This window comes from Lepus europaeus, chromosome 20, assembly GCF_033115175.1.
Source record: "Lepus europaeus isolate LE1 chromosome 20, mLepTim1.pri, whole genome shotgun sequence".
Classification (NCBI taxonomy): domain Eukaryota; kingdom Metazoa; phylum Chordata; class Mammalia; order Lagomorpha; family Leporidae; genus Lepus; species Lepus europaeus.
Window position 1 is genome coordinate 164,008 of NC_084846.1, and position 52,830 is coordinate 216,837.

Sequence of the window (52,830 nt, forward strand, 5' to 3'; positions counted from 1 at the left end):
CTAGTGGAATCAAAGGAAAATCATTTTTTATATCCTAAATTTATTTCAAAGTTATGGGGGTCTCAGAAATAGTTTGGAGAGTTCTCTACTTTATTACCTGATCACAGTTTATTGTAGATGCTTGAAAGATCAGTTAAGACCATTGGTAAAGATTTGGGTTTGGAGTGGCATGTGGTTCATAAGTTTATCTATACATCTACATTTGATACTTAAGATCTCTGCATATTTTCTACGAACTTTGTGCAGGGTCTGAAGGAAACACTGGCCAGGCTTGCATTTTGAAAAAGAAGAATTAAATTCATCAGTATGCAGCTGACAGCAAGTGCTGTAAGTAACCCAGCAGTGAATAAAAATGACCTTTTCATGGAAATTAACTGCAATTAGGCAAAATGATTAAAAGCAAGAAACATTTCAATTTAATGCCCTTAACTTATCATTACAACAAGTAAGATGAAGTACTGAACAGATTTCAGCAGCACATTTTTTGATAGATCTACTTAGTAAATAAAAAGTAAATGCTACTTCTGAAGTAAAAAGATTTTTTTCCTCAACTGTTCAAGGAAAAGAAACAAAATTTGACTATTTTTAGGCAAAATCTCAGAATTTCAAATCCTGCATGTAAGACTAATAGAAAACTGTGAAACTTGAGAAAAATGCACTTAACATATAATCAATACTGACTTTTAGAAATGGTAGAAAAATATTTCCTGAATTTAACACACATTAAAATGACACTCTCTCAACCCCAACATTTAAACACATGAATCAATGCACCCAAACAACAGATGATTGCATTGACTTACTATATCCCATGTAATCTATTGATAAGTATGAATTTCCTTAACTCTCAAATTATGGATGAAATATAGAAATAAGAAAAACTTCCTAGGAAGAGGAGCAAAAGTATCCATTGTGAGAAAACAAAACATCTACTCTCTTGGACATGTAACATTTGAGAGCTATTATTAAATACCAAGACACACACTTTTGCTTAAGATAGGTAGAAAAATGAGAATGTTCAAGACTAAAATGTGATATGATAAAATAGAATTCAGTGCATGAAGAAAACAGTGAATGAAAATTAAGTGAATGTTGTGAATATTCTGACATTTTGATTTTCTGAATTAAAAAGCAAACATAATTGAATGAAATTGCCTCTGTGAGTGTTGGTATATTTTATGGGAAAATTGCAGAAAGGGCTCATGAAAATCCTTTTGGTGAATAGATTAGAGATGCTCCCAAACACTTGGATAACTAACAGGTCAGATGGATTCAACTATTTCAGAAAGTACTGAAAAATTGCTTGCCATTGGGTTCCATCCCTTAGTAGTAGTGAAATCCCATGTTGGGACACATCAAGGCTTTCCTGAAGGGCTTGGGAAGGTGAGTGTGATCATGGACACAGTTTGCTTCAGAGGAGTCCAAGGGTCATTCCATGATCTTCTTGAGCTGTTGGAACCTCACTCAAGCCTCCTTCATGTGCCAGAGCTGAGGCACCACTGAATGGAAGTCTGAAAAACATAGCTGTGTTGTTGCTCTGAAATCCTTGTTCTCACACTTCTCTCTGCTGTTGCTGCTCTCTTTAGGTGGCTATGGAAGAACTACCAATATATGCTGGCCTTCCATTTTGCCATCCAGGAGAACAATAAGGATGCCCAGCTACTCCCCAACCTGACCTTCAGTTTCCTACAGTTCTGTTACCAGTGGCCAGTTCACCCTGAGGAGCACTCTGCACTGGTTGACTGGAAAGCATCATCTCATCCCTAACTACACCTGTCAGACACAAGGGAGACATGTTGCCATCACTGCTGGAACTACATAAGCATTTTTGGCTGAAATTGGAACAATGCTGGAGCTGTACAAAACGCCACAGGTAAATGGGATGTGATTTCTGGTGAGAAATGTTTCATTTCCCACCAGATCTGTCACATCTGATGCAAGGGTCATGTGGAAGCCAATTGCACATATACTACTATTAGTTGAAACAGATTCCGGAGAATTCCTTGGGCTGTGAGAAAGAGAAGGAGCAGTGGATGCTGAGAGTCTCATCTGAGATCCCTGTCTATGGCCAATGTATCCATCCCATTCTGTTTGGAATGTTGATTGCTGACTATTGACAGGAAATACCCACAGCACAGAGATGTCCCGGGGTGATTCCATGTTAGATGTGGGGATATAAAGATCTTGTCCTGTATTTTCCATTTGGAAACCCACTGAAATGATGACAGTCCCAAAGATCATCAAGGAGTATTTGGGCCTCAGTTACAGTTAGATGAGATTTCATCCTCTTCCTATGCCCAATCCTGACTTCCTCACATTCAGCAGATTCCTTCACAGGGTTCCCAGTTCACTTTGACTTTGAAACTCAGAGATTTAAATCTTAGCATGAGCTTGATGGCCTGAGAAACAAAGAGAGGCAGAGAGTGTGCACACATTCACTGGTTTAGTCACTAAATACATACTATGGTGCTGGTGCTGAGTAGCCATGGTGAAGCCTAGGAGTCTAGCACTCAATTAAATCTCCCAAGTAAGTGTCAGGAACCCAATCACATGATGCAATCAAACTGACTACCAGGGGCTGCATTCGCAATTCCAGGATTCTTAAAGGAGACCCACTTGAAACAGGTAGCATTCTGCACACATTACCAACAAACATAGAGTGCAACAGCATAGGAGAATTCTGGTTTCAAAAGCAATTTTCAAAACTCAGAGATGGTAGGTGATTGTATTCTTCCAAACAATTTAGGTTATGCTCTGAAAACAAATGAAATTCAAAGTATTAAGTGATCAACACATGAAACAGTTGTTTGTCCCTGAGGTAATATCTAATGCCAGTTGCAGTGGGAGCTGTTCTCCACAGGTGATATGGGGTGAGAGGTGGGAAGACCAATGTCCTGGTGATGCTGCATCCAAAACCCATGCTGCCTTCTCCCCACAACTGGAAATGAAGATACTTGGATATCTTATATACTTTCATTCTATGAATAAAGATTTACATTTCTTCTCCTAAATCAATAGGCATTGAAGCTTGGTATTCTCTGAACCTAGATGATAGAACTTGGTCATGTCTACTCTGGAAATCACTTTTTATTCTCACTTGCCAAAACAGAAAACTCATATTCCACAAAAGTCAGATCATGATGGTTTTCTTTCCATTCAGATCACATATGGCCCTTTTGATCCCATACTAAGTGAGAGAGGCAAGTTTCCATCACTCTATCAGATGGCCAACAGTGACAGCTCTCTGGCCAGTGGAATGCTCTCCTTGCTGCTACATTTTGGCTGGATTTGGGTGGTGATCTTTGTATCTAATGATATGAAAGGAGAGCAGTTCCTTCGGGAAATTCAAGCTGAGATGGTAAAGAAAGGTGTCTGCTTGGCCAATATAATAAAACTCCCAGACACTGAGTCAAAGTAATAAGAAACTGAAATATCCTTCCCAGCAGGGCTTTGAATTTCATCTACAAATATGCATATTCTGGTATGGTGATGTAAGGAGCCTCCACATCATGGAATTTCTAAGCGAACTCTATTTAATCCTGGGGAAGGTGTGGATCATGGCTGAAAAGTGGGAGATTGTTGTGAAGGAGACAGACCACATGCTGTACTTTTCATGGAGGCTTCTCATTTTCACACCACAAGGAAGAAATCCCTGGCCTCAACCACGTTGTCAAGACAGTGGACCCTTCCCACTTCCCAGGAGATTTCTTCCTCAGTCAACTATGGCTTCATGCTTTTCACTTTTACCTCCTGGGTCATTTTGTGGAACAATTGGAGTCTGCACACCAAATGCTTCCTTTGAGTTTTTCCCAGGACACATTGACATGCTGACCATATCTGACTCCAGCTATTTCATCTACAATGCTGTGTATGCAGTGGCCCATGCCCTCCATAAGATGCTTTCAGAGCAAATAGAAAAGGGATCTCCAGGAGATGAATCTCAACCTAGGATTCTTCCATGGCAGGTAACATCTCCCAGAACAGGACATGCATTGAATACTTGTTCGCATCCTCAGATATTTTTATGGCAGTACCACATGACCATGTTTTCATGTTGAAATTAGCATGATCAGGTACAATGGAAAGTGTGTTCTTTCACAACACACTGAGCATAGATACATCTGTAGTTGTTATCTGTGTGAGGAGGATTTGATATGGAACATTTTAAAATACACTTCTTGCTATGGGACATGATAAATCATTTTAAAATGGTATATATGCTAAGAATTGCACATAAATCTATGGATAAATGAGTTCTGTTCATCTGAACACACTCATAACCAACACCCAAATTAAGAAAATAGCATTATGAAAAAATATTTCTTGGAAGTGCTCCAAGATGGTGGAATAGGGAGGGAGCTCATTGATAGTCTGGGAAAAGATAGTTTAATAAAAATGGAGATACTGTAGTTTCATGGAAGAGTTAGGGAAAAAATCTGCAAAGCAAATACTTCTGGAACTAGGTGGACACAGTGAACCTATGTGGATGGCATAGGCACCCACTGCTTGGGTACCCAGCCACCAAGTCTATGTACCAGCACTGGAAAGGAAGGTGACGCAAAACCTCAGTAGCCCGAGAAACTGGTAGGAAAGTGTCAGGAAGAGCCTAGAGGGTATGAGTCTTGAAGCCCCATGGGGGAAAGTTCACCAGGCTAACTAGAGAGAAAAAAAAGGGGGGGGGGAACCAGTATGGACACGATTCTCTCTCTCCAATCACCTTACAAAGGTGAGCAAAACAAACAGCAGGTGCCATTTTGGATATATGTAACAGCTGCCCTACTTCAGAGCTGTGCCCACCCTCAGCCAAAAATAACCCTGACTCTGGTGGGGAGAAATAACAGGAGGTTACAATCTAGTGAATGTATGGAGCTTATGAACTGAGACTGTGAAAAAAAAAAACTGAGGGTGTGTAAGAGAACTCACGGAGTGCCTGAGATGTGAGTACTCATTGGGAGACACACAAACTCGGTATCCTTGGCAACCTGGTGGGAGATTGCAGGGGAATCTGAGCTTAAACTGAGGACTGCACAGATCCTTTGTGTGGTCCTTGGGACAGAGCAGACGAATATTATATCAACTGGGGCAAGTTCTCAGACACTGACTGTATTCAAGGAAACTAGATCAGTTGTGTGGAATTACTTCACTTCTGGAGAGAGAGAGAGAGAGAGAGAGAGAGAGAGAGAGAGAGAGAGAATTTACCACACCAAACCTGGGTGTGTCACTTTTGACACACCTTTAACCCTGAAGCACTGAACAGAGCTCTTTGGCCACACCCATCACAGGTCTCCAAAGATCCACCAAAAGCAGACAGTCCAGTTAATCTAGAGTCAAAGTATAATGAGAAAAGCCACCACAGCAAGGAAAAAAAGAAGAAGAAACCAAAGAATATCTCCACAATGCCAAGCAACAAACACAGAAACTGAGGAAACAAGAAGAAGGAAGACATTATGATGCCCTCAAATGAACATGACACTCCAATTCAATAATATGAAGATGATGAGATAGAAGAAATGCAAGATATGGATTTCAAAAAAATTATGATAAGAACATTAAGAAGTTTTCAAAAGCAAATTCTTGAACTACAGAAATCCTTACTGGACAGGATAGAAAATCTCTCTCATGAAAATGAAATATTAAGGAGGAATAAAAATGAAAGGAATAATGTAGTAGAACATGAAATTGTGATATTGAAGAGAAAGCAAAATGAAATGAGCAATACAATAGGTAAAATGACAAACACATTTGAAAGCCTTAAAAACAGAGTCAGTGAAGTAGAAGAGAGAATATCGGACTTAGAAGACAGAAAACAGGAAAGTATACAATAAAACCAAAGAAAAGAAGAGGAAATTAGAAATCTAAAAAATATTCTTGGGAATCTACAGATTAGAATTTAAAAAACCAACATTCTGTTCTAGGAGTTGCTGAAGGCATGGAGAGAGAGAAAGAATTAGAAGGCCTTTTTAGTGAGATACTAGCAGAAAACTTCCCTGGTTTGGAAAAGGACAGAGACATCCAAATTCAGGAGGCTCATAGAAACCCCAATAAACTGACCAAAAGAGATCCTCACCATGACACATTGTCATCCAACCAACCACAGTGAAACATAAATAAAAATTTCTAAAATGTGCAAGAGATAAATGTCAGATTACTCTCAGAAGATCTCCAATTTGACTAACAGCAGATGTCTCATAAGAAACCCTGCAGGTTAGGAGGGAATGACCAGATACAGCCCAGGTATTAGGAGAAAAAAAAACTGCCAGTCCAGAATATTATATCCTGCAAAGCTCACATTTGTGAATGAAGGTGAAATAAAGACCTTTCAAAGCAAACAGAAATGGAAAGAATATGTCCCCACTCATCCAGCTCTGCAAAAGATGCTTAAAGATGTATTACACACAGAAACATGGCCATCAATATGAAAGAAGGTAAAGGAAGAACACATCCAAGGAAAAGATCATAGGATTGGCCGGCGCCGTGGCTTAACAGGCTAATCCTCCACCTTGCGGCACCGGCACACTGGGTTCTAGTCCAGGTTGGGGCGCCGGATTCTATCCTGGTTGCCCCTCTTCCAGGTTGGTTCTCTGCTATGGCCCAGGAAGGCAGTGGAGGATGGCCCAAGTCCTTGGGCCCTGCACCCGCATGAGAGACCAGGAGAAGTGCCTGGCTCCTGGCTTCGGATCAGCACAATGCACCAGCCACAGAGGCCATTGGAGGGTGAACCAATGGCAAAAAGGAAGACCTTTCTCTCTGTCTCTCTCTCTCACTATCCACTCTGCCTGTGGGGAAAAAAAATTACAGGAAGCTAAAAGCACATATTAGAACTATCTTTGGGAATATGGAAGGGCAAAGTTACTACTTTTCAATAGTCAAATTTAATGTTAAAAGCCTCAACTCTCCAGTTAAAAGAGACAGAATGGATTAAAAAACAAAATGCATTAATTAAGGAACAAAACACATCTATTTGCTGTTTATAAGAAACACACCTTGGCCGGCGCCGCAGCTCAATAGGCTAATACTCCGTCTGCAGCGCCGGCACACCAGGTTCTAGTCCCGGTCAGGGCACCAGATTCTGTCCCAGTTGCTCCTCTTCCAGTCCAGCTCTCTGCCATGGCCTGGGAAGGCAGTGGAGGATGGCCCAAGTGCTTGGGCCCTGCACCCACTTGGGAGACCAGGAAGAAGCACCTGGTTCCTGGCTTAGGATCAGCATGGTGTGCCAGCCGTAGCAGCCATTTGGGAAGTGAACCAACAAAAGGAAGACCTTTCTCTCTGTCTCTCTCTCACACTGTCTAATTCTGCCTGTCTAATAAAAAAAGAATGGTGAAAATCAGTAAAATGGAAAATTACACTTTAGAAAAAGGAATGAAAGATGCATGCTGCAATGTGGGTGGGTTTGGAATCTGGATCCAATTGAATGAAGCCAGACTCCTATGCCACATAATGACTAGAAAGCTTTTTATTTAATAAATATAAATTTCCAAAGTAAAATTTTGGATTATAGTGGTTATTGCACCCATACCCGACCTCCCATCCCCAAACCATCACCTCTCCTACTCCCTCTACCACCCCATTCTTCAAGATTCATTTTCAATTATCTTTATATACAGAAGATGAACTCTGTACTAAGTAAAAAGTTCAGCATTTTGCACCCACTCACACACGCACGCACACAAAGTATAAAGTACTCTTTAAAGACTAGTTTTACCATTAATTCCCATAGTACAATACATTAAGGATGGAGGTCCTACTTGGAGAGCAAGTGCACAGTGACTCCTATTGTTGATTTAATAATTGATACTCTTATTTATGACATCGGTGATCACTCAAGGCATTGCCATGAGCTGCCAAGGCTATGGAAGTCTCTAGAGTTCACAAACTCTGACCTTATTTAGACAAGGCCATAAAATTGAAGTGCACTTCTCCCTTGAGAGAAAGGTACCTCTTTCTTTGATGGCCCGTTCTTTCTGCTGGGATCTCACTCACAGAGACCTCAAGAGGCTTCCATAGCCTTGGCAACTCGTGACTAGAGCCTAGGGATATTACTGACACCATAAATAAGAGTGTCAAATTGTTAAGTCAACAACAGGAGTCACTGGGTACTTACTTCTCATGTAAGATCTCTGTCCTTAATGTGTTGTCCAATGTGAATTAATGCTATAACTAATACTCAAACAGTATTTTGCACTTTATGTTCTGTGTGGGTACACACTGTTGAAATCTCTACTTCATATATACTAAAATGATCTTCTGTGTATAAAGACAATTGAAAATGAATATTGATGTGAATGGAAGGGGAGAGGGAGCAGCAGATGGGAGAAGTGTGGGTGGGAGGTAAGTTATGGGGGGGAAAGCCATTGTAATCCATAAACTGTATTTTGGAAAATTATATTTACTAAATAAAAGTTTAGGCCGGCGCCAAGGCTTAACAGGCTAATCCTCTGCCTTGCGGCGCCGGCACACCGGGTTCTAGTCCCAGTTGGGGCGCCGGATTCTATCCTGGTTGCCCTTCTTCCAGGCCAGCTCTCTGCTATGGCGCAGGAAGGCAGTGGAGGATGGCCCAAGTCCTTGGGCCCTGCACTCGCATGGGAGACCAGGAGAAGCACCTGGCTCCTGGCTTTGGATCAGCGCGATGAGCTGGCTACAGTGGCCATTGGAGTGTGAACCAATGGCAAAAAGGAAGACTTTTCTCTCTGGCTCTCTCTCTCACTATCCACTCTGCCTGTCAAAAAATAAAAATTAAAAAAAAAAAGTTTAAAAAAATGTTTCAATTTGACTAAGAATTTCACATCAGTCACACAGCATCTGCCCCCATATTATTGGAAAAAGAAAAATTAAAACAAGGAAAATAACAAACCAGTATTTTGACCAAAGAACATATAGTTACTGAGTCATTCACATGTGCAAATGAATATTCCATATATGTGAGATTACTGACGCCATAAACAAGAGTGTCAAATTGTTAAATCAACAACAGAAGTCACTGTGTAATTTATGTCTCATGTGGGATCTGTCCTTAATGTGTTGTCCAATGTGAATTAATGCTATAACTAGTACTATAAACAGTATTTTTACACTTTGTGTTTCTGTGTGGGTGCAAACTGATGAAATCTTTACTTAGTATATACTGAATGGATCTTCTGTATATAAAGATAATTGAAAATGAAAAAAAAAACCTTGGTGTTAAATTGGAAATTGCATAGAAAATTAATCAATTCTTTTTTTTTTTTGACAGGCAGAATGGATAGTGAGAGAGAGAGAGAAAGGTCTTCCTTTTTGCCGTTGGTTCACCCTCCAATGGCCGCTGCGGCTGGTGCACTGCGCTGATCCGAAGGCAGAAGCGAGGTGCTTCTCCTGGTCTCCCATGGGGTGCAGGGCCCAAGCACTTGGGCCATACTCCACTGCACTTCCTGGCCACAGGCAGAGAGCTGGCCTGGAAGAGGGGCAACCGGGACAGAATCTGGCGCCCCGACCAGGACTAGAACCTGGTGTGCCGGCGCCGCAAGGCGGAGGATTAGCCTGTTGAGCCAGGGTGCTGGCCAATTAATCAATTCTTAAAAAAATATCATGTAGGATCTCTGTCCTTAATGTGCTGTACATTGTGATTTAATGCTATAACTAGTACTCCAACAGTATTTTTCACTTAGTGTTGCTATGTGAGGGCAAACTGTTGATATCTTTACTTAATATATACTAAACTGATCTTCTGTATATAAAGAGAATTGAAAATGAATCTTGATGTGAATAGAAGGGAAGAGGGAGTGGGAGAGGGGAGGGTTGCAGGTGGGAGGGAAGTTATGGGGGGGAAGCCATTGTAATCCATAAGCTGTACTTTGGAAATTTATATTCATTAAATAAAAGTTTTAAAAAAGATACCATTTCAAAATAGCTCAACAATGAGTATTTATTAAGATTTTTTTGGAAAACACAGTATACCCACAGTGGAATACTGCATGACCTAGCAGCTCCTTTACCTAGGAAAGAAATCTCACTTAAATCACAATGCCAAGAAATAAATGACAAACACTCAACAGCCAGGGAAAATAGAATGTGAAGCATGTTAATTAGATGTCTTAGCAAATAAGAACACTTACATTGTCTGCACATTGATGAATAAATAGAAATTAATTCAGTCTCCACCATTTCAGGGATAGCTATTTAATATAAAATAACATTGCTGGGGACCAGTGCCATGGCTCACTTGGTTAATCCTCCACCTGCAGCATCAGAATCCCATATGGGCACTGGGTTCTAGTCCCGGTTGCTCCTCTTCCAGTCCAGCTTTCTGCTGTAGCCCAGGAGGGCAGTGGAGGATAGCCCAAGTGCTTCAGACCTGCATCTGATGGGAGACCAGAAAGAAGCACCTGAATCCTGGCTTTGGATTGGGCTAGCTCCGCCGGTAGCGGCCAGTTGGGGGGTGAACCAATGGAGGGATGACCTTTCTTTCTGTCTCTCCCTCTCACTGTCTGTAATTCTACATGTCAAATAAATAAATAAATAAATAATCTTTTTAAAAAATAACATTGCTGCTGTAGCCTAGATGGGCATCAGAGGCTTGATTTAAAGCATGATTCATTTTTACTCAATTTAAATTTTTCCCTAAACTCTAGTACTAACTCTGAGATAGAGAGAAATGTGGGGAACTGCAGGCTGGCCACCTGTGGGAACCTCCTCTAAATAGTTTGCAGCAATCGGTCGACCACAAGGCCTACGAAAACAGCCAGGTGAAACAGATGAAACAGAATGGACTCTGCATAAACTAGGAAGAACCAGGTGAAACAGATGAACTTTCGACCTGAGGCTATACGCGCCTTTCATCTGATTGGGCGATATCAGCATAAAGGGACATGGGGATCTGGGCAGGCCGGCGTGGCCACCGCTGCTGGCAGCTGCCACCGTGGCCCCTCCTCTTCTTTTCTCCTCTCCCCGCTTTCCTTCTCTCCCCACAAATATAAAGTTCCTTGAGAACTGATGAACAGTGACCGTGTCATTACTGCGTTGGACCCTTGCTGGCGAGGGTCCGAAAGAGAAACATATGGTTAGTGATAGAGACAAAGAGACCTCCTATTCGATGCTTCACACATCTACACTCCCAATGCTTGTATCTGGGCTGAGGTTACAACCAACAACAGGGAGTCAAACCCTAGATTTTCACATGGGTTCCAGGATCAAGTTACATGAAGATTCACCACTTCCTTCAGAGGGCCCCCAGGACTTAAAAGTCCAGGTCAGAGGCCAAAACCAGAGCCAGAAATTGATGCCATGAACTCAGATTGCTAGGCTAAACATCCAACTAACCAGTTATTTATAAAGGAAAAATTCATTTTAGCTCCTTCATATATCTGGAATGCTACTCAGCCTGGATTCTTGATCCTAAACTCTGAAAATGTGACAGGAAAACAAGTGGAAATTTTTAAAATCCCTTAGAACTTGCTCTTTTCTTTAAGCCTTTCAAAGAATTTCTCTCTGGCCTTAAGAGAATAATGTAGCACTTGGGGAGGAAGATGCATCCCAGGAGCCCTGCACTTGAGGCCAAGATGGAGAAAACCTCCACGGCCACCATGACCTTCCCCTTGGTGCTGTGGTAGACAGGCAGGAATGTCACCCAGACACAGCAGAACACCAGCATGCTGAACGTCAGGAACTTGGCTTCATTGAATGTGTCAGGCAGATTCCTGGCTAGGAAAGCCACAGTGAAGCTGGCCAGGGCCAAGGAGCCCAGGTAGCCCAAGACACAGTAGAAGGCAGTGGCTGAGCCCTTGTTGCATACCAGGATGATGTGGCCATGCTCAGAGTGCGCATCTGTGTCAATAAAGGCAGGAGAAGTCCCAAGCCAGATGCCACAGAGAGCCAGTTGGATCAGGAAACAGATAGGAATGACAGAGTTAGAAGTTCCTGATACCAGCAATCGCCTGGTAGTTCTTCCAGGTTTTGTAACCTTGAAGGCCAGAATCACAGTGATGGTCTTGGCCAGCACGGTGGAAACAGCCACTGTGAACACAAGGCCAAATGTTATTTGCCGGAGAATGCAGGTGGCTGTGTTGGGACGGCCAAGGAAGAGTAAGGAGCAGAGGAAGCACAGGAGGAGGGTGATGAGCAGGATGTAGCTGAGGGTCCGGTTATTGGCCTTGACGATGGGAGTGTCTCGGTGCTTCACAAAGACCCAGAGGACCGCAGCTGTGAGGACAGAGAAGCACAGAGCTGTGCAGGTCAGAGCCATCCCCAGGGCATCCTCAAAGGCTAAGAAGGTCACCAGCTTGGGGAGGCAGCGGTTTCTCTCCATGTTTGGGTACTCGTGATCTGCACACAGGATGCACTGCTCTGCATCTGAGGAAAAAGAGAGACTCAGCACTGACACTGAATTGCTGACTTGTTCTGTTTAGGAAATTAGTCACCTTTGCACTGCCACTTTGAGAACAGACTGCCTTTATCAAATAACAAGAGGCACTAGAGCAAGTCTGCATTCCCAATCCAGGCAGAACGCTCTTTTCCTAGAATATGCAGGTGCTCCGGGCTTTTGTCTCAGACATTATGGACACAAACAAGCACCCATGTGATGTACTATGAATTCGTATATGATGGTAACTTATTTTTCTTTCTTTTTTCATATGCATAATGGGTGTTGCACATTACTCTAAATTGTTTTGTTATAATCTTTACACCTGAAAAATTCCCTCTCTAAAGTGTTCCCTCTCTAAAGTGTGAAAAATTAAGTGATTTCTACTGCTGCGTTGATGATCATTGAAGGATTATTTTTGGAGTAATAGAAACTATTGTCTACTTTGTGTTTTGAATAATGGAAGCATTTTTTATGTAGAATTTATCCAGTTCACATAATTTGATATATTTGTCTTTGATAGATAATTCCTTAAATGTTAATTGTTTAATGATGACAAACTGCATCCTGTATTATGATATTGTGTCTTCATATTTCACACTGCACAATATTAAAGATATGACACAAAAATAATAAAATACTTCTGTATCAACTTGCATGAACCTTGTACATTGTATTTGTGCATGAAAATGCATGGAATTGCTCATCTAAGCAAGCATAACAAAAATTGGTGGTGATGCTTTGTACATGTCTTGCTTGGATTTAAGCATGGTCCACTACAAGAGCTCAGATTAGGACTGCCTCTCCCAGAACTGGAGGGTAAAACAAGATGTCTTGTCAAATCAATAGCACAGTTGAGCCCAATAAGATGAATGTCACCAGACATCAGTCTACACATAATGTGGTAGACATAGCGATCATAAAATAGATGTATGGAGATAGCAAGTGATTATGTGTATTCATAGCAATGGTTCACTGCACTCTCATTACAAATATTCTTGGGTTACTTTTCCTTTTTTTAATTTTTTATCAATGTAAAGAGAACAGATTTCATATATTTCATAGAAACAACTCTAAGATGGTAACCATACTTCCCTCCTCCCTTCCCTCCCAGAATACTCCTCCTTCCTACTTTTCATTTAACTTTTACAATAATATAAATTCAATTGCTTTACATCTACAGGCTTAATTCACCATTAGCTATAATATTCCAGAAGTAAAATGTAGAAACGGCACACTGTTCCACAGGAGTATAGAAAAGATCTAAACACATAATGAAATCTTAAGAAGTCAGTTTCATTCTTATACAATGCTTTTTTGTATTCTATATTAACTACTATATATAAGAGAAAACATATGATAAGATTTGTCATTTCGGGACTGAATTATTTCACTAAGCATAATGTCTTCCATTGGCATCAATGTTGTTACAAAAGACTGGATTTCATTCCTTCTTTTGGCTGAGTAGTATAATTATGACAGTGGAGTTATCAGTAGGAATGGATACGGTTTCTACCTGTCTGATTGGAAATGTCTCTGTCTGTGCAAAAAGTGCAAGTATAGCAGCAGACAGGTCTTCCTTCCTGTGGCACTTTCCTGAATCCTGGGCCACAGCTCTGGCTACACACAGATTGAGGAGTCTAAAAGGAAAAGAGAAACATTCATCTTGATTTTGCATGTTATCACTTTAATGGAATTTCAATACTTCCCCCACACACACAACAGAAAATATGACCTGGCCAGCGCCATGGCTCACTAGGCTAATCCCCTGCCTGTGGCGCCAGTACTCTGGGTTCTAATCCCGATTGGGGTGCCAGTTCTGTCCCGGTTGCTCCTCTTCCAGTCCAGCTCTATGCTGTGGCCCCGGAAGGCAGTGGAGGATGGCCCGAGTGCTTGGGCCCTGCACCCGCATGGGAGACCAGGAAGAAGCACCTGTCTCCTGACTTTGGACTGGGTACAGCATGGTGCACCAGCTGTAGCAGCCATTTGGGGGGTGAACCAACAGAAGTAAGACCTTTCTCTCTGTCTCTCTCTCTAACTAACTCTGCCTGTAAAAAAAAGAAAAGAAAAGAAAAGAAAAAGAAAATGTGACCTTCAGTTGAAGGTCATCACTGTGTCTCTTCCATGGCTGCCACGTCATCATTACCTAGGCAGCTGATTTGGAGCTTCCGTGGTCATTGTACTTTATCAACATGTAGCAAATATCACAAATGCAGTTAATCACTGTTATTTCACACATCACCAGCTAACATCCCCTGCCATTTATCTCTTCTTATTGAACCACTATATCCAAAATATGTTTAATGTGGGTTTCTATATGGCAATGGTTCTGAAAACAGAAAGTCTGAGAACTCTTTGACCATGAACTCATACTGAGTTGATTAGAATATTTTACATCACAGATAAAAGAAACAAAAGACATGATACGGAGGCACACTACTGAGAGTAACTGAAAAAATCAGGTCAATGTAAAAATGGTTAGAATGTGTTATGAAATAATAATTGTGTTTAGTACATTTTTTATATTCTCCATTCAGGCAGGCTATAAATTTCAGAGATAAACTCATCACTTGGGCACAATGTATTGTTGTTATGTACAGCTCATGCAAAAAATATCATATTTTGGAAACAACACAAATTAATGTCAATATCTCAAGATGTTATGAAGAATAAAATGTGGATGATTGAGTAGCATGCAAAATGCAAAAAAAAAGAAATGTCATCTACAAACAGGTGAATGATAAGTCAACCCATAATCCACTGTGTTAATCATGCATCAAAACATAAAGGCCCCCACCAAATGTGATTAAGGCCTTCAGAATACATGGAGATATACATAGAATTTATGTGTCTATACACTGATCTCCTTATTTCTTTCATTAATTACCCTTTATTCTATTCACTCAATATCTGCATAAATATATATGCTCAAATTAAAAAATAAATCAGTAGATTATTCCAAGTTGCACTTTCAACATGCATTACCTAGAAAAAAAATATATATGTATATATACATTTACTATATATTTGGAAGCCATGATATGAAGTGAGACTCTGATGCTTACGTAAAGGCTTCATACTTAATCTACTCCATGTAGGTCTGTGAAATTGGAAGGGATCCATACCTCTTTGAATGCAATAGGCCATTCTATCATCTCTTCATTGATGACCAAAGCTTCATCATGTGAACTCTTAGAGAAAAACTTTCCAATGTTGACCATCAACCCAAGGCCCACAGGAAAATTCACAATATTCTGGATATCATATTGTACCACATCGTGCCTTGTTTCATGGAAGGATATGTCATTTCCAGCACTGTTCCTAAACTGGATTTTCTTCAGAAGTGGGTGAAGCTAGAGGACAAACACAATTGTAAGAAGGACAGCATTCAAGTTACAGGTGCTAGAGATGGGATTAAGATGGTGGAGAAGAGAGGGTGATTGCTGCTCTAGTCTAGGAGAACATAGTTTAAGAAAAAGTGGAAAGACTGCAGGCTCAGGGAAGAGTTAGGGAGAAAACAGCAGAAGAAACTCTACACAAATTGGAGGGATATGATTGACCTATATGGAGGGCAAGGACATGCACAGCTCAGGACCCCAGTAGCTGAGAGCCTCAGCACCAGCACTGGAGAGTGAGGTGAGACCAAAACACAGCAGCCCAAGCCAGTGGTGAGAAGCTACAGGAAGAGCTTAGAGGGAATCCAGCTTGGAGCCCCATGGGGGATAGTGTACCTGCCAAACTATGGGAGAAAAAACAAAGGTGGAGCACATTTTCTTTCTCCCCAGTCACCCTGCAAATGCAGACTATAACAAGCTGATAGAGAGCAGGCGTCATCTTGGACATACATAAAAGCTGCACCAGCAAACAGCCAAGTAGAGACTCCTGAGACTGGTGAGGAGAACAGACAGAGGGCTAAGTGCTCATGATTGTGGGAGGCTTGTGTGCTGAGATTTGAAAACACTAAGGATGCACTGGATAACTCAGGGTGTGGCTGTGACACTGGACAGTCACTGTAGTGGGCTCCGCATGATCAGGGATGCCTGGTTACCTGGTGAGTGATATTGGCAGCAATCTGAACTTACACTGAGGCTGCACAGATCCTCTGTGTGGTCCTTGTGGCAGAGCAGACAAATAATATACACACTGAGGCTAGCACCCAGGTACTGGTCTCCTTTGAGGAATGGAGTTCAACTGAGTCTACACCAACAGACAAGAACAAACCTTCCCTCTGATCAAAAAAAAAAAGAGAGAGGGAGATTTACTATGCCAAACCTGGGTGTGTCACTGCAGATACAGCTCTCACACTGGAGCACTAAAAAGAGCTTCTTTGCCACACCAACACTGTAGCTCTAGGTAGTCACTGAATGCAGACACTCCACTAATCCACATATAGTCCAAAGGTAAAAGACACCACAGAGAAAAAACACAGAAACAAGCAAGTATCTCCACAAATGCTGAATAAAAAATGAACAAATTCAAGAAACAGAAGAAGGAAGACAACATGGCACCCCCCAAAGGACACAAAACGTAAATACTAGATTGTAAAGATAATGAGATGGAAGAAGTCCCAGAAATGCGAGAGAGCAGCAAGATGGTGGAACAGGAAGGGAGCACACTGATAGTCTGGGAAGAGACAGTTTAATAAAAGTGGAGATACTGCAGGTTCAAGGAAGAGTAGGGGAAGAAACAGCAGAGGAAACTCTTCCGGAACTAGTGATTCACAGTGGACCTGCGTGGAGGGTGTGGGAGCCCATGGCTCGGGATACCAGTAGCAGAATCAACACAGCAGTGCTGGAATGCGAGGTGAGCCAAACATCAATAGCCCGAGACACAAGCGGGAAAGCGGAAAGAGGAGACTAGAGGGAATGAGGTTTGAAATCCCATGGGGAAAAAGTTCACCAGGCTAACTAGAAGAAGAAGGAAAAATAAAAGTGACCGGTATGGACACGAGTTTCTCTCTCTCTCTGCTCACCTCTCAAAGGCGAGCAAGACAAAGAGCAGGCACCATTTTGCACATATGTCATAAGCGGGGTGACCTCAGGTCTGCAAACACCCTCAGCCAAGCAGAAAAACCTGACTCTGGGGGGAGGGGGATGAAATGAGGAGATTAGGACCTAGTGAATGTGTGGTGCTAATGAACTGAATTCTACCAGACATTTAAAGAAGAACTAACTCCAATTCTCCTCAAACTATTCAGAGCAATCAAAAAAGAGGGAATCCTCCCAAATTCTTTCTATGAAGCCAGCATCACCTTAAATCCTAAGCCAGAAAAAGATACAACATTGAAAGAGAATTACAGACCAATATCCCTGATGAACATAGATGCAAAAATCCTTAATAAAATTCTGGCCAATAGAATGCAACAACACATCAGAAAGATCATCCACCCAGACCAAGTGGGATTTATCCCTGGTATGCAGGGATGGTTCAATGTTCGCAAAACAGTCAATGTGATGCACCACATTAACAAACTGCAGAAGAAAAACCATATGATTATCTCAATATACACAGAGAAAGCATTCGACAAAATACAACACCATTTCATGATAAAAACTCTAAGCAAACTAGGTATGGAAGGGACATTCATCAATACAATCAAAGCAATTTATGAAAAACCCACAACCAGCATCCTATTTAATGGGGAAAAGTTGGAAGCATTTCCACTGATACCTGGTACCAGACAGGGATGCCCACTCTCACCACTGCTATTCAATATAGTTCTGGAAGTATTAGCCAGAGCCATCAGGCAAGAAAAAGAAATTAAAAGAATACAAATTGGGAAGGAAGAAGTCAAACTATCCCTCTTTGCAGACTACATGATTTTTTATTTAGGGGATCCAAAGAGCTCTACTAAGAGACTATTGGAACTCATAGGAGAGTTTCACAAAGTAGCAGGATATAAAATCAATGCACGAAAATCAACTGCCTTTGTATACACAGGCAATGTCACAAATGAGAAAGAACTGCTAAGATCAATCCCATTCACAATAGCTACAAAAACATTCAAATACCTTGGAATAAACTAACCAAGGACGTTAAAGTTCTCTATGATGAGAATTACAAAACCTTAAAGAAAGAAATAGAAGAAGATACCAAAAAATGGAAAAATCTTCCATGCTCATGGATTGCAAGAATCAATATCATCAAAATGGCCATTCTCCCAAAAGCAATTTACAGATTCAATGCGATACCAATCAAAATACCAAAGACATTCTTCTCAGATCTGGAAAAAATGATGCTGAAATTCATATGGAGACACAGGAGACCTCGAATAGCTAAAGCAATATTGCACAACAAAAGCAAAGCCAGAAGCATCACAATACCAAATTTCAGGACATAATACAGGACAGTTGTAATCAATACAGCATGGTACTGGTACAGAAACAGATGGATAGACCAATGGAACAGAATAGAAACACCAGAAGTCAATCCAAACATCTACAGCCAACTTATATTGGATCAAGGATCGAAAACCAATCCTTGGAGTAAGGACAGTCTATTCAATAAATTGTGCTGGGAAAACTGGATTTCCACGTGCAGAATCATGAAGCAAGATCCCTACCTTTCACCTTACACAAAAATCCACTCAATATGGATTAAAGATTTAATCTATGACCCGACACCATCAAATTATTAGAGAACATTGAGGAATACCTGCAAGATATAGGTACAGGCAAAAACTTCTTGGAAAAGACCCCGGAAGCACAGGCAGTCAAAGCCAAAATTTGGGATTGCATCAAATTGAGAAGTTTCTGTACTTCAAAAGAAACAGTCAGGAAACTGAAGAGGCAACCGACAGAATGGGAAAAAATATTTGCAAACTATACTACAGATAAAGGGTTGATAACCAGAATCTACAAAGAAATCAAGAAACTCCACAACATCAAATCAATCAACCCACTTAAGAGATGGGCCAAGGACCTTTATAGATATTTTTCGAAAGAGGAATTCCAAATGGCCAACAGACACATGAAAAAATGTTCAAGATCACTAGCAACCGGGGAAATGCAAATCAAAACCACAATGAGGATTCACCTCACCTAGTTAGAATCTACCAATAACAGATGCTGGCGAGGATGTTGGAAAAAGGGACACTAACCCACTGTTGGTGGCAATGCAAACTGATTAAGCCTCTATGGAAGTCAGTCTGGAGATTCCTCAGTAACCTGAATATAACACTACCATACAACCCAGCCATCCCACTCCTTGGAATTTACCCAAAAGATATTAAATTGGCAAACCAAAAAGATGTCTGCACCTTAATGTTTATTGCAGCACAATTCACAATAGCTAAGACCTGGAATCAACCCAAATGCCCATTAACAGTAGACTGCATAAAGAAATTATGGGATATGTACTCTATAGAATACTATACAGCAGTAAAAAACAATGAAACCCGGTCATTTGCAACAAAATGGAGGAATCTGGAAAACATCATGCTGAGTGAATGAAGCAAGTCCCAAAGGGACAAATATCTTGTTCTCCCTGATCGGTGACAACTAACCAACCCCAAAAAAGAAACCTGTTGAGTGAAAGGGACACTGAGAAACAGTGAGTTATCAGCCCTTGTCCTGACTGTTGATGTACAATTAATACTTTATCCCTTCTAGTATTTTTTTGAACTAGTTAATACTATTGGTTGAACTATGTAATTAACACCCATTTATTCTTTTTTTTTAATAGGAAATGATTTAATATAAAATATACAAATTTCTCAGTGTGAGGACTTCCACAAAACAGGAAGAATGGGGGTGACAACTAAAACAGATTTTTTAAAATAACGTTCCCCTTACCTCTTCCCTGCTACCCAACACTCAAAAAAATCTGTTAAAAACTAGAACACAGAAAAAGACGACAGAAGATGTTATGTTGCAGTCCGAACTGCTGTCCTCACCAAGACCCTCCCCTAATAGAGCTGAGGGTCCCCAGGTCCACTGAAAGCGGGAGGTCTCTGATCATCACCCCTGCATCATCAAGGTCACTTGTTGTCAAACTTAACAGAGTTCACATTTATTCTTAAGTGTTGAAATTTAACTGAAAAGTGATCCCTGTTAAATATAAGAGTAGGAATAAGAGAAGGAGGAGATGTACAATTTGGGACATGCTCAATCAGACTTGCCCCAAATGGTGGAGGTAGAAATGTGCCAGGGGATTCCAATACAATCCCATCAAGATTGCATGTACCAAGGCCATCTCACTTGTCCAAGTGATCAATTTCAGTTCACAATTGATCACGCTGATAGCTCTAAGAGTCAAAGGGATCACACAAACAAGACTAGTGTCTGCGAATACTAACTGACAGAATAAAAAAGGGAGAGAAGGATCCAACATGGGAAGTGGAATACAGCAGACTCAAAGAATGGCAGATGTCCTAAACAGTACTCTGGCCTCAGAATCAGCCCTTAAGGCATTCGGATCTGGCTGAAGAGCCCATGAGAGTATTTTAGGCATGGAAAGCCAAGACACACTGGGAAAAAAAAGAGGACCTAAATGAAAGATCTCTGTGAGGGAGATCCCAGTAGACATAACGGGCCATCAAAGAAGGAGGTACCTTTCTCTGAAGGGAGGAGAGAACTTCCACTTTGATTGTGACCTTGTCTGAATAAGATCGAAGTCAGTGAACTCAAGAGGCTTCCATAGCCTTGACAACTCATGACTAGAGCCTAGGGATATTACTGACACCATAAACAAGAGTGTCAAATTGTTAATTCAATAATAGGAGTCACTGTGTACTTAATCCCCATGTGGGATCTCTGTCCTTAATGTGTTGCCCAATGTGAATTAATGCTATAACTACTACTACAACAGTATTTTTCACTTTGTGTTTCTGTGTGGGTGCAAACTGTTAAAAGCTTTTCTTAATATATGCTAAATTGATCTTCTGTATATAAAGATAATTGAAAATGAATATTGATGTGAATGGAATGGCAGAGCGAGCAGGAGATGGGAGGGGTGTGGGTGAGAGGGAAGTTATGGGGGAGAAAAAGCCATTGTAATCCATAAACTGTACTTTGGGAAATCATATTTACTAAATAAAAGTTTAAAATAAATTGACATATAAGCCTAGTTTATTTTAAACATATACATTTTTTCTAAAACTAAAGATGTCTAGAGGTCCCTGTACATCCAAACTAAGACAAACATATGTGTTATAAATGTTCAATTCTAGGCTACCTCCATGGCTCACTAGGCTAATCCTCCAACTGCGGCTCTGGCACTCTAGGTTCTAGTCCCAGGTGGGGTGCCAGTTCTGTCCCAGGTGCTTGTCTTCCAGTCCAGCTGTCTGCTGTGCCCAGAAAAGCAGTGTAAGATGTACCAGGTGCTTGGGCCTGCACCCACATAGGGAGACCAGGAGAAGCACCTGGTTCCTGGCTTTGGATCAGCACAGTGCGCTGGCATGGCAGCCATTTGGGGGGTGAAACAACGGAGCAAGGACCTTTCTCTCTGTCTCTTTATCTCTCTCTTACTGTCTAAGTCTGCCTGTTAAAAAATAATAACTAACTAACTAACTAAATAAATAAATAGTATTTTATACCTCAATAATGCTTAGAATAGATACCATATGGGTTTCTCCTCACTCTGTATCTCCTATAGACTATCAGTTGAGGGTCTCATTAACTTTTTACATTTTATTTGGAAGTATATGACAAAAACCATGGAGTTCTATTTCTGTAAAAAAAAATGTGAAAATGCCATTAGTGGCTTCATGTCTATCCTGTTCTGGAGGAGGTTTACCTGCCAAGGAAGAAGCTTAAGTTGAGCTGCATCTCCTGCAGATCCCATTTCTACTTTCTCTAGAAACATCTTATGGAGGGCATGGGCCACTGCATACACAGCATTGTAGATGAAATAGCTGGAGTCAGATATGGTCATTATGTCAATGTCTCCTGGGGAAAACTCTAAGGAATTGTTTGGTGAGCAGTCTCCCTTTTCTCCACACAGTGACCCAGCAGGTAAGCACCTGAAAATGTGAAACCACAGTTTAGTGAAGTAAAAGTCTTCTGGGTAGTGGGAAGGGTCCACTGTCTTGAGAAAATGTTTGAGGCCAGGGATTTCCCCCTTGTGTGGTGAAAATGAGAAGCCTCCATGGAAAGAGTGCAGTGCACGGTATGTCTCATGCACAACGATGTTCCACTTTGCTACCATGATCCACACCTTGCCCATGGTTAGAAAGTACTCTCCTGCAAAGTCCACACTGATGAGGCTCCTCACTTCACCATAGAGTATGTGCACATTTGCAGAAGAAAGGCTGATCCCAGTCATGAAAGTGATATCAGTGGAGGCATACAGTCTCTTAGTGGCAGGAAGTTTTTGTGTAAAGGCCACACAGAGACCTTTCTTTACCATCTCTGCCTCGAAGTACCGAAGGAACTGCTCTCCTTTCATATCATCAGATACAAAGAGCGCCACCCAAGTCCAGCCAAAATGCAGCAACAAGGAGATCATTCCATGGGCCACAGAGCTGTCGCTGGTAGCCATCTGATAGAGTGAGGGAAACTGGTCTTTATCACTTAGCAGAGGATCAAAAGGGCCATAGGTGATCTGAAAGCCAAAAAGTCATGACTGTCAATTGCCTATTTTTGGGTGAGGCTGAGATATTCTCTCCAAGGGAGGCTTTTGAGGGGAATGTTACTGGGTAAAAAGAAATATTGCTCTAGAGATAGCTGAATTCTGTTATTCTGCACCCAGAGAATACCATGCTTCTCATGCCCTTTGCCTTTGGAAGAAAGCTGATAGCATGAAAATGTGTCATATCCCTATTTTCTCTTCACATTCTGCAGTGCAAACAGGGAAGGCAGGAATTTTGAATGGAATATCACCAAGATAGTATCCTTTTTTATTTATTTTTATTTGACAGATAGAGTTAGAGAGGGAAAGAAAAACAGAAAGGTCTTTCTTCCATTGGTTCACTCCCCAAATGGCTGCTACAGCCGAAGCTATGCCAATCCAATGCCAGGAGCCAGGTGCTTCCTCCTGGTCTCCCATGCAGGTGCAGTGGCCCAAGCACTTGGGCCATCCTCCACTGCCTTCCCGAGCTACAGCAGAAAGCTGGACTAGAAGAGAAGCAGCCGGGACTAGAATCAGTTCCCATATGGGATGCCAGCACTACAGGCAGAGGATTAATCAAGTGAGCCACAGCGCCAGCCCTGATAGTATCCTGGCCCTCATCTTCACCCAGTGTGGGATAGAACCAATGTGGCATGTAAACTATGACAAAGTTTGTATGGATCTCCTGATACACTGGAATTAATTTCTTTTCACAACATCACATAACTTCTTATGAAAATCACAATTACCCACTCTGATTTTTGGTGAAATAATTTTTCCAGCTTAGAATCCTCCTATGTGACTGAAGTCTGTGTCTGGCAGCAATGTGCCCATATTGCTGATGGTGTGTACTGGATCTCACAAAAGTCTCTGAAATACTAATGCAGTCCCTGGGAGGCAGCTGTGATATCTTGATTAATTGAAATAGTTAACACTCATGAGAGACCTGAACAGAATTTATAGAACCAGGGCCTGCAATGGCCAGACCCCCAGCACATCAGTGAGTAAGCAATGAAAGGAAGACCTCTGTTATGTTTCTTTTTGCCTCTTAAATCAATAGTTACAAAAAACAATCTGTGATATCAGGAATTGTAAATAGTTGAACACTCACTGGGATTCCTATGAAGAAATCATTGGGTGCAAGTGAATGAGCAAGGTTTGGAAGAGGGAGTCTGGGAACACCTATCTCACTGGAATTGAGCCTCCAACACTCTTAGCAGTCTTAGGGAAGGCATGGCCCTCTGTGATGTCTCAAAGAAAAAGTAAATGTCCAGGTCTTTAAATCCCCACATCTGTATCTTTCACCTGTGGATGCCACCCAGGACAGGACACTGCTTGGTGCTGTGGATATTTCCTTTGAGGCACTGAGCTGTGAGTACAATGAAGTCAATAAGCCCAGTAGTAGGGGATGGATATATTGGCCCTAGGTAGGAATCTGAGTGGAGACTCTAAGCATTCACTGCCCCTTCGCTTTCTTCCTTCTCCATCCCTCTGTTAATAATGTCACAGCCCAGGGTTTTCCTGCTTTAAATCATAGTGGGATATGTATTCTCGGCTTCCACATTGCCTTTCTGACATAGGTGAGAATGGAGTTAGGGGAGGTTCAACCATTTTCTCTGAAATTCATAACACACATACCTGTGGGATTTTGTAGAGCTCCAAAAGGGTTCCAATTTCAGCAGAAAATGTTGATGTGGTTCCTGCAATGACAGCAACTGATTTGTCTTGTTTTTTACAGTTGTAGTTAGGGACAAATATACCCTGTCCTGAGAGCCAGTGCAGAGTGCTCCACAAGGTGAACTGATCACTTGGAAAACCATTGTAGAATTGGTAACCCAAGGACATGTTGGGGAGTAGGTGGGGATTCTTATTGATCTCCTGGATGGCAAAGTGAAAAGCCAGGACATGTTGGTAGTTCTTCCACAACCACCTATGAAGAGGTCATATTTAGGGAAAGGAGTGAGTTCTTCAGTGCAGATGTGGGAAAGAAGCAAACTGCCTATGCACACACTCATGTGTGTGAACTTTTTAGACAAGCCTTGATGTATCTCAATATGGAATCTGAGTTTTACTTGAAGACAGACGTCAAAATGCACCTTTTCTTTTCTGTTAGTTCTGAAAGAGTTTAAATGACAACTGATTTGCCAGTTGTTTAAATATTATCCTCTCTAACCACATTCACCTGAATTCATTTTGCATGTGCCATTTCTGAAATTTTCTGCTCTGATGTATCAGCTCTTGTCAAAGAAGCCTTGTAAAATTTATTTACTTTGGGGGCCAGTACTATAGTACACTGGGTGGTGCCACTGCTTACAGTGCCAGCATCCCATATAGGTGCCATTTTGAGTCCCAGCTGCTCCTCTTCCAGTTCAGCTCTCTGCTATGGTCTGGGAAGGCAGAGGAGGATGGCACAAGTCTTTGGGCCCCATCACCTGCATGGAAGACTCAGAGGAATCTCCTGGCTCCTGACTTCAGATCATCACAGCTCCAGCCGTTGAGATCAGCTGAGGAGTGAACCACCAGATGGAAGACCTCTCTCTCTCTCTTTCTCTCTCTCTCTCTGCCTCTCCTTCTCTCTGTGTGTAACTCTGATTTTCAAATAAATAAATAAATCTTTTAAAAAATTATATTTGCTTTTAAAATAGGATTTGATTAGGGAATTCTATTTTTCATGTTTTATTATCAATATAAAGAGTAATTATATTGTGTATTTCAAAGATACAATTCTAACAACATGACACTTCCCTCCCTCATTCTTCCTTTATTCTTTTTTTACTTTTAATTTTTTTAAGTTTTATTTAATGAATATAAATTTCCAATGTACAGCCTATGGATTACAATGGCTTCCCCCTCCCATAACTTCCCTCCCACCCACAACCCTCCCCTTTCTCGCTCCCTCTCCCCTTCCATTCACATCAAGATTCATTTTCAATTCTCTTTATATACAGAAGATCGGTTTAGTATATATTAAGTAAAGATTTCAACAGTTTGCACCCACATAGAAACACAAAGTGAAACATACTGTTTGAGTACTAGTTATAGCATTAAATCAAAATGTACAGTACATTAAGGACAGAGATCCCACATGAGGAGCAAGTGCACAGTGGCTCCTGTTGTTGACCCAACAAATTGACACTCTAGTTTATGGCGCCAGTAACCATCCTAGGCTGTCGTCATGAGTTGCCAAGGCTATGGAAGCCTTCCAAGTTCGCCGACTCTGGTCATATTTAGACAAGGTCATAAAAGAAAGGGTGAGGATAGTAACCAATGATCCTAAGAGTGGCATTAACCAGGTTTGAACAATTATACATCATTAAGTGGCAAGAGGACTATCAGTACACACAGGTTGGGAGTAGAGCCATTGGAGGTAGAGTAGAGGTTATGATTACGAAGGAATGAGGCCCATGTGTGCTAGACAGGGTCGAGGACAAAGGACAGAGTCATTATTGGAGGAGCTAAGAAAGGTGCTGTCTAAGCTACAATTAAGTTTTCTGATTGAGAGGCAAATAGAACCTGACAGAAGGGGCTTGATAATAATCTGTTGGACTTTAAGCCTTGTAAGTTAAGATGCCAAGACCTATCTATCTCTTCACATGGGGTACATCCTAAGAGAGGTGTGAACCTCCTAGGGGAAGGCACTCTGTTGACTTTCATTATTTAGCTGGCCTGGGAGGAGAGCTGGCCAGGTAAAGGCAGGTGGCATCTCTTACAAGAAATTTACAGTTCTGCCTGCAATGTTGCTGACCCTACTTGGCCGTCCCCTCAGCTGCAGTGGTCACTCTGGAAGTTGGGCTGAGTGAAGGGCTTTTCAGCTTAGAGCCAATAAGATCTGTGGCTCTGACCTGGGCATCCTTCGACTCCAGGGCAGGTCCATTTCCAGTGATCCAACTCTTGGCAGAGCTGTCAGGGCTCTTCACAAGCTGACTTCTGCTGAAGCCCAGGCTTACCACATTGAAAGCCACTGCAGTGGACTGGCCTGTTGGGTCTCCTTGAGGGCAGATCACTGTACAGATCAGCCATTAATAGGCCTGCCACCCATTGCTTCTGATGCCTAGCTTTCTTTTCCTTCTGGTTTTTGTTAAAGCAGACCAGAGAATGCAAGTCAAGGGAGTGCCCAAGTCCCATCTCTAATCTTCGGAGGCCTGAACTACAAGTCTATAGTCACAGGCATGTTCTGTAGTAGTTTTTCTAAGGTAGACAATGCCCATGAGGAAAATTATATTCTCACTTTAAAACTTTCTTTCCCTTTGGTCTGGAAGGGAGGTTTTTTCTACTTACTGCTTGCTTCGCTGATGGCGAAGTAAATCTAGCTATGAGATTATTATTTAAGTTCTTATTTTGGCTATGCTATTACAGAAAAATGTTAGCCATCTCTTTTATAAGGTCTAAAGATTAAATTGTGTATCCTACAGATTCCTTTATAATCGAATTAGTTTCCTACCTTGAGGAGAATAGAGAAATGAAAGAACAAGTTGGGCTTAGAATAGAGAAATGAGGGAGCAAGCCCTAGATTGCTTGCTGATAATAGCAATATTACATGAATACTTAGCAAACAGTTTCAACCATTAGATAACAACTTAAGAAAACATTTACTAGGAGGTCCAATGCCTTCTATAAATTTTAAGAATCATGTATTTGAAAACATCTCTTAAATATCTAACATGGTGTTGTTTGTTTAGCCAGTAAACTTAAGCACAAACATCTAAAATGCTTTTAGTTACTTTCTACCAACAAGTATAAAACATATGATACAGAGATTCAGGTCACTGAAATTAAAACATATCTTTGATTAATTTTAGCAGCTTAAATTTATGGGCAATCTTATCTATAAGCCAATTAAAATAAAATTCTTCATAAAATTTTCCCATGTGGATATACAATATGTACACACATATAACATAACATAATAGACCAATATAGCAATTTTAATAATAGCTTTTAAAATCTTTAACTCTTTTTGTAGATTGCCAATTGATTTGAATTGCTTTTTGTTTTTAGTAACCTCAGTTAACCATACTTTCTCTCAGTTGGTACTGTTAATACATTATTGGCTTCATCTGTTTACAGAGCCATCCCAAAGTACTGAATACAATAAAAGTGGCTGGAAAAAGTCCTTAGGAACCTATAGGAGGACAGCTAAACACAGAACCAACAACGCTTTAGTTTTATGAGTAGCTAATCGTATATAACTGTGGATGACAAAAGACTTTAAGTTGCCATGTTTAAAATTATAAACTCATCAACCAACAAGAGGCACTTGCTTACTTCACAGTATTTTTGAAAGCACCTGTAGGGTTTTACAAGTATTTAACCCTTTAGGCCTCTGGGGCTTTCTCATTAAGGTAACTATCATGTCGAGTAACACAAGATCATTAGACTTTTTAATTCTCAAACATTTGTATTAATAGCATTTTCCATTATAGAAACTTAAAATTTAGTACCACATCACATATTGACAGTACTTCTAATATAATCCAAATAGCCTGATTAGTTGGTGTCTCTATAAGATGAGAGACATAGGTCCTTTGATTTTTTCAGTTGGGCCCAACCTGGAAAAACCAAAGTCCAGGATTTACTGGAAATTTTAGAGACCAGATTGTTTGAAACTTTGATTTTTTGAATGCCTGTCAAGAATGCCAAGAAGGCTCAAAATCCAAAATATCTGGTAGAAATAAGATTCCTTAAAATCATGACATAACATAGACCAAATTTGATCATTGTTACAAGGTGATTATTCAAATCTTTGAAAATAAGCACATATTTAAATAACCCATAGCTCTTAATAAAAAATTCAGCTGTTTTTGAACAATTAGAATTTAACAGCCATCAAGAAAACATAATAGATTACCTTAACACATTGCTTTAACAGAGAATCAGATTTTAATTCTATGTCAAAGAGAAATTGAGCTTCCTGTGATCTTTTGCTGTGAGGTTTCCTTCCTTTACCTGCTTTCATATTGATGACCATGTTGTTGTGTTTCTGTGTGTAACACATCTTTAAGCATCTTTTGCAGGGCAGGACAAGTGGCAACAAATTCTTTCAATTTCTGTTTGCTATGAAAAGTCTTTATTTCACCTTCATTCACAAATGAGAGCTTTGCAGGATATAATATTCTGGGCTGGCAGTTTTTCTCTCTTAGTACCTGGGCTATATCTCGCCATTCGCTTCTGGCTTGTAGGGTTTCTGATGAGAAGTCTGCTGTGAGTCTAATTGGAGATCCTCTGAGAGTAATCTGACGTTTCTCTCTTGCACCTTTTAGAATCTTTTCTTTATGTTTCACTGTGGTGAGTTTGATTACAGCATGTCGTGGTGAGGATCTCTTTTGGTCATGTTTATTAGGGTTCTATAAGCTTCCTATACTAGGATGTCTCTGTACTTCTCCAAACCTGGGAAATTTTCTGCTAGTATCTCACTAAAAAGGCCTTCTAATCCTTTCTCCCTCTCCATGCCTTCAGGAACTCCTAGAATCTGAATGTTAGGTTTTTTAATAGTATCCTGTAGACTCCCAACAATATTTTCTAGATTTCTAATTTCCTCTTCTTTTCTTTGGTTTGACTCTATACTTTCCTGTGCTGTGTCTTCTAAGTCTGATATTCTCTCTTCTGCTTCACCCATTCTGTTTTTAAGGCTCTCTAATGTGTTTGTCATTTGATCTATTGAGTTCTTCATTTCATTATGGTTTCTCGTCACTATCACAGTTTCTTGTTCTACTAGTTGTTTCATTTCATTTTGATTCCTCCTTAATATTTCATTTTCACGAGAGAGATTTTCTATCTTGTCCATTAAGGATTTCTGTAGTTCAAGAATTTGTTTTTGAGAGCTTCTTAATGATCTTACCAATTTTTTGAGATCCGCTTCTTGCATTTCTTCTATCTCATCATCTTCGTAATCTTGAATTAGGGTGTCTTTTTCATTTGGGGGCATCATAGTGTCTTCCTTGTTCTTGTTAGCTTGGTTTTTGCATTTGTTGTTTGGCATGTTGGAGATACTTGGTTTCTTCGCTGTGGTATTTTTTCTTGTTATACTATGAGTCTAGATTAAGTGGACTGTCTGCTTTCAATGGAGCCTTAGAGGCTTGTGATGGGTGTGGCCTGAGAGCTGTGTTTGGTTCCTCAGGTTTGAGGTTGTACTAACGGAGACACTCCCAGGTTAGGCTTGGTAAATCTCTCTTTCTTTTATTCTTTTTTTTTATTCAAAAGGGAAGTAATTCCACACAGCTGAATGGAATTGGAGGTAGTTAGCAGTCGAATGATATACCCACAGGAGCCAGAGATCGGAAGCTCTTTCCCAAGGACTACACATGGAATCTCTGCTGCCCTCAGTGTGGGCTCCAATTATCCTGCAGTCTCTCACTGGGTTGCCAAGTTAGACCCTAATCTCCTGTTATTTCACCACCACCACCCCCCACCCCCCAGAGTCAGGTTCTTCTGCTAGGCTCAGGGCTGGTGCAGACCTGAGGTCGCCCTGCTTATGACGTATGTCCAAAATGGTGCCTGCTCTTTGTCTTGCTCGCCTTTGAGAGGTGAGCAGAGAGAGAGAGAAACTTGTGTCCGTACCAGTCACTTTTTTTTCTCTCTCTCTCTTCTAGTTAGCCTGGTGAACTTTTCCCCACGAAGTTTCAAGCCTCGTTCCCTCTAGTCTCCTCTTTCTGCTTTCCCGCCGGTGTCTTGGGCTATTGAGGTTCGGCTCACCTTGCATTCCAGTGCTGGTTTGTTGATTTTGCCGCTGGTGTCCCAAACTTGGGCTCCCCTTTCTCCACGCAGGTCCACTGTGAATCACTAGTTCCAGAAGAGTTTCCTCTGCTGTTTCTTCCCCTACTCTTCCTTGACCCTGCAGTATCTCCGCTTTTATTAAACTGTCTCTTCCCAGACTATCAGTGTGCTCCCTTCCTATTCCGCCATCTTGCTGCTCTCAAGGTTTGAACTTCTAAAAACGAATGCATGGGCTCTGGTGTTGTAATCTTTTTTTAATCAAATAATGTTTGCTTGTTTATTTATTTTTTGACAGATAGAGTTAGACAGTGAGAGAGAGAGAGAGAGAGAGAGAGAGGTCTTCCTTCTGTTGGTTCATTCCCCAAATCTTTTTTACTTTTAATTTTTTAATATCAAACTTTCAATTCACTTTATAATCCTGAACATATTGATTATTTATAGTTATATTTCAACAAGTAAAAATAATAGATTTAGGACTTCTAAGTGATATAAACCCAAATTATATCACTTTGTTGTCCTTTCTCCTCCTCACTGAACTATCTTAACATTTCACATTGAACATTCTCTGCATTTTTTGCCAAAAAAATGAGTTCCTGGAAATTATTCTGAATTTTTTCATATTTCTATATTTCATCCATAATTTGAATCTTATGAAAAATCTAACTTCTTAATAAGGTATATGAGACTGGAGGTTTGTATTGATTTTTATGTTTCAATGTTGGGATTAATACTAACATATAATTTCATTTTACTTTTAATTTTTATGAAGAAACTTTATACAGTTCCTAAAAGGCATAGTTTTACATTTAGGAAAAATGTGTTTACATGTGTGTCACACAGTATTGTGTGCATTATTCTTATATATGAAACTCGAAGTTTTCTTCTGTTGCCTAAACAAATGTTCCCTTTATGGAAACATTTGATCAAAAACATTTTGCTCATATACAGGATTATTTGTTATACCTGAAATAGATCCAACACAAAAGTTAGGCTTTGAAGACCTGCACAATGCTTGCATTATTTAAATGATAAATCAAGAGCATTAATAAAGTTTTTTTTTTTACTTTTCATCATTTTACCTTAGTTCTATGTTTTTCTTTTTTGAGGTGAAATTTTATTCACCCTAGAGTTATATGTAGTACATGCTATCAGGTGAAATATGACTAGCTGAATTCTTTGTTTCCTGAGGTAAACATGTAAACACTGCTGTGCACTGATAGAAAAATTTCAGATATCATAAATATCAAAGTGACATGTGTTGGGGCCAGCACTGTGGCATATCAAGTAAAGCCACCACCTGCAGTGCCTGCATCCCACATGGGTGCTGATTCATGTTCCATCTGCTCCACTTCTGATCCAGCTCTCTGCTATGGCCTGGGAAAGAAGTAGAAGATGGCCCAGATACTTGGGGCTCTGCCCCCATGTGGGAGACACAGAGGAAGCTCCTGGCTCCTGACTTCAGAATGGTGCAGCTCTGGCCATTGCAGCCATCTGGGAAGTGAACCACCAGATGGAAGACTCTCGCTCACTCGCTCTCTCTCTCTCTCTTTCTCTCTCTGCCTCTGCCTCTACCTCTGCCTCTCTGTAACTCTGCCTTTCAAATAAATGAATAAATCTTTAAAGAAAAACAGAAAGAAATCTCTTTTTAAAAAGTGATGGGGCTAGCACTGTGGTGCAGCAGATTAACACCCTGGCCTGAAGCTCTGGCATCCCATATGCCGAGATCCGGCTGCTCCACTTCCAATCCAGCTCTCAGCCATGGCCTGGGAAAGCAGTAGAGGATGTCCAAGGTCCTTGGGCCCCTGCCCCCAAGTGGGAGACCCAGAAAAAGCTCCTGGCTCCTGGCTTTAGATCAGTGCAGCTCCGGCTATTGCAGCCAATTGGGGAGTGAAGCATTGGCTCTCTCTCTCTCTCTCTCTCTCTCTGCCTCTCCTCTCTCTGTGTAACTCTGACTTTCAAATAAATGAATAATGTTCAAGATGGCTAGAGAGGGACAACATTTGCTCCATGACAGAAAATAAAAAAAAACAGAACAACAAAGGAAGGACCACATTCCCAGGAGGGTGAGTGAAAACTCAGGACACCAGGCCTGGAGCTATGCTCCCTCACATACAGTCTCAGGAAATTCTCTTCTGTTTTGTGTGTTGGAGCCAACTGGCAGTAGCCAATACACAATCCCAGAAAAGCAGAACTTAGGAAGTCCCCTTCTGCATCTCTTACCACTTGGTTCTTGGTTCCCCAGGTTCCAAGTATCAGCTGCAACCAGTAGCATTAGAACTGCAACTATTGCTCTCTAAGTCCTGGGAGTACCTTGCTTTTCCTGTGGGACCTGGGAAATGCTCTATTTCTATTGCACTGATGGAAGTCTTTGGCTGACAATGTGTAATCCTCACCACAGCCTACACTTTTACTCTGAGACCTACGAAAGATATCCTTCCTGTTCAGCAGCTCCAGTACTGAGACTACTAGCACTATAGTTCTTAGATCACCTCTAAAGAGCCTGCAGGACCAGGCAAAATCCTGCCTGCATTTAACTGCATGGCCCCCTTCAAATTCCCCAGTGCTAGAATTGGGGATTTTGGTGCTATAAACCCCACTATTACCCACACAATGCAAGAAAATATGGGAAAGGCCTACTCACATCACCCAGTTACAGGGACAAAGCTATTGGTGCCAAGTTCCAGCAAGCCTGGGACAAGGGAGAGACATATGTGTCCCATCCAATCTAAAAATGTAGCTACTGACATCACAAACCCTACTGCAATTCACAACTAACTCTGGGGCCTGAAGACAAACCCACCACAAGTTCTTACCAGTACCCCCATGAACTGCAGACTGGACAACTATGGGATTCATAGACACTGCTGACATTGGTCATAGCTGAAGAGATCACTTAGAGATTACAATCCTGGGCGCACCAAGAACCAAAGTCAGCTGACATTCCACATTCCATCTAAACAAACTGCTGATCTTGAGAGTAGATTTTTGAAATAATACAATCATAAAAGTAATGAAAAGACCAGTGTGATATGTAGGATATCAACCAGTAAACAAACATTTGTTGTTACAGGAATAATTGTAGGAAAAAGCCATGCAGAACTTCCTGAATTAAATAATAATTGGAAGCCTCCTAGGTCTTGAAAGAGATATGAGCATCCAGATCAAGGATGTTCAACCCTGAACAGACTCAACCAATAAAGACATTCCACAAGGAATGTTGCAGTCAAATTGTCAAGAGTTAATAATAGAGGGCCAGCTGTTTCGCAGTGGGTTAAAGCCCGGGCCTGAAGTACTGGAATCTCATATGGGCACTGATTCTAGTCCCAGCTGCTTCTCTTCTGATCCAGCTCTCTGCTATGGACTGGGATAGCAGTAGAGGATGGCCCAAGTCATTGGTCCTCTGCACCCATGTGGTTAACCCAGAAGAAGCTCCTGGCTCCTGGCTTCAGATGGCCGCAGCTCTGGCCACTGTGGCCATCTGGAGAGTGGGTGGAAAGATGGAAGACCTCTCTGTCGCTCTCTGCCTCTACCTCTGCCTCTCTATAACTCTGCTTTTCAAATACATAAATATTTTTTTAAAAAATAAGATATACAAAACCTAACAGATCAATGAACAAGTAATAACACTAAAGCAGTAATGAAGAACCCCATCAAAGAAAAATCCAGGGCCAAATGGCTTCAAAACTAAATTCTACAGAACAGTTAAAGAAGATAACTCTGATTCTTCTCTGTTTCAAAATATTGAAAAGGATGAAACTCTACCAGTATCACTCTGATACCACAATGAAACACAAATATAACAGAAAAAAATTTCTGGTCAATATAATTGAAAAACACAAGCTGCACAAATTCCCAACAAAATGTTAGCAAGCTGAATCCAAATCCAACACTAAACAAAATACCATACATTGTGATCAAGTGAGATTTAACCCAGGAATGCCAACTGGGTTTAACATTGACAAATCACATATTGTAGTAAATCACATCAACAGAATGAAGGAAAAAAATCACAATGATAATTTTAATAGATGCAGAAAAATATTTGATAATATTCAACATTCATTCATGATTTTTTAAAAAAACTCTTACCAAACTAGGTACAGAAAGAACATACATCAAAATTGCAATGACTCTACATTTAAAAAAAATCATATTGAATGGGGAAAATCTGAAATCATTTCCCCTTAGATCAGGAAGCAGGCAATGACATTCAGTTTCAACACTCTTAGTATAGTATCAGAAACAGTAACAAGAAATAGGAGAATGAAAAAGAAATGAAGAATGTCAGAATGCAAACAAACATTAGCTGCCACCTAAGCAGAGAATCCACAATCATGAAATGCTTTCCATCACATGTACCATTTCACGTTGGGAATAGCAATGAAGAAAATACAAAGAGGTAAGGAAACTCAAAGTGAAACACTGAAAAAGAACAAGAATGTAATGGTATGGGTTAGGAGAAATTACAAGGTGTGATTCTGACCCAAAGATCAGCACCTCCATTTTCTCACTAGCACAGCACAAGTGCAGAGGTAACAAGTGTTATACACCAGAAAGAACTGAGAAGGACAGACTCACATCGTTTAAACAAATTGCACACTTCAAAACTCTCTCCTAACACATGAGTATGTGGATCTCTGGGTCGACTGAGAAGTGAACTCCACTGTTGGCACCAACAAAGTGTGCAGACACAGGCCTTCTACTAAGCCCCTCCTTAAGTGCAAACACAGTGATCAGTTACCAGAAAGTCACACCACTGATGCAAAGCTCAGAATGCATGCAGTTTCTGCATTGTTTCTGGAGAAGAAAATGTCAGATTCCAAGTAGAATCCATTAAACATGTATGAGAGATTATTTCCCTTGCTTCTGATTTTCAGGATCAGGGTCCAAATGCCTCTAGTGTAGTAGGATTTAATTATTGATCTGTGAGGGTACAGGGTCTGCTCATGGCTTCAAGTCACAGGCAAAATCAGTGTCGCCCCTGTCAGCAATTGCTACTTAGACTGAGGCCCTCCCTACATTGACCTCAGGATATGGATAGGACTCCAGTCTGCTCCCTCCACAGGTGCTAGCAATAGAGGACCTGAGCTCCCAACCATCTCAATAACTCCAAGAACCCCAGGGCTTAATCACAGATACCTGGCCGATGGAATAAGCACAAAAATCTTAGTGCCTCACCTATGTATCTGCAGGAGTCAGAAAGCAAATGGAAATGAACGGTAGTGAAACATTAAAGAAAGGAGAGGACCTTAGCTTTCATCAAACTGTGAACTGTGTTTCTGCCATTCTGTGCAGATTTGTCAGAAGTCTCAAGAGGTATTGAACACACACAGACATGAGCATGTACTCAAATGCAAGCATAACAACACTTAACAGATATAGAATATCTAAAATACAATGGATAGGAGTGACATTGACATTTTGAGATTAAATGATTATTTACAGCCATTGGATTACTGTTGAGGAACAGTGGGTTTTTTTCCCTCATATTATTTGTTGATTTCTTTACTTACTGTAGGGTCAATCTTATGAGTATAAAGAAAATTGAAAATAGGTTTGTAGAATTAGTGGTAGGAATGGGAAAGGGAAGAGGAAGAAGAGTGGGAGCACAGGGGGGAGGGAAGGATTGCTGTTCCTGATTCTGCATATATGAAAGGCATGAATATGTGTACCTTAAATAAAACTTTAAAAACACACATACACACACCTTGAACTTACCAAGATGCCACCACTTTATACTCAGGCTTGAGTAAAAAGGATAATTGGATCATCTCTCTTTCTGGTTCCATGTAGTACAGGGGAAAAAACACTCCCAGCACTAGGTCTCCATCTCTGAAGACACTTGGCTTCAGATACTCAAGGCAGTTCTCATCAATCCTGTCCTGTGAATTATATAAAGCCTGCAGAAGCAAGTAGAGAAAAATCAGAGGCAATGACATGTCACTGTCTCCCAAAATTATAATGAAAGCCCTGAGTTTCAGCTGAGAGGAGGAGACACAGGGCTGGATCAGGTCTGAGGGCTCACAATCAGCAGTGACAGTGGAGCTCTGTGTAGAGCACAGCTGACTCCAGGTTTTGATGTGTGCCCTCTGCCTGTAGGAACCTGTGTGCCAGTCTGGTGAGCTAGACCAGAGCACAGCTAAAAGCAGAATGTAGAGTTCTAAGCAAGTCACAGTGCTGAGACTTGGCTGTGAGTGTCCTGTGATCAGGGCTCCTCCAGTTTCCTTGTATTTTCAATGCTTCCCATTTGTCTCATCCAGAAACTCAGGGGATCTGTCTGCCTGAGGCTCTGCACCTGTTGCCCTACATTAAGGGGGAAACCCTTTGGAAAAACATGTTTTGCATTTGTCTACCTCCCTTGCCTCTAGGGTTACATCATAGTCTAACAAGGCTTTGACAATCATTGCATCCTGGGATGGCAGCTCTGTTAAACAGTGTGCACAGTGGCCAAGGGTTGTGTGAATAGACAGCTTTGATGGACTAGGCAGGGTTAGAAAAAGTTGGTGTTGGTATGACCAAAGCACCCAGCTGCATCTTCCCACATGATGTTGTAGACAAAAGGTGAAGGGCTGACATCAGTCACGATGACCTTTCATGCACCGCAGGAATCCTCATCATTACCGTGTCTGATGTCACTCCCAGGGCCATAATATCCTGCTGCAAAAAGAATGGGCTTCCTGATTAATATGTGAAGAAGCCACATTCCAGAGGGAGGTGGAAGTTCATCCCCACACCTACCCCTCCACACAGCTGAGCTCCCCACCCATCAGCCTGATGCTCTCCCCATTGAGAAGCTTGAACCTCCAAGCTCTCAGCATCAGTGGTTTCAATGTGACAACTGAAAGGAACCGTGTTAGTTCTCAGTCACTTAATTCCTGTGGTCATATCTATTTTCTCCCACTTTTCAGAGACTAGAATAGAATGCCTTACATGTGTATTTTCATTTTATTTTATAATTCATAACTTTAAAATATGTAGATGTATGTCTACAAGAGAATGATTTCATATCTGTACACAATGAAAATGGGAATGTAAATGTCCCTTTCACATACAAATTTCACATCCTTTAGTTGGAATTGCTGGATAGTATGAAGGGTCTATATTTAATTTTTAATCATACAATTTTCATTATGTTGACACTAGATTACCTTCCTACCTGCAATTTGAAAGCATTCCCTTTTCTCCTCATCCTTGTTAATAATTATTTCTTCTGCATTTTTCAAAGATTTATTTTATTTATATGAAAGGCAGAGTTACAGAGAGGGAGTGGGAGAGAGAGAAAGAGAGATCTTCCATACACTGGTTCAGCCAGGAACTTCTTCCAGTCTGGTCTCCAATGTGGGTGGCTGGGGCCCAAGCACTTGGAACATCTGCTGCTTTCTCAGGTCATTAGCAGGGAGTTGGATTAAAAGTGGAGCAGCCATGTCTGGAACCGATGCCTATATGAGATGCTGGCATCAAAGGCAGCAGTTTAACTGCTGTGCTACAATGCCAGCTATGTTTTTTTATATATAATATCCCTTCTAACAGGTTTGAAGTGAAACCTCTTTATAGCTTTAGTTTGCATCTCTCTGATGATTAGTGGTGAAGAGCATTTATCCACATACCTATTGATCATATGTAGGTCTTTTATTGAGAAATATTTATTCAAGTCTTTGCAAACTTTTAGTTCATTTACTTGCTTCCTTGCTATTGAGTTTTGGAGTGTCATCTATTTTTTTTCTTTTAAGATTTATTTATTTATTTGAAAGGCAGAGTTACAGAGAAGCAGAGGCAGAGAGAGGTCTTCCATCTGCTAGTTCACTCCCCAGAAGGCCACAATGGCCAGAGCTGTACCAATGCAAATCCAGGAGCCAGGAGGTTCTTCTGAGTCTCCCATGCTGGTACAGGAGGCCAAGGACTTTAACCATCTTCAACTGATTTCCCAGGCCATAGCAGAGAGCTGGATTGGAAGCAAAGCAGCCAAGCCTCAAGTCAGCACCCACAAGGGATGCCAGCATGGCAGGTGGTGGCTTTATCCTCTATGCCACAGTGTTGGCCCCTGTGCTCTACTTTTTAACCCTCACTTCTCCTTCCCTCCTACCTTCTTTCCTTCTCTTTTTCTTGATTTTAGTTTTTGAGATAACACATTTTAAATTTACATTACACATTGCTTCTCAGCCTTTTGGCTAAGATCAAGTGTAATATCTGTTCTTATCAGTTTAAATTTACATTACAGTAAAAAGGCTTACTACTTTGCCAAATAAGAAGTTTAATAAAAAAAAAGACCCTGGTTTAGTGGGAATAAACAATGGCGACAAACAGTTATTGAATGGGAAAATGACCATTTCTCCAAAATACAATAAATTTTTAAGTAATCACAGATCATTAAAATTATAGTAGTATCAGATTTTTAACCATTGGTTTCATCCAGGTATAAAACAAAAATTTTCAAATATCTATATCTATATCTATATATATATATAGATATATAGATAGATAGCAATACTGATACACACAGACATGTCTTACTTTTTCTTCTTTTTTATTTTTTTTTGAATTTTAGCTCCCACATAAAAGAGAACATATGGTATTTTCTTTCTGGGTCCAGCTTAATTCTCTCAACATGATGTCCTCCAGTTGTGTGCATTTTGCTGCATATGATAGAATTTCATTCCTTTTTGTACAAAATATACAAATATACAAAATATACAAATATACAAATGTATAAGTATATAAGATGTATATAAAATATACAAATGTATATTTTCTTTATCCATTCATCTGATTACCAACACCTCGGTTGATTTCAATTTTGGCTACTGTGAACAGTGCTGCTATGAACATGGTGATCCAAGTATCTCTTTGATACACTGTGTTCAAGTCATTTGGGTATATTCCCAGTAGTGGAATTGCTGGATCATATGCCAAGTCTATTTCTAGCTTTGTAAGAAATTTTCACACTGTTTCCCACAGTGGTTGAACTAATTTACATCCCCTAATCACTATATAAGCGTCCCCTTTTGTCCATATCCTCTCCAGCATCTGCAACTCTCTATGTTTTGGAATTTAGCCATTCTGTTAGGGATGAGGAGATATCTCATTATGGTTTTGACTTACATTTTCCTGATGGCTACTGAGGTTGAGCATTTTCTCATATATTTGTTGGTCATGTGTATTTCTTTTTTTTTTTTTGAGAACTGTCTATTGAGGTCCTTAGAATGCTTCTCAACTGGATGGGTTTTGTTCTTGTTGAATTTTTAAGTTGCTGGTATATTTGGGCTATTAATCCTTTGTCACATAGGAGGCTTGCAAATAATTTTTCACACTTTGTTGGACGTCTCTTAACTCTATTGATCATTTCCTTTCCCATGCAAAAGCTTTCTATTGGTTGCTTCTTCACTGTATTGTCTGTTCTTTTGAAAATTTTTAGCTAGAAGGAATCCTCTTTGTTTTTTGTCTTACTCTTGTTATGGCTTTATACTCTTATCCTACAAATCATTTCCAAGACTAATATATTGAAATTTCACTGATAGTAATTTCTAGTTTTGCATCTACATAGGGAAGATGATTGCATAATTTTTGAACATGCTATTTACAATGTGGATGTAAAATATGAATGTGAGTATACTTAAATACAACTGACTTCAGTTTAAAACGGTATGTGAATTGGTTAAGGTGACATACTAGGGAGGAAGCTTGCTGCTCTGGTCTAGGAGAAGATAGTTTTTAAAAAGTGGAGAGAGTACAGTTACAGGGAAGAGTTAGAAAACAGCAGAGAAATTGTCACACAAATTAGAAGGGCACAGCACACCTACATGGAGGGTGTGGATGCACACAAATCAGGACTCCAGCAGCCAAGAGCCTCCACACCAGCTTTGCAGAGAGAGATGAGACCAGATTACAGTAGCCCAAGCCACTGGTGATAAAGCTGCAGGAAAATCCTAGAGGGAATCCTGATTGCAGCTCTGTGGCAGATAGTGTACCTGCCAAACTAGAGGAGAAAAAAAGGAGGAAGGGGCATGTTCTTCTCTCAGATCACTCTGCAACAGTGCCCTGTAAGAAGCCAATAAAGAGTGGGTGCAATTTTGGACATACATAACAGCTGCACCAGCCCATGTCCATACCCAGCAACCAGCTGAGTGGAGACTCCTGAGTCTGGCAGGGAGGACTGACAGGCACCTGGGTGCTCAAGACTGTGTGAGGCTTGTGTGCCAGATCTGAGAAAACACTGAGGCCACGTGGGAAGGCTCAGGGTGTGACTGGGACTTCTGGCAGTCACTGTGAGAGGATCCACACACTTAGGGCTCCCTGGTTCCCTGGTGAGGGACATTGCTGGGAAATCTGCTTACACTGAGGACTGCACAGATCCTTTGTGTGGCCCTTGTGGAAGTGCAGACAAATATACACACTGGGGCTGGCACCCAGCACTGGTCTCCTTTGAGGAGAGGAAGGGAGCTGAACCTACACCAACAGCACAGAACATACCTTCCCTCTGATAAAAAAAAAGTTTTACTATGCCCAACCTAGGTGTCACCTTAAAACTCCCTTCAAACCAGAGCACTAAATGGAGCTCCTTGGCCACAGCCAAATCATAGCTCTAGGTATTTGCTGAAAGCAGACATTCTATTAATGCAAAAGACATAGTCCAAAGATAAAAGCTGCTGCAGTGAAAAAAAAAGAAACCAACTAGTATCTCCACAAATCCCAAATAACAAATGTATCAAGAAACAAGAATAAGGAACACAACATGACACCCCCAAAAGAATACAACGCTTCAATACTAGATTGTGAAGATGACAAGTTTGAAAAAATGATAGAAATAAAAATCAAAAAAATTATCATAGGATTACTTAAAATTAATCTGAAACAAATGCACAACCTAGTGAAATCTGTACATGGCAGGAAAGAAAATTTCTCCCACAAAATTAAGATCTTAAGAGAAAGCAAAATGAAATCTCGGAAATGAAGAATTTAACAAAACAAAACAAAAAAATGCAATAGAAAGCCTTAATACAATTGGTGAAGCAGAAGAAAGAATATCTGACACAGAAGACAAATAGCATATGTGTAAGAAATTAAACAGTTAAACAAAAAAAAACAAGAAGAGGAAATTAGAAAACTAAAAACCATTGTTGGGAATCTACAGGATACTATCAAACAACACAATATACAATATCTAGGAGTTATTGAAGCCATAAAAAGTGAGAAAGGACTAGAAGGCCTTTTTAAGGGCTGGTAGAGTGGCGTATCAGGTACAGCTCCTACCTGCAGTGCCAGAACCCCATATGGGCACCATTTTAAGTCCCAGGTGCTCCACTTCTAATCCAGCTCTCTGCTATGGCATGAGAAAGCAGAACAAGATGGCCCAAGTGCTTGTGCCCCTGCACCTGCATGGAAGATGTGGAAGAAGCTCTAGGTTCCTTGCTTCAGAATTTTATTGAGGATTTTTACATCTATGTTCATCAGGGAAATTTGTCTGTCATTCACTTTCTTTGCCACATCATTTTCAGGTTTAGGAATTAAGGTGATGCTGGTTTCATAGAAAAAATTTGGGAGGATTCTATCTTTTTCAACTGTTCTGCATAGTTTGAGAAGAATTGGAGTTAGTTCTTCTTTAAATGTCTGGTAGAATTCAGCAGTGAATACATCCGGTCCTCGGCTTTTCTTTGTTGGGAGGGACTTTATTACTGATTCAATTTTTTTTGACTTGGTTATGGGTCTGTTTAGATTTTCTATGTCTTCCTGGCTCAATTTAGGTAGGTCATATGTGTCCAGGAATCTTTCCATTTCACATAGATTTCCCTGTTTTCTGGCATGCAACTCTTTGTAGTAATTTCTGATGATTCTTTTTATTTCTGTGGTGTCTGTTGTTACATTCCCTTTTTCATCTCTGATTTTATTGATTTGCGTATTCTCTCGCCATTTTGGTTAGTTGGGTCAATGATGTGTCTTTTTTATTTTTTCAGAAAACAAGCTCTTGGTTTTGATGATCTTTTGTAATTTATTTGGATTCTAACTGTTGATTTCTTCTCTGATTTTAACTATTTCTCTTCTCCTACTAGTTTTTGGTTTGGTTTGCTGAAGTATTTTGGATCCTTGAGATGCATTGATAGCTCATTTGTTTGGTGCCTTTCCAATTTCTTGATGTAGGCACCTATTGATATAAACTTTCCTCTTAACACTGCTTTTGCTGTATCCCTTAAGTTTTTTTTTTTATTTAAAGATTTATTTATTTATTTGAAAGTCAGAATTACACTGAGAGAGGAGAGCCAGAGAGAGAGAGAGAGAGAGAGAGAGAGAGAGAGAGAGATCTTCCATCTATTGGTTCACTCCCCATTTGGCACAATGGCTGGAGCTGTGCTGCTCTGAAGCTAGGAACCAGGAACTTCTTCTGGGTCTACCACATGGATGCAGGGGCCCAAGGACTTGGGCCATCTTCTTCTGCTTTCCTAGGCCATAGCACAGAGATAGATCAGAAGTAGAGAAGCCAGAACTAGAACCAGCACCCAAATGGGATGCCAGTGCTTCAGGCAAGGGCTTTAACCCGCTGCACCACAGTGCCAGCCCATAAGTTTGATATCTTGTGTTGTTATCCTCATTTACTTCCAGAAAGTTTTTGATTTCTCTTTTGATTACTTCTATGACCCACTGTTCATTCAGGAGCATGTTGTTCAGTCTCCACGTGTTTGCATATGCTCTAGGCATTCCTGAGTTGCTGATTTCCAGCTTCATTCCATTGTGGTCTGAGAAGCTGCAAGGTATGACTTCAATTCTTTGAACTTTGCTGAGACTGGCTTTATGGTCTAGTATGTGGTCAATCCTAGAGCATGTTCCATGTAATTCTGAGAAGAATGTGAATTCTTCTGGTGTAGGATAATAAGTTCTATAGATATCTGTTAGATCCATTTGGTCTATAGTGTCAATTAAATCTGATGTTTCCTTGTTAATCTTCTGTCTGATTGACCTGTCTATTGCTGAAAGTGGAGTATTGGAGTCCCCCAATACTACTGTATTAGAGTCTAAGTCTCCCTTTAAGTCCTTTAACATATATTTTAAATAACCCAGTGCCCTGTAATTAGGTGCATATACATTTATAATAGTAACATCTTCCTGTTGAGTTGATCCCTGAATTATTATATACTACCTCCCTTTGCCTCTCTTGACAGTTTTTGTGTTAAAGTTTATTTTTCTGATATTATGATAGCTATGCCAGCTCTTTTTTGGTTTCTGTTGGCATTGAATATCTTTTGCCAATATTTCACTTTCATTCCACATACGTCTTTGTTGGTTTGATGTGTTTCTTGTAAGCAGCAAATAGATGGGTTTTGTTCCTTAATCCATTTAGCCAGTCTGTGTCTTTTAACTGGAGAGTTGAGGCCATTAACGTTCAATGTGACTATTGATAACTACTGACTTTACTCTCCATTTTCCCAAAGATATTTCTAATATATTCTTTGAACTTCCTGTGATCTTTTACTGAGATTTTCTTCCTTTACCTTCTTTCATATTGATTGCTGTGTTTCTGTGCTTCTATGTAACACATCTTTAAGCATCTTTTGCAAGGCTGGATGCGTGTTGACAAATTCTTTCAATTTTTGTTTTCTATGAAAGGTGTTTATTTCACCTTCATTCACAAATGAGAGCTTTGCAGGATATAATATTCTAGGATATCAGTTTTTTTCTCTTAGTACTAGGGCTATATCTCGCCATTCCCTCCAAGTCTATAGGGTTTCTGATGAGACATCTGCTGTGAATGTAATTGGAGATCCTATGAGAGTAATCTGACGTTTCTCTCTTACACATTATAGAATCTTTTCTTTATGTTTCACTATGGAGAGTTTAATTACAATGTGTTGTGAGGATCTCTTTTGTCATGTTTATTAGGGGTTCTATGTGCTTCCTGTTCTTGGATGTATCTTTCTCCAAACCCGGGAAGTTTTCTGTTAGTGTTTCACTAAAAAGGCTTACTAATCCTTTCTCTCCATGCCTTCAGGAACTCCTAGAAGCCAAATGTTGGGTTTTTTCATGGTATTCTGTAGAGTCCCACAACATTTTTAGGTATCTGCATTCCTCTTCTTTTCTTTGGTTTGGCAGTCTTCTTTCCTGTTCTCTATCTTCTAAGTTCAATATTCTCTCTTCTGCCTCACTGATTCTGTTTTTAAGGCACTCAAATGTGTTTTTTATTTGTTCTATTGAACTGTTTGTTTCATTTTGATTTCTCTTCAATATCTCAATTTTATGTTCTACTAAATTCCTCATGTTATTTTGATTCCTCCTTAAGATTTCATTTTCTCAGCCAACATGGCAGATAGTGAGGACATGCACCAATAGTCTGGGAAAATATAGTTTCATAAAAGTGGAATTACTGTAGCCTCAGGAAAAGACTCAAGAAAAAAACTGCAGAGGAAACGCTTCCGGATCTAATGGATGTGACACAGAGGACCTACAGGCAGCCCACTGCATGGAAGCCCAGCCATGGGAGCCGAGCTGCAGAATCTCACTGTCGAGGGAATGGGAGGTAAGACAAAAACCTCAGAAACCCAAGACATTGGTGGGGAAAGGCAGAGGCCTGAGGCCCCACTGGGCAAAAATCACAAATAAATCAGGGGAACCAACACGGACACTAGCCTCTCTCTCCACTCACCTAACAAAGCTGGGCAAAATAAAGAGCAGGCGCCATTTTACATATGTAAAGCAGCAACAAGTAAACAAACTCGGTAACTTTGGGACTATGGCAAAACTTGAGAACACATTGAGGGCTGCATAAACTCTTTGTGTGGTCCCAGGGGTAGATCAAACGAATACTCACAGAGGCCAGATTTCAACTACCCTCAATTCCACTTAGCTGTGCGGAATTACTTCCCAACTGAGTCAAAAAAAAAAAGAGAGAGAGAGAGAGAGATCCAGCAAGGAGCAAGGGAGAGAACAATCTGGGTGAGTCAATTTTTGCATAGCCTTAAACCTGAAGAATCAAGCAGAGCTCTCAGGCCACACCCATCACAGCCTCTAAGGATCCATCAAAGCACACAGCCCACTTAGAGGCATAGTATAACGAGAAAAAAACACCACAGCAAAAATAAATAAATTATCCCCAACATGCCAAACAACAAACGTAGAAACTGAGGTAACAAGAGCAAGGAAGACACTATGATGCCCCCAAATGAACAAGACACCCCAATCCAAGATTATGAAGATGAAGAGACAGAGGAACTGCAAAAAGCAGATCTCAAAAAACTGATAAGATCATTAAGAAGTTCTCAAAAACAAATTCTTGAACTACAGAAATCCTTAATGGACAAGATAGAAAATCTCTCTCGGGAAAATGAAATATTAAGGAGGAATCATAATGAAATGAAACAACTAGTAGAACATGAAACTGAGATAGTGACAAGAAACCATAATGAAATAAAGAACTCGATAGATCAAATTACAAACACATTAGAGAGCCTTAAAAACAGAATGGGTGAAGCAGAAGAGAGAATATGAGAATTAGAAGACAGAGAACAGGAAAGGAAACAGTCAAATCAAAGAAAAGAAGAAGAAATAATAAATCTAAAAAATACTGTCAGGAATCTACAGGGTACTATTAAAAAAACCAACATTCGGGTTCTAGGAGTTCCTGAAGGCATGGAGAGGGAGAAAGGATTAGAAGGCCTTTTTAGTGAGATACTAGCAGAAAATTTCCCAGGTTTGGTGCAGGACAGAGACATCTTAGTACAGGAAGCTCATAGAACCCCCAATAAACATGACCAAAAGAGATCTTCACCATGACACGTCGTAATCAAACTCACCGCAGTGAAACATAAAGAAAAGATCCTAAAATGTGCAAGAGAGAAACATCAGATTACTCTCAGAGGATCTCCAATTAGACTCACAGCTGACTTCTCATCAGAAACCCTACAAGCTAGGAGAGAATGGCGAGATATAGCCCAGGTACTAAGAGAGAAACACTGCCAGCCCAGAATATTATATCCTGCAAAGCTCTCATTTGTGAATGAAGGTGAAATAAAGACCTTTCACAGCAAACAGAAATTGAAAGAATTTGTTGCCACTCATCCAGCCCTGCAAAAGATGCTTGAAGATGTGTTACATACAGAAACACAGAAACACGGTCAACAATATGAAAGCAGGTAAAGGAAGGAAAACTCACAGCAAAAGATCACAGGAGTCTCAAACCATATATTAGAAAAAATCTTTGGCAAATGAGAGGGCAAAGTTACTCCTTCTCAATAGTCACATTGAATGTTAATGGCCTGAACTGCCCAGTTAAAAGACACCGATTGGCTGATTGGGTTAAGGGATAAAACCCATCTTTTTGCTGCTTACAAGAAACTCATCTTTCCAACAGTGCTGCATATGGACTGAAAGTGAAAGGCTGGAAAAAGATATACCATGCTAACAGAAATGAAAAAAGAGTCGGAATAGCCATCTTAATATCGGACAACATAAACTTTACCACAAAAACTGTTAGGAGAGACAAAGAGGGGCACTATATAATGATTAAGGGATCCATTCAACAGGAAGATATAACGATTATCAATGTATATGCACCTAATTACAGGGCACCAGCTTATTTAAAAGACTTGTTAAGGGACTTAATGGGAGACTTAGACCCTATTACAATAGTTCTGGGGGACTTCAATACTCCACTCTCAGAGATAGACAGATCAACAGGACGGAAGATCAACAAGGAGACAGTAGATTTAAATGACACTATAGCCCAAATGGACCTAATAGATATCAACAGGACATTTCATCCTACATCTAAAGAATTTATATTCTTCTCATTAGTACATGGAACCTTCTCTAGGACTGACTACATACTAGGCCATAAAGCAAGTCTCAGCAAATTCAAAAGAATTAGAATCATACCATGCAGCTTCTCAGACCACAAAAGAATGAAATTGGAAATTAGCAATTCGGGAATCCCTAGAGCACGTGCAAACACATGGAGATTGAACAACATGCTCCTGAATGAACAATGGGTCATAGAAGAAATTAAAAGAGAAATCAAAAACCTTCTGGAAGTAAATGAGGATAACAGCACAACATACCAAATTCTATGGGATACAGCAAAAGCAGTGTTAAGAGGAAAGTTTATATCAATAGGTGCCTACATCAAGAAATTGGAAAGGCACCAAATAGATGAGCTTTCAAGTCATCTCCAGGATCTAGAAAATCTGCAGCAAACCAAACCCAAACCCAGTAGCAGAAGAGAAATAATTGAAATCAGGCAAGAAATCAACAGGATTGAATCCAAAAAATCATTACAAAAAATCAGCCAAATGAGGAGCTCTTTTTTGAAAAAATAAACAAAACTGACACCCCATTGGCGCAACTAATAAAAGAATAGAAAAGACCCAAATCAATAGGATCAGAGATGAAAAGGGAAACGTAACAATAGACACCACAGATATAAATAATCATCAGAAATTACTACAAGGACTTGTATGCCAGCAAACAGGGAAATCTATCAGAAATGGGCAGATTCTTGGACACATACAACCTACCTAAATTGAGCCAGGAAGACGTAGAAAACCTAAACAGACCCATAACAGAGACAGTAATTGAAACAGTAAGAAAGACCCTCCCAACAAAGAAAAGCCCAGGACCACATGGATTCACTGCTGAGTTCTACCAGTCATATAAGAAGAACTAACTCCAATTCTTCTCAAACTATTCAAAACAATCAAAAAAGAGGGAATCCTCCCAAATTCTTTCTATGAAGCCAGCATCATCTTAATTCCAAATTGGAAAAAGATGCAGCATTGAAAGAGAATTACAGACCAATATCCCTGATGAACATAGATGCAAAAATACTCAATAAAATTCTGGCCAATAGAATACAACAACACATCAGAAAGATCATCCACCTAGACCAAGTGGGATTTATCCCTGGTAATCAGGGACGTGATACACCACATTAACAGACTTCAGAAGAAAAACCATATGATTCTCTCAATAGACGCAGAGAAAGCATTTGATAAAATACAACACCCTTTCATGAGGAAAACTCTAAGCAAACTGGGTATGGAAGGAACATTCCTCAATACAATCAAAGCAATTTCTGAAAAACCCAAGGACAACATCCTATTGAATGGGGAAAAGTTGGAAGCATTTCCGCTGAGATCTGGTACCAGACAGGGATACCCACCCTCACCACTGCTATTCAATATAGTTCTGGAAGTTTTAGCCAGAGGTATTAGGCAAGAAAAAGAAATGAAAGGGATACAAATTGGGAAGGAAGAACTCAAACTATCCCTCTTTGCAGATGATATGATTCTTTATTTAGGGGACCCAAAGAACCCTACTAAGAGACTACTGGAACTCATCGAAGAGTTTGGCAATGTAGCAGGATAGAAAATCAACGCACAAAGATCAACAGCCTTTGTACACACAGGCAATGCCACAGCTGAGGAAGAACTTCTAAGATCAATCCCATTCACAATGGCTACAAAAACAATCAAATACCTTGGAATAAACTTCACCAAGGACGTTAAAGATGTCTACGATGAAAACTACAAAACCTTAAAGAAAGAAATAGAAGAATATACCAAAAAGTGGAGAAATCTTCCATGCTCATGGATTGGAAGAATCAATATCATCAAAATGTCCAGTCTCCCAAAAGCAATTTATACATTCAATGCAATACCAATCAAGATACCGAAGACCTTCTTCTCAGATCTGGAAAAAATGATGCTGAAATTCATATGGAGACACAGAAGACCTCGAATAGCCAAAGCAATCTTGTACAACAAAAACAAAGCTGGAGGCATCACAATACCAGATTTCAGGGCATACTACAGGGCAGTTGTTATCACAACAGCATGGTACTGGTACAGAAACAGATGGATAGACCAATGGAACAAAATAGAAACACCAGAAATCAACCCAAACATCTACAGCCAACTTATATTTGATCAAAGATCCAAAACTAATCCCTGGAATGAGGACAGCCTATTCAATAAATGGTGCTGGGAAAATTGGATTTCCATGTGCAGAAGCTTGAAGCAAGACCCATACATTTCCCCTTACACAAAAATTCACTCAACATGGAATAAAGACTTAAATCTAAGACCAGACACCATCAAATTATTAGAGAGCATTGGAGAAACCCTGCAAGATATAGATACAGGCTGGAGAGGATGTGGGGAAAAAGGGACACTAACCCACTGTTGGTGGGAATGCAAACTGGTTAAGCCACTATGGAAGTCAGTCTGGAGATTCCTCAGAAACCTGAACATAACCCTTCCATACAACCCAGCCATCCCACTCCTTGGAATTTACCCAAAGGAAATTAATTTGGCAATAAAAAAGCCATCTGCACATTAATGTTTATCGCAGCTCAATTCACAATAGCTAAGACCTGGAACCAACCCAAATGCCCATCAACAGTAGACTGCATAAAGAAATTATGGTGCGTGTACTCCATAGAATACTATACAGCAGTAAGGAACAATGAAACCGGGTCATTTGCAACAAGATGGAGGAATCTGGAAAACATCATGCTGAGTGAATTAAGCCAGTCCCAAAGAGAAAAATATCATTTGTTTTCCCTGATCGGTGACAACTGAGCACCAAAGGGGAAAGCTGTTAAGTGTAATGGACACTATAAGAAACAATGACCTGATCAGCTCTTGTCCTGACTCTAGATGTATAATGTAATACTTTATCCTTTTTAGTATTTGTTGTTGTTGTTGTTGTTCTAGTACTAGTGGTTGAACTCTGTAACTAACACACAATTATTCTTAGGTGTTTAAATTTTAACTGAAAAGTGATCCCTGTTAAATTTAAGAGTGGAAAAAGAGAGGGAGGAGATGTACAATTTGGGACATGCACTATCAGTCTTGCCCCAAATGACGGAGTTAGAAACGTGCCAGGGGATTCCAATACAATCCCATCAAGGTGGCATGTACCAATGCCATCTCACTAATCCAAGTGATCAATTTCAGCTCACAATTGATGGATCTGATGGGTCTAAGTGTCAAAGGGATCACACAAACAAGACAAGTGTCTGCTAATACTAACTGATAGAATCAAAAAGGGAGAGAAGGATCCAACATGGGAAGCGGGATACACAGCAGACTCATAGAAAGACAGATGTTCTAAACAACACTCTGGCCTCAGAATCAGCCCTTAAGGCATTCGGATCTGGCTGAAGGGCCCATGAAAGTATTGTAGGCATGGAAAGCCAAGACACCCTGGGGGAAAATAAAAGATGACCTAAATGAAAGATCTCTGTTAGTGAGATCCCAGTGGAAAGAACAGGGCCATCAAAGAAGGAGGTACCTTTCTCTGAAGGGAGGAGAGAACTTCCACTTTGACTATGACCCTGTCGGAATAAAATCAAAGTTAGGGAATTCTAAAGGCTTCCATAGCCTTGGCAACTCATGACTAGAGCCTAGGGAGATTACTGACGCCATGAACAGAGTGTCAAATTGTTAAGTCAGCAACAGGAGTCACTGTGTACTTACATCCCATGTGGGATCTGTCCTTAATGTGTTTTCTAATGTGCAGTGATGCTATAACTAGTACTGAAACAGTATTTTTACACTTTGTGTTACTGCGTGGGTGCAAACTGATGAGATCTTTACTAATTATATACTGAATCTATCTTCTGTATATAAAGATAATTGCAAATGAAAAAAAAACCCTGGTGTTAAATTGGAAATGGCTTAGAAAATTAATTTTTTAATAAATATTATGCAGGATCTCTGTCTTTAATGTGCTGTACACTCTTATTTAATGCTATAACTAGTACTCCAACAGTATTTTTTTTTCATTTTGTGTTTCTATATGGGGGCAAACTGTTGAAATCTTTACCTAATATATACTAAACTGATCTTCTGTATATAAAGAGAATTGAAAATGAATCTTGATGTGAATGGAAGGGGAGAGGGAGCGGGAAAGGGGAGGGTTGTGGGTGGGAGGGAATTTATGGGAGGGGGGAAGCCATTGTAACCCATCAGCTGTACTTTGGAAATTTATATTCATTCAATAAAAGTTAATAAAAAATTAACATTTTAAAAATAAAAAAAGAGGTGGAAATACATGTTGCATGAAGCCAGTACACCTCCGTGCACTCGGAACTGGGCATCTCCCAGAAGAACAGTGCAGTCACAAAGAAAACCCTGGTGCCTCTGCTCACTCAGACACTGCAGCAAATGTCTGCTGTGGTCTGGAAACTCCATACTGTCTTCATAACAGGGAGCGGCCCTAAGTCACTGCGCCCCCACCTCTGCTACTGCATCCTCTGCCTCCTCAGGGCCACATCTGCCAGGTTTGGTGGGCTTCCTCCTCTCTTGCCTCCCTCCATCCCAGCCCCTACCCCCAATCCTGGCTCCCTTACGCACCCACCTCCCACCCACTCCCTCCCTCCCTCCACCCTTGCTGGCAGCCTGAGGAGCACAGTGGAGCAAAGAGGGCCCCACTCTCGAAGGCTCCCCATGGCAGCAGCCCAGCGGCGGCCGCAGCCTGCCAAACACAATGAGGGAGCGAGCCAGGGAGCCAGGGCAGAGCTGCTGGGCCGGGGTTTGGGGGCCAGGCTAATTGCATTTTACTCAAATTTCACACAGTTTGTATTATTTTTGTTAGGTAGGAAGTCAGTTATGAGCTTATGTGTGTGTGACAGGCCTAAACAGAAGACATCTATATGCATCTGCATCTCAAAGTCATCCTAACAATGTTTCAGGAGAAGCCCAGATTTCGCATCCTGCCTGCCCTGCCCCCTTCTACCTGATAACCTGCCAGGTGGAGGCCCTCACCCCTCCTGCTTCCTGCCTGATAAATCTTCCACAATCTCCCAGGTGCAGCCCAGCATCTGCATCTCAAACACCCTGCTCCCTTCCTCAGGTCTGATAACATTTGCATCCATAAAGTCCTTTGTTTCAGACCTTCCACAGGAAGAAGCTTCTTAACATTTACATCCATTAAGTCTTTCTTTCCAGGTGGAAGCATGTGAAGACAAAGACCTACTTCTTTAAAAACCCCAGCCTAAATGCAGGCTGGGCACTCTCTCTCAGGTCCTGTCTGGAGAGGTGCCCATCCGTTTTTACGGATGTCCCTACCCTAATAAACTTTGCTACTTTTACCTTCCACTACTCTCTGTCTCACGCCTGAATTCTTTCTTGCGCGAAGACAAGAACCCTGCAATTTCTCCGGTAACATTTTAACATAAAAAATTTAAAACGTGGTAATTTTGCCTAAAAAATAGTCAAGTTTTGTTCCTTTTCCTTAAACATATGAACAGAAAAGTT

At 40.5% G+C, this 52,830-nt stretch overlaps 1 protein-coding gene and 1 pseudogene across 1 annotated transcript; one reads left to right on the forward strand and one right to left on the reverse strand.

Annotated features, from left to right (window-relative positions):
• Positions 1 to 11,407: 11,407 nt before the first annotated feature.
• On the reverse strand, positions 11,408 to 51,765 carry LOC133749965 (vomeronasal type-2 receptor 116-like). The gene is made up of 8 exons (XM_062179334.1): positions 51,626 to 51,765; positions 37,331 to 37,430; positions 36,311 to 36,492; positions 24,518 to 24,809; positions 22,067 to 22,873; positions 15,457 to 15,684; positions 13,848 to 13,971; positions 11,408 to 12,321 (listed from the first exon to the last, which is right to left on the reverse strand). Exons 1-8 carry the CDS (start codon positions 51,763 to 51,765, stop codon positions 11,408 to 11,410), a joined length of 2,787 nt encoding a protein of 928 aa, XP_062035318.1.
• LOC133750143 (U2 spliceosomal RNA) lies at positions 38,741 to 38,828 on the forward strand (annotated as a pseudogene).
• Positions 51,766 to 52,830: the final 1,065 nt, after the last annotated feature.

What these genes read in the sequence shown, in the direction of transcription:
- LOC133749965 (XM_062179334.1), bottom strand. Translation starts at nt 51,765, where the DNA reads ATGGAGTTTCCAGACCACAGCAGACATTTGCTGCAGTGTCTGAGTGAG. An exon ending in AGCTCTACAAAATCCCACAG is followed by an intron (nt 22,874 to 24,517) that starts GTATGTGTGTTA and finishes TTTGGCTTTCAG; the next exon opens with ATCACCTATGGCCCTTTTGA. An exon ending in GGCCTATTGCATTCAAAGAG is followed by an intron (nt 13,972 to 15,456) that starts GTATGGATCCCT and finishes TTTTCCTTTTAG; the next exon opens with ACTCCTCAATCTGTGTGTAG.